At 34.7% G+C, this 59,416-nt stretch overlaps 3 protein-coding genes and 1 pseudogene across 3 annotated transcripts; 2 read left to right on the top strand and 2 right to left on the bottom strand.

Moving 5' to 3' along the window:
- Positions 1–6,582: 6,582 nt before the first annotated feature.
- LOC138335742 (uncharacterized) lies at positions 6,583–10,204 on the bottom strand. The gene is made up of 4 exons (XM_069284907.1): positions 9,726–10,204; positions 9,208–9,348; positions 8,246–8,446; positions 6,583–7,816 (listed from the first exon to the last, which is right to left on the bottom strand). The coding sequence occupies exons 1-4, from the start codon at positions 10,155–10,157 to the stop codon at positions 7,613–7,615; spliced, it is 978 nt and encodes a 325-aa protein (XP_069141008.1). The 5' UTR covers positions 10,158–10,204; the 3' UTR covers positions 6,583–7,612.
- Positions 10,205–16,723: 6,519 nt separating this feature from the next.
- On the top strand, positions 16,724–25,824 carry LOC138335652 (proton-coupled amino acid transporter 2-like; annotated as a pseudogene).
- Positions 25,825–29,729: 3,905 nt separating this feature from the next.
- On the top strand, positions 29,730–44,766 carry LOC138334909 (ferric-chelate reductase 1-like). Its single transcript, XM_069283746.1, has 15 exons — positions 29,730–29,887; positions 32,033–32,122; positions 34,483–34,626; positions 35,275–35,423; positions 37,059–37,150; positions 37,529–37,622; positions 37,956–38,159; positions 38,587–38,682; positions 39,007–39,172; positions 39,440–39,556; positions 39,942–40,057; positions 40,691–40,777; positions 41,491–41,647; positions 43,527–43,667; positions 43,976–44,766. The coding sequence occupies exons 2-15, from the start codon at positions 32,074–32,076 to the stop codon at positions 44,092–44,094; spliced, it is 1,731 nt and encodes a 576-aa protein (XP_069139847.1). The 5' UTR covers positions 29,730–29,887; positions 32,033–32,073; the 3' UTR covers positions 44,095–44,766.
- Positions 44,767–45,673: 907 nt separating this feature from the next.
- On the bottom strand, positions 45,674–59,006 carry LOC138334908 (C-type mannose receptor 2-like). The gene is made up of 14 exons (XM_069283744.1): positions 58,870–59,006; positions 55,866–56,032; positions 55,091–55,230; positions 54,633–54,760; positions 54,194–54,366; positions 53,348–53,469; positions 53,007–53,137; positions 52,211–52,368; positions 50,969–51,093; positions 50,594–50,715; positions 49,076–49,251; positions 47,681–47,814; positions 47,068–47,201; positions 45,674–46,156 (listed from the first exon to the last, which is right to left on the bottom strand). The coding sequence occupies exons 1-14, from the start codon at positions 58,904–58,906 to the stop codon at positions 46,077–46,079; spliced, it is 1,827 nt and encodes a 608-aa protein (XP_069139845.1). The 5' UTR covers positions 58,907–59,006; the 3' UTR covers positions 45,674–46,076.
- Between the last annotated feature and the right edge of the window lie 410 nt (positions 59,007–59,416).

The following is a 59,416-nucleotide window of genomic DNA, read 5'->3' as shown; positions in this document are numbered from 1 at the left end:
CGCGTGCCTTTGATGAACAGTACATGTCATCATATGTATAGTAGATACTAAAGTAGATAAAAAAGACATTAACATGACATGACTTCTTATACAAAGAAGACTGCGTCGCTACCGTAGACAATGGTCTATGATATACTGTATAGCTGTATTTTTCGCGGGAATTAAAATTTGCTATCTTTCCGGTCAAAATAATTCCGTGAATTCAAGTGTCCACGACTAGTAGAACAAGAAAGAATGGCATGTTAGATAATCTGTTAAGATTGTTTTTATTAAGAATAGAAAAATGCGCGAATATATTCTTCTTCGTGAATTAACATCAAAGAAGCAAGAAGATAAAGCAAAGTGTTCTTACCGTAGAATTAAACAGCTACACAGTATCGCCTTATGTAATTCATTTTATTAAAGATGCTCCACCGCTGACAAATGGTATTTTTTTCACTATGAAAAACAGGAGCAGACGATTTAGTATTTTTCTCCAGTTACAAAAGTTACTTACTTTACACCATTCCCACCATTGAAAATTTTGAGCTTATAATTTTACTACAAGTTAAAAATATGAAAAATAATTAATTGCATCCCGAAAAAATTCCGTGACACTATATCCTATATGGAATGAAGTACTGATTGCGCATGCACCAAAGGCGAAATAAATTATTTTATATTATTTTTTGTGTTAATTAGGCACATATATACACGATTAAACACCAATTATTGTTCAAATGATTAACATCATTTATGCTCTGTCGGCGGTGGAGCATCTTTAAGTAACATTATTCAAATGACACAAATATATGAAATTTGTCCTTTTTGATTGATTTGTTTCCTAAATGAAGAAAATGAAGTGAATTTTGATTTTCATTTCATCTCGTTTTAATTAATTACGAATATAAGGACACTTTCATTCACAACATTAAATGGCATTATGCATCTGAGCAGCCCAATAAGATGTGAATATCATAAATGGTGTGCTTATTGAAGCACAGTATTAAATATATCTAAGATAAGACAAATGTAGAAAATTAAGAGTTTCAAGACTTGCAAATGATATTGATATTTTTCTTTTGTTTTGATCATTATCGACTGTTTTCCTCAAATTGAAAATGAAAACGCCTCTGTCTGAAATAATGATGCATGAGAAGTGGTGCTATTTACTAATAATAATTTGATATTTGTTTAAAATAATATTTGTCTGCCTTGTACAAATAACATAAAATAAATCACAGGAAAATCTGAATATCTCTTGCTAGTTATTTGTATAGTAAAACATTAAAACATAAGATACATTCGTTTAAACATGAAGCACATTAACGATATAAGTTTTCGTTTGAATGATCTCTAGCACACACACACACACACACACACACACACACAAAAATAATAATAATTTGTGAGCGCTCGACATATTATCTAGAGGTCCCAACATTTTATTTCGTGCAATTGATATAATTTACAGATATGTCGAGAAATGAAAAATCAATTTAGATCGCTCCAGGACTTTAGTCAGGGAAAATATTGAATATAAGACTTTCTGGAAGCGGGATGAGTTCTATCAAATAGTATAACATATGCTTGACTGCAGGAATTTTCTTTAGTGACACAGATGTCTTCAAACGATAACAAATTATCAATTCTTTACGGCGACGTATTAGGGCCACTACATAAAATCATTGATCTTGTGTGTACAAATTATACATTGTAAAGCCACTCTAACATGTAATAAATCATTATGATTAAAATTCGGCCTTATAAATTTACTCTATAAAGTCCGATGGAGTAGGCAATGTCTAGTGGATTTAAAATGGATTGACAAAACTTCTTCTAACATTGAGTTTCCCTCCTCTTTGATACTAAAGGAGGGCAGTGAGTGTGGTAAGAACCATAGAACGAAAACACGATTTACAGGATCGGGCAGGATAGGTAAGAAACAAGCAGAATCGGGCAGGATCGTGCAGAATTGGCAAGAAGCGGGCAGGACCGGAGTACAAAATAGTCGCTTAAATGATAAAATATGTATTGACTTAAAGTGTAGATATCAATATTATTAATTTGTTAACCTACTTTGACAAAAAAAAGTTAAAAAAAAATGGTCGCACACAGAAAATTACAGTGCATGATCGGTCAATGTTAAAACTAATAGATAATCAAAATCAGAGAAATAATATTCATTTTTATAATGACTATGATCTTCATAAAGGAATGTGAAATATATAGGTATTTCCACAAAATCCACTAACTATAATAATCGCGCAAACATCAGAGCTCGGACTTTACCATAGACATTATATAGAAAAATCGTCAAATGATTATTTTAAGTACAGAAGGAAGAGACATTAAGGCAATCCTAACATTTATATTTTTTGGGAAGGAAATGTCTTCAAAACCATTGCTTTAACTTTATATGACATATACTAATAATGTCTTTTCCTACTGATAAATGTTTGTATGAAAGGAAGTCTAATAGCCGTCATTTTTCACACCAGACATGATGTAGTGGGTTAATTACGGTTTGGGACATGAACCTAATGTAAAGACACCACTAAAACAATTATCATTAACAACCCAGACGTAAGATAAAACATTTTAACATCTGATGTGATAATGATAACGTTATAAAGGTGAACATTGTACTTATCTTCTTTGTGTTACGCAATTTCAGAATTTTGTTTTAGACCGACTGAAATCAAAACATAAATATTATTTTTCAATTCAATAATATATAATGATCATTTGGATACTGTTTACCCTCTAGGTCATGCTGTGTTACGTGAAATTCACACATTTGTGGAAAACCATACAACATTTACTTTGTCAAGATAAATATATACAGGGATGTAAATCTTCTTAATCTCTATACCAAGGTCACTAATAAACATTCTTTTGCTGCATAACATAGTGATAGTGCATATTTTTCAAATTTTAATAAAACAAGGACATAGTCATTCAGATCCCCCGCCAATGGAGATATCAAAGCTGAAGTAAGTTTGATTGTGGAGACTTATGTGCATGAAAAAAAACAGGAAAAAGGAAGTTATGCTAAAGAAAGATGGAGTATATTTCAAGTAGAGCGGGGCTGCAATTGTTGAATCAGGTATACAGCCTTGACATTTATATTAGACTATGTACACAAAGATGGGTGGAGTTTTGCAAAGTAACATTTACCATTTACCATGATATTTTCAGCAATGTTAACGGAAACGGTAAAAAAAAAAATGAAAACCTAAAAATAGCAAAAGGTACTACTAGACCATAAAAAGAATGTGTCTATGAAGTTTCGTGGAAATATCTATGCTGGTTTTTGAGTTATGCTCCGGAAATGAACCTGCTACAAAAATATGATATTTTCAGCAATGTTTCTATGGTTACAGAAAAAAGCACAAAAAGTGAAAACCTAAAAATAGCAAAAGGCACTACTAGGCCATAAGAACAATGTGTCTATGAAGTTTCATGGAAATATCTCTGCTGGTTTTCCAGTTATGCTGCGGAAACAAACCTGGTACAAAAATATGATATTTTCAGCAATGTTTCCATGGCTACAGAACAAGTGCAAAAAATGAAAACCTAAAAATAGCAAAAGGCACTACTTGACCATAAGGACAATGTGTCTATGAAGTTTCATGGAAATATCTCTGCTGGTTTTAGAGTTGTGCTCCGGAAACGATTCTTACACAAAAATCTGCCATTTTCAGCAATGTTTCCATGGTTACAGAAAAAAAAGTACAAAAAGTGAAAATCTGAAAATAGTAAAAGGCACTACTAGACCATAAGACCAATGTGTCTATGAAGTTTCGTGGAAATATCTCTTCTGGTTTTAGAGTTATGCTCCGGAAATGAACCTGCTACAAAAATATGATATTTTCAGCAATGTTTCTATGGTTACAGAAAAAAGCACAAAAAGTGAAAACTTAAAAATAGCAAAAGGCACTACTAGGCCATAAGAACAATGTGTCTATGAAGTTTCATGGAAATATCTCTGCTGGTTTTCCAGTTATGCTGCGGAAACAAACCTGGTACAAAAATATGATATTTTCAGCAATGTTTCCATGGCTACAGAACAAGTGCAAAAAATGAAAACCTAAAAATAGCAAAAGGCACTACTTGACCATAAGGACAATGTGTCTATGAAGTTTCATGGAAATATCTCTGCTGGTTTTAGAGTTGTGCTCCGGAAACGATTCTTACACAAAAATCTGCCATTTTCAGCAATGTTTCCATGGTTACAGAAAAAAAAGTACAAAAAGTGAAAACCTGAAAATAGTAAAAGGCACTACTAGACCATAAGACCAATGTGTCTATGAAGTTTCGTGGAAATATCTCTTCTGGTTTTAGAGTTATGCTCCGGAAACGAACCTGGTACAAAAATATGATATTTTCAGCAATGTTTCCATGGTTACGGAAAATATGCAAAAAATGAAAACCTAAAAATAGCAATATCTCTACTGGTTTTAGAGTTATGCTCCGGAAACCATTCGTACGGACGGACGGACGGACGGACGGAACCCATTTGTATATCCCCCGCCAACTTCGTTGGGCGGGGGATAACAAAGACAAAGAATCAAACAACCGACAGTTATTAATGCATTGTATTCTCAAACTCTTTTTAAAATCTTTGATTTTTCTTTATATCATAGATATAGTATACATATCATTAAGGCCAATGAAATGATGAATACTATGACAATTTTTCGATCTTTAATATCAATTGATTAATTTTCGATATATGAAACGTTTATCGATTTGCTTGTAGAGCATGTTAACGTCGTTATTAAGATAGCACTATGACACAGTCAAATATTCCATAATCAAAACGAGACACAGCAAGACAGCAAGAACAATTCCAGTCTTCCAAACCACGACCCTATTCACCATGCCTAGTTAACCACTTTTCGCGAAATACGATTTTTTTAAAAAGCGTATGTATGGATGGATACTTATCTGTGAGAACCTTTGATAGCAAATTTATGTATCTACAAATATTTGTAATTGGTGGTGATTTTAAAGTATCAACGACGTTGAATTTATAGATTTGCATTTATAAATTCAGTATGTCAAACACAATTTGATACCACACGGATGAATAAAAATATGAATATGGATGTTGGTCCCCACCAAAAGTGTTATTTTTGTTGTTATCTATCATACGAAAATAACGTGGTTTGCATTTTTTTAGAAAGTGGCCCACTAATTAATCTGATATCTGGTAATATATGTCACGTATTTCTAAACACAGCATGCCATTTGGTATTTCAAAGACGTTTTTGGTTATTTGACAGCCAAAAAGTAAGACCAATCATATTAAGTATGGCGAACTGCAAGTTCACAAATAACAAAATTATATATATATATATATATATTTATTATCAAACCTACAAACACAAATGTAGCAGGGTATGTAAAGAATGTAGATCAAATTCACTGCTGAGTAGCAAAGTCAGTTACGGTACTGAATTGGGAGATAGACATTTAGCAATTTTCAAATTATTATGGAAGTGTTTTTAAGTGCAGTGTCACCAGTGAGCTAATAGCTTTTCTATATCATAACTTAATTTATATTCGATTTACGTTTTTATAAAAAAGAGATGTTTCGGTTTTAATTTGTATCAACACAAACAGAGTGGATAATTCCCTACACCTTAACAAACTATAATGGCATGGTCTTGGGATAATAGCTATATAAACGTTCTATATTTTAAAAATGTCGAATGTCATTTATAAGATGCAAACAATTTAAAATGAATAAAACAAAACGACACAAACCGGAGGGCAGTGTATATAGCACAACAAAATAGTATATGACGGTGTACGGTATAGGGGAGTTAACTCTTGATAGTCGCTAAAATAGATACAATGTATAGCAGGATGTATAAGATAACTTTTTTTTTATCTTACACCTTAATGTTATGATCGTTTTGATTACAATGTTTGCGAAATTGTCATTGTGTAGATTTTAATCTTTATTCTGGAGTGAAAATAAGTATATGCCATTCAATCATAGTTTGTCGGTCTATAAAAAAGTCTAAAGCGTATAATGAATAGTGTAAATCAATTTTAATATTTCAAGTTTACATATCTAAATAACATAAGTGCGTAAAATATTATAGTTCTCATTTCTAGACTAAAGTCTATTTTTAAACACAACACAACCTGAGAAATATAGATGCTCATGGATCATCAATATTAAACATTTTGTGCAATAGCACAGTACATTCCACATAAATAAAATTGGCCTAAAAATACATACATTTACAAAACACAATACAATAAATAAACATTCGTACGTGTACATTATTGACTGCAAATAAAAAATTGGGTAATTAGATATGAGACATTTCCTGATAGTTCATCATATATTAGTTTTCATGATATTGTAAACCACAACTGATGTCATCTATTAAAATGGCGAATGCATTGAAAAGACGAGTCAGTTTAAGAAAATCTCGAAATATTTGGCTACTGGATGTGGTCGAGTGACGAAGTGGTAAATAGTCTGACATTAAACCACTAGACAGACAGCTTTAGGTCGTCAGACATTGTATGAACACCCCCCCCCCCCCCCCCCCCCCCCCCCCATTTCGAGTATCCCCTCTCTCCTCTATCACAAAACCTGCAATTTTTCAAATGAAGTAATAGGAAGAAAAACTATATCGAAGATGTCCTACTTCAAAAATGATGAATGTACTTAAATTCGTCTGAATAGAATCATTTTGGACAATTGTATACGCCATTTCATTATTATGGACTTAAACAGGATATTATGCAAAAGATCGCTAACACAATCCAATGAAATCGTTGGAAAAGTTGAACTATTGGTAGGTATATTACCACATATCCTTGGTGTAATCAGGATATCTATACCGTTCTGTTCACGTCATGTAGGTTTGGCTTGATTTTTTTTTCATAATTCAATTTTATTTGTAATGAGCATTTCTATTGGCTTAAAAAAATTATGTATCATCCCATAAAGGAAAGAATGGTCGTTTATAACGTCGTTTCTGATGAATGGATTATCTTTATTTAATTGAATTAAAGTGTTAATTTGAATAGATTTTTATGTTACGGTATACACTCAAGATTTTTGTGTTATATCTTCATAACATAAAAATTCATCTAAGTTAATCCTAAGAAGTCTTATTAACAACCAGTGTCATTGCAGACGTGGAGGAGGGACATCTTAACCGCTCGGCCACCGAGGCATCATTTTTATCAATTATAAGACGGAAACAAAGTATTGCATTATACATTTGCAATAGAATAAACTAGACGAGTTGACTAACGCAATATCGACAGTTTATAAAAATGATTTAGATTTAAATCTCTTCTAATAAATGCTTATGGATGACAATGAGATATGTGTATAAATTCTGTCAAAAACGAGTAAATAAAAAAAGTTTATAAATACAAATTAACAATGCATAAATTAAATAAATAAACGAATAAAACAAGCGAATAAAAAGATAATTAGACTAGGTATATTACAGTCATGGAATATTCCAACCAAGCAAAACCCCTCATTTCATCCCGAAGACGCATGTAAACCATAGCCGTAAGTGAGGATGGAGCAGTTCATTCAACAATTTCAGAGGCGACTGAAAAAATAAAGATTCGCTTTATGATTTCACAATTTAACCTGCAGACGTGATAAGTTTGAAAGGTCAAGTATGTAGCTAAGAGCCGTTTCCGTCTCAAACATTTGCAGCATCATGTTATACATAGTCCCGAGTACATAAAATACTCTGTATTTGGAATAATACTTCATTCTCTCTGGGTTCATTTGCTGCGGTATGTTCCGACTTATTCTAGCACCGAAGTAGGATTTGGCCTGAAAGTAAATAAATGGAAATGTAAGTTAAATATCGGATGCGTATGCTTTTTGAAATATCAGCCAAATGATTCTGTAGTCATATATGTATATTGGCTTGTATATTAAATGCTGTCTTAGAATTACAAAACGTTTACAAAGCGAAATATTTTTGTAACAAAATAATTAAATATTACGAAGAGGGAAAGATAACTATTTTTTTTTCATCATTTTTAAAAAGTGTTAACAATATGTAAAGATATGATAATAAGTTATATTATGTTCTATGAGCAAATCTAACAAGGAAATAGATACTTTAGAAAGAAAATAAAAGCAACTTTTGTTTTTTGTATAATATACTGTTTAAGGATATAGTTTAAATGATGGTCATCAAAGGTACACATAACTACCATCCTCAATCTGATTTAAATATTCCCTTCCCAAACTCACCTCCTTTCCCAGACCAATGATGAGCTCGTCTATGTCTGGAACAATAACATCATTCAGGACACAGAAGAGGGAGGACCCCAGACTGCAGTCGACGTCACAAGCGACCTCGCTTCCACAAATATGTCGCTTTTCTATAGCAAGGAGGTCGGTCAGGTTTCTCCGATTGTAACGAAGCACTTGGATGACGTCAGTTAGTAATTTCTGAAACATGAATGAACACTTGTAAGGTGGATATGTAGGGCGAGACATGGTTACTCTACCGTAACAACACAATACGCATAGACTTGATAGAGTCACACATGTTATTGAAAGACTACTCAATGCTAAAGAATTCAGTATATTTTATATTTCATTTAAGCATAAAACGAAATTGACAATACAGTGATTAAGCTAATTAATGCTCGACATGTATTATATCGGATGATGGTTTAGAAAAAATTACTGTTGACCAACTCTGCGTGCGATAGACTTCCAGGTATTTCGCGAAAGTTTATCTTTGGACAATCGATATCTTAATCAAGCACATGCTAAAAATGATCTTATTATCGAACGTTGATCGTTGCAAACTGGTTTTGCAATGAAAATTGTTACCACTTAAGAAATTTGGTTTTTAATATCGATATTACCAATGCCACAACACAACTTCAAATTTCCGAAATGTGCATACTATAAAAGTGGAAATTTTCGTGAGGGGGATTATTTATTGATTATGCGAAAGCCACCCGATCATGAGAATTTCCTCCGTGTGTAATATTTTATACGTGTATACTACTACTAATTATTATTAGTTATTACGGATATTACCTTAGTTGTGAAATGTCTTAAAGTGTATATATCCCGAAAAAACAACACCGTGAAAGTTTTATGCATACAAATCGCGAAATTTAGAATTCGCGAAAATATCCACCCTTACAGCAGCTGATGGATTTTTAGCATTGACGAAAAGCATATAAAATAAATACCTTGTCAAATTTCTTTTGATTTTTGATCAGCATCACATTCTCCGATGGCGATCGGATGAAGTCCTCTACATTCCAGTTACTGACGAGATTAAGGGCGAAATCCAAACAGTCATCTGGTATGATTTCACTGTTGTCCTGGCACTGTAATTATAGAATATTACAATCAATTTACATCAGTATGGAATGTTTAAACTTATCAATAGTATTTACAAGTATTAAATAATTTGACAATGATAAAACATATGTTTGTTCTTAACTTTTTTCGATAAAACAAATTATAAGTTATCCTAAGTTTCATACACGCAGATTTTCAACTAATGTGTTTCTTACACTCTAGTTCTGATATTAGCAAATATTCAACAACTGTTTCAACAACAATAACATTTGTTGTTATTGCTAAATACAGATATCATTGTTTAGTTTTAAAAAGGAACAACGATGTTTAAAATAATTTTTCCATAGAATTAAAAATACAATATGCATCGCCTCATCAAACTACATTTTTTACATGTACTTACATAATTTAAAACCAGATGTTCTAGTGAATTTCTGAGAAATTGTACTGTAGGTATCGCCTTTTTCGATATGCTTTTCCAGAATCGAAAATGTAAGGATGCGGACCCTGAGATCTTGAGAACTGGTTGCTGATCTCCTACCACCGGGAAGGAGTTTCCCTTCAGAGTCACTACATGATCAGTATCTACATATCCGACTGGCGATGGTATGGGTGATAATTGTTCTGTCACCGCGTCTGGGTTCGTTTGAATGTTCGTTAAAGGACGAGGAGCATGGTTGTGATTGTCTCGTGGTCTATTGGCAGGGAATGTGTCAGTAAAACTTGGTGGAAATCTGTAAGATCCTTCGGTATCCCTGATAATCGGTGATGGGGCTGCAAGCGTCACCAGAAGGAACAAAACAAATACCTCGTGTACCAAATTTCCAGAATTCATTAGCTTCTGAAAATTAGAATAAAAAATTAGATCATTGTTTATATCTATGAAATAAATCTACGAAACAGCAAAGATAAAGGTATTCGCAAAAGCATTGATAAGAAGCAATTTTGCATGTGGTCTTCCTACTTCAATTTTTTTTCACTTTCATTCTTTGAAGAATACTATAATAGCTTATTGATATTGCAAAAAAATAGAAAAATAAAATAAAATAAAGCGAAAATCTGTTTCCGCATTCTATCTTGTCTAATCTTCTTAATATAAATTGTTTTGTTATGATTCAGTACAATAGGACAACAAATGAACCATTTCATTGGGAATTACTGGGATTATATATTCGAAAGCATTTATTGATTGAAGATAAAATTAGTTTCAATATGGAACATGTCTTTCTTTTTTTAATGATTGGAAAAATAGTTTCCGGCGAAGAACATGAAAATAGTTTGTACAAGCACATCCCGGCTACTTTCTTAAAAAGAATGAAATTCAAAATATTTAAGAAATATACTTAAGTAGACTTGTATCAAATGTTCTACAAAATTAATGATGACGACAAACAAACGCTGTTGAAAGAGATAATTGGTAAGACATCAATGACTAAAACATATGTATCGACTAGAAAGCTTCATTTGTCTGTAATATAATACTGTACATTTTCATATAATACAGATTATTTATACTCGTGTATAATCACTTAATTTTCAAATGCAACATAAATTATTGTACGGGCATGGACCACATCATATTTACTTATCATCAGTTTAACAAAATTATTCGTGAAAAGAAACGAAGATCAGAAATTATTTAAATGAAGGAATATCAAACAAAATGATTAGGATAAAATGTTAAAAACACCACATAGACATCATTTATCTATAATTTCTGAGGAGTTGAATTTGTACTTGTATACATTATGCAAAACTGGCTATTATACATATATAAATGCAGTAAATTACATATACGGTCAGTCTAAACTGGAGGCTTCCATAACTAATTTGGTATGCCACATAATTTCCTATCACTTTTTCGAGACGTTATGGGTACATCATCACATTGTTTTATTATCAAACAGAAATTACCCCCTCCTATTATGACAATTAATGCTGATGAGTTCACGACAATCCAACAAGTTGTATCAAGCTAAAGGCGTAAAATACATAATGTATTATCAGCGGGTTTAACAAACTACACGACTAAATCGCGACAGGAGTGGAAGCTGGCTTTCCATATCGTAAAATTTATCTTCCTTGGTCTGTAATAATCAGGCCCAGACTATAACACTAGCGCCGTCTGGCGTTAATTACTATGTCGCACAAATCAGCGCCCCCTGCATGTGGTAATCCTTATCGCCGGTCAGGGTCTGCTCAATGTTTACAGTCTCGGGTAGAGATCACTATGATTCTGATTGTTTGTTTGCCAATCGATGTAACACATAGGATCTTAAATGGGTTCAGAGCGTTTTAAACACTTTGATTCTAAGAACGTTTATTTATATTATACATTTCATACAGATTAACAGGCATAAGATGTTAAATCTGTTTACAAATGATTTTATCAAATAGCATTTACCCATGCTAAATTTTCTACATACATAATTACCGAGTAACAATAATGACCTCGCTTTCCATTAAAACACTTAAACATGTTATTTCTTTTTTTTTTTTTTTTTTTTTTTTTTGCATTGAAACACAAAAAATAATATGCATTCATATATTTTTGTGAGTATTTCAATCTATAAAGAAAAGAATTTCTGTAAAATTACACTACAATATAAAAACATATAAATACGAAATAACTGATATTTTAACATATTTCACAACACTGGGAAACTCATCATGATTTTGTTAACGGTACGAAGGTAGTTCTTAAGATGTGCTTATTTGTTTGTTTGTTTGTTTGATTAATTAACGTCCTATTTACAGACAGGGTCATGTAAGGACGGCCTCCCATGTATGCTGTGTGTTGCGTGTTGTGGGGCGAACGCTCAACTCAAGGCCAAAAGTGGGGCGGTGCCAAAGGAGACATAAGGAAAGATAAAGTCAGTTAGGAAGAAGAGAAAAGATAAGATCCTCAATTTAGTCGCCTTTTACAATCATATAATAGGGGCAGCAGGTACAATTCTAACGCCCTACCTGCAGGGCAGCTTTAGACGTGAATAAATATACAACTTACCAATTATCAATATATATATATATATTAAAAAAAACGCGAATTAATACAACAATGTCTATTCAAATTGGTAAAATTTGTTAAATTGGTTCAAAATTAGAAAAATAAAAATAATAAATGAATACGCCGTTTTTATTCGTAAGATAATATGTATTCAAAAATAGTTTATTAATTTTTTCCGGATTGACAGGATATTAGTTAATGAATAAATAAATTAGTCTTCAAAATCGTCATTTTCAATGTTTTTAATTCCATCGGCAGTCATCTTTGCGATCCCTAAAGGATAGGGAAGATACAAATCAACATCCTCTCTTCTTTTTTTCGTATAAAACATTGACAATAACAAATTAAATACCATATAGCGGGGAATGTTCGCGGTCGTAACTTTTGGCAATCTGACCAAGAAAACTGAAAGTTACTATTTCGCGAGTTAAATTTTGGCGATCTACATACATACCTGCCAAATCGCCAAATTTAAGTTCCGCAAAATTATCACGCTATACGGTAACATAAATAAACTTATAATTTAGACACCAATGTAGTTTACCAGTTTGGTGTATTAGGTGTTACGTCCTATCAACAGCTTAGGCCATTTAATGAGACCTCACCTGTATACAAGATGTATTGGGAGGTTGGGGTATATTGGTTTTGCGTATCTTTGTTATAGTGGAAAGTTCTTGTTCTTTTGATAGTGCTATCATACTGAAGCATGCCGTTCCACTACCATAATGCTGAACGCTGCGCAATAGCAGAAATTGTTTGTTTGATTAAATAAACGTCCTATTAACTGCCAAGGTCATGTTAGGACGGCCTCCCATGTATACGGTGTGTAGCGTGTGTATAATCATGTGTCTCCTTGTATAGTGGAACCCTTTCCTGTATAGTGCTAAGGCGTAGAAATGTCTCTTTATGTATATTATGATGTACACATCTTTCCCAGGGCACAGAATCCAGAGCCTTCGTCCCAGGTGCAAGTGTTCTCGAGGCAAAAAATGAGGCAATGTTAATTATGGAGACGTTAGAAAGAGAGAGATTCAAAATTTAGTCGCATTTTAAGATAGAAATTGCAGATACAATTCTAGCTATCTTTATGTTCAAGCTCTAAAACTAAGGTCGAAGTTGCTTGTTAGATAATTTTGAACTTAATGTATGTTTAACTTAATATATTCAGATCATTTACGTATATTTTCTTTGGTCAGGCTTAAAGGTTTCTTTCAAATCAACAATCTTTCTTCTCATCTATCCGCCCACAATCGCTATTCCTTTCGATCCGAAAAAAGTACATTTCATGCTTTAAAAATCAGGTTCTGTGTAACATTTTGGACTGGTCGATTTGCAGTACTCTTAATCAAATGAAGACAACACGAATTGCTCATAAACAACGCGCAAAAGAGCATTGCAATATCGCCCGTGATAGCAAATAACGTATCGCAGAAGGCGCTCGAATGATATGTGACACGGTGGTTTTTTTTTCCCAGCGGCATACTTCATTGATATAGTACCATAAAAAGGGCAACAGGTCCAGTATATTTAATAACTTACCTCGGTTATTTAAAAGAAGACAAGAGGCCCATGGGCCTTAACGGTCATCTGCCTATTGGCACAATACAACACCTCGAAGAATATAGTAGTGGCAAACAATTAAAGCAATACAAAGAACTCTATTAATAGAAGAAGTTTCTGAAATATTTAATAAATTAGACTATGAATGAAGGTCTTTTGGTCCCAACCATGCTACAAGTCCAATATCCAGTCTCTGGGACTCTTTAGGTTTTTCACAAGAAGTCGTTTAAATTTTTTAGCCTATTTGACCCTTGTAATCAAGGTCATTCATTTGCGATAACTTGGTAACCTTTCATCCCAGCATGCTACATGCCCAATCTCAGCACCCTGGCCCTTCTGGTTCTTGAGAAGAAATTGTTTTAAGGTTTAAGTTTTTGTTTGTATGATTAATTAACGTCCTATTAACAGCTAATGTCATGTAAGGACGGCCTCCCATGTATGCGGTGTGTTGCGTGTATGTTTGTGCGAGGTGCGTGTTTTAGGAGGACTACGGGTATGTTCATGTTGTGTCTTCTTGTATAGGGGGAACTGTTGCCCATTTTATAGTGCTACATCACTGAAGCATGCCGCCGAAGACACCAAGCAACACACCTCACCCGGTCACATTATACTGATTACGTGTAAAACCAGCCGTCCCCACTCACGTTATGCTGAGCGCTAAGCAGGGAGCAGAAACTACCACTATCATAGACTTTGTTGTGTCTTACGGCCAGGGGACCGAACCCAAACCCTTCCTCATAGGGGCAAACGCTTAACTCAAGGCCAAAACCTGAGGGCGGTGCCAAGGGAGGCATTAGGAATGGTGTGCGGAAGAACTGGTTATGAGACTCTAAATCCTCGGCACACCATTCAAACTGTATGAGACTCTAGATTCGAAGCAGAAACTGTCAAATTATGAATTTACTAGTCTCCACAAAAACACACACACTCGCACTTCACATACATGGGAGGTCATCCTTACATGATCCTGACTGCATAATAGGACGTTAATTTAATCAAACAAAACAGGTTTTACAATTATTTTAAATGCCTAGTACCATGGTTGCATCAACTTCATCAACTTTTCAAATTTGCCTCTTTAGATGTATCTTCTCTATATCGACGTGAAATTGTGTAATTCAATTAATTTTCTTCTGTCTCAGCACTAATATAACGGTAAAATCGTCGTTTTTTTAAAAGATATTCGCTGTGGCTATTATGGCAATAGTCGGCTGCCACTGTTTAAGCAATAATTAAAAGTGTTAGTTTTCTGCTTCTGCTTAGCGCTCAGCATAACGGAAGGGGAGACGACTGGTTCGCCCGTTGTTAGTATAATGTGACCGGATAGGGTGTGTTGCTTGGTGTCTTCGGTGGCATCATGCCGCATGCTTCAGTGATACAGCACTATAAAAAGGGCAATAGTTCCCATATACAAGAAGGACACAACACGAATATACCAGTCTTCCAAAAAAAAGCACCTCGCAAACATATACGCAACACATTGCGTACATGGGGTGACCGTCCTTACATAATCCTGGCTGTACATAGGACGTTAATTAAGCAATCAAATAAACAAACAAAAGCTATGCAATAATTAGAAGGAAATTAAGTATCAACCAGCTGCATAATCTTCAGGGCTCCTGGACAACAAAAACATCTCTAATTCTACAGCTACAGGTAAACTAATGTACAGTGAAAGGTGTACTAATCTACAGACAGAACAAGTACTTGAATCAATAGTCCTAAATAAAGTACTGGGGACAACAAAAGATGACATCATAGCCATGTTTTTATGGAGGCCTAAGTAAACCCCGCCTTGTAGAAGTCTGTAATGCGTTGTATTTCAGAAATACCGTTTTTTAATAGATGAAAAAAATCCTTTAAAATTCATTATGTGATAAAAAGTACCTTTAATTCGTTTATTCATTTCATATGAGATTTTTATGAAACGAGTCTAAGAATTTTTTTGTTTGTGCGAGGACTAAGATATACCATGGACGTTTTAAATGAATCATGATCTCTATTCTGTATATATCTGGATATATTTGTTTGTTTGTTTGATTAATTAACATCCTATTAACAGCTATGGTCATGTAAGGACGGCCTCCCATGTATGCGGTGTGTTGCGTGTATGTTGTGCGAGGTGTGTGTTTTGGGAGACTGCGGTATATTCATGTTGTGTCTTCTTGTATAGTGGAACTATCTGGATATATATATATATTCTCATCCCCAATTCGTGACCTGGGGATGTAGCGTGTACTTTTCCGACTAACGATTTTTACACGAATCCTCGTAATTCAATTTTCGATATGAAATAAAATTCGCCCATAATCCCATCATATCATATACCATAGTGACCAGTAAGGAATTGTCTTCAATGTACGCTAAAAATATTCAGATGATTCGGATGATTTTTGTGGTGTTCAGGGCATTTTAAAATTAATTACCCCATTTTCTGGAAATGGGATACAGGGCTAAGTAAACAACCTTTCAGTATTTTTAGTATTTTTTTTATATTTTTTTTGCACGTCGTAAACCTGTGGATCATTAGTGCAAAATGCAATAACTCTGTAAGTTTCATTCAAAAGCTGATTTTTAATTTGTGCTGGATCTTTCCAATGTTAGTCTACATACAAAATTCCATTAAGCTGATTTCATATATACTCAAGTTATTGTGTTTACAAGGAAATGTTCACGGACGACGCACGACGGACAAAAGACTATCACAATAGGTCACCATGCCCTATGGTCAGGTGACCTAAAAGTTTGTATGATACATTTTAATAAGCTATTTTCGCACTATCAAACACCTAAATGCATTAATTGATTTGCCCTTCAGAGATTTTCAAGGATTTATGGTGCTTATGAGTTCCTTCCTCAGCATCAGCTTCCTTGCTTTTCCTTAAATTGTTAAGCTCCTGGGCATTTGGGTAAGTAAATTTTTTCACAATAAATTTAAACATTTATAACCGTATAGCCGGTTATTTCTGCGTTTGAAAATTTTCGTGATTTGAATTAAATAGAAATTTTTTTAACTGTTTTCAATTTTCGCGAGTTTCGCATTAAATTGATATGTGCCGTAATTTTCATACTCACGCATCAAGTCACCACCAAAATTTACCAACCTCTTTGAGAAAAATGATTACGTGGTACCTACTACCTCTTTAGTATTATATCGTAAAAGGAACTTTTATCTCTCTTATCTTTTATCTTCTTACTTACGTCTCACTTGATACCGCCTCACATATTAAGTCTGTTACTGTTATTTTACACTTGTTTTTATCACATAATCCGCCTGATATCCAGTGATTTTGTCCGTGTAATATTTTTGCGTATGTCACTAGTTTAATATGACCTGAAGCGATTCCCATTGGCTGGAAATTCATTGTGACGTCAGACAGAAACAATAAGATGACGTCAGGAAAAATGACGTGACGTCAGGATAACGAGGCCGGCTGGACAAAATAGCGGCCTTTGCTGGATTTTTGAAATACATTTGCGAGTGAAATTCTTTGTTATGTAGGTATTTGCAATTATGTGATAAAAAGTATCTTAAATTTGTGTTCATTTCATATGAGATTTTACAAAACTCGTCTCGAAGTTTTAATTTTGCTCGCCAAGGCTCGCAAAAATAAAAACTTCTTAGACTCGTTTCATAAAATCTCATATGAAATGAACACTCATGTAAGATCATATATATATATTTCCAATTTTTTGGTCTTTTATTTTGTTATTTTCATTTTAGGACCATTGCTGATTTCTTTTCAGGCCGGATGTGCCAGACTATTCAGCTTTGGAATAATGAACGAAATAACAGCTTTGGTTCTCGTTGAAAGTACCAAGCGGTTGTCGGAAAGGTTTGTTAATACCACGGAAGCTTTAAGATGTCACATCTGATATCAATGATTGAAAGTTCTTCGAATTAAGCATCAAGCATCAATAGTCCTATAATGTTCTTTCAAATTTCCTTTGCTACAAAAATGCATACGGTTCATGAAGGAAATAGAAAAAAAAGTTAAATAAAGTAAAGAATATTTAAACAAAGGTTAACAGAAGGTGGAAATTATGAGCACGTTCTGATTGATGAGATGCTTACAATATTCAATAAATCTATTCTTCTTGTAGAGTAAAGACGAAATAACCTGGAGAAAATTATAATTGGCATTATAAACTATGTTGAAGGTTTCCTGTGTAGTTTGATATAGAGACATATTCAAGAAATTGTCTGCTTAAGAAATTTTTTATGTTTAATTTTAATACGGTGATGTCTTATATCGAATCTATTTAAAACAGCAACATACCAAAAGTTATAAACCCAGTTGAATGTTACAAACCGTTTCAATGTCTGTTTTACCAACATAATATATAGTGTGACGCTTGAAAAGGATTCCCCAATATCAGACGGGGAGATTGTTTGTTGAACTAGATGTCCTAATCCTAGCTAAGGCTAAATGTTTTATATCAATGGTAGAGCTGAAAGCTACAATGGCAAGATGGATGGGATTTTAATCAGAATCGCTTTAAAGATTCAGTTTTTGTTTCAATGCTAACCTTGACCCCTGAATAGGCTGAAGGAACTAGAAGAGTGAAAGCATCTGCCTCAACCTAATGGTTGGCAGCTTTATAGACATAAATATGGATTTATCAAAATGTTCATTATAACTTTAGTATTCTCCCATAATAATTGCATTATTCAGATGAGGGTTACTAGTGTCCTACAGTGTGTATTAACAAACAGGGTAATCTATTTGTTTGTAAGACTTCATTAACCCCCTATTAACAGCCAGGGTCATTTAAGGACGGCCTCTCCTGTAAGTAGTGTTTTGTGCTTAAATGTCTGTTTTGGGAGGCTGCGACATGATTATTTGTGTTAATCAGTTTAACACTATTTTTTTTATACTTTTTTGAGTATTTCAGTACATACATGTTGCTATGGCTAATTTCAAAAATACACGATTAAAGGTAAATAATTTACATTAAGGGGACTGCTTTGTTGGCTAGAAATGTACTGTACATGTTTAGTTTAGTTCTTTTACATATATTTTACAGAACTGGTGAAAGGTTTAGCGATATAGGTAAAGTTGCGGAGATGAGTATAAAGCTTGGACCTGCATGTCTGAAACCTCACGCGAGAAAATTTAGGTAAACGCTGTTATTATACTGTTAAGTGGTGGGAGGAAGAAAATGCTTGTGATAAGTATCGGTCTTTATTATACAATTTACAACTGAACTAGTACTTTTGTTGAAATCTACAATGCCTAGCTGTATTTTGTAATTAATTTTAAATCAATTTTCAAACTCAAAATCATTTAACTTTTGGCAAGATTTAAAATGACGAAAATGCTATGCAATTAAGTATCGCGGTATGTATATATAAACGTAACATCTTTCTTATGTGTTTCAAATTTTTTATAAATTGCAATATATTCATGCAGTACGTACTTATCATACCGAGTTTGATGTCGCTAATGAACCTCTTTCAAAAAGACGTAAGTACATGGTGGGTTTTTTTAAAACACATCCAATTTAAATTGACGATATGTATGTTTTTTGTTTGAATATGTTTGACTTTTAAAAGATTATCTGTGTTGTGGGTTAACACATATGAAAACGAAGGGAAAGAAGAGTTAAAATTCTCGTTATTGGAGAGCCCTGCAGGTAGGGCGTTAGAATTGTACCTGCTGCCCCTATTGCATGATCGTAAAAGGCGACTAAATTTAGGATCTTATCTTTCTTTTCTTCATAACTGACTTTATCTTTCCTAATGCCTTCCTTGGCACCGCCTCACTTTTGGCCTCGCGTTGATCGTTCGCCCCTGTGAGGAAGGCTCTGGGTTCTGTCCCCTGGCCGAGACACACCAAAGTCTATAAAAGTGGTAGTTTCTGCTCCTGCTTAGAGCTCAGCAAACGGGGAGTGGGACGACTGGTTCGCCCGTTGTCAGTATAATGTGACCGGGTGGGGTGTGTTGCTTGGTGTCTTCGGCGGCATGCTTCAGTGATTAGCACTATAAAAAGGGCAATAGTTCCACTATACAAGAAGACATAACATGAATTTACCGCAGTCTCCAAAAACACGCACCTCGCACAACATACACGCAACACACCGCATACATGGGAGGCCGTCCTTACATGACCATAGCTGTTAATAGGACGTTAATTAATCAAACAAATCTCGTTATTGGAAAAGCTTTCTTTATTGGATCTCATGTGGGCAATGTCAGCCTTGCATGTAGGACGTTAGAACTTACATGTAGGTCATGTGCTAGTAGGGGCCGCGGTGGCCGAGTGGTTAAAATGTACCGACATATTACCACATGCCCGCCAGGTACTGGCCGCTGGTCGGTGGTTTTTCTCCGGGTACTCCGGCTTTCCTCCACCAACAAACCTGGCACGTCCTTAAATGACCCTGGCTGTTAATAGGACGTTAAACTAATCAAACCAAAAAATGTGCTAGTAGTGTCCTATATTCACGCCCCCCCCCCCAAAAAAAAAGAGAAAAAAATTGTCAGTACTTAGAGAGGAATCACAGATATGAGGAATTCTTACTGTCTGTGTAATAGTTGTACTTCTATTTGTCTCTGTCCTTCATATGATATAATTTATCTCCTGCTGCCTCGCTGCCTCTACTTCCTGTGTCTTGTTCGTTTTTATCTCCCACTTTCACCGAAACGGGTGTTATTAATTTGGGTCTGTCTCTCTGTCTAGTCTGTAACGCTAAGTTTCCCTTTAGGTAGGGCGTTAGAATTGTACCTGCTGCCCCTATTGTGTGATCGTAAAAGGAGACTAAATTTAGGATCTTATCTTTTCCCTTCTTCCTAACTGACTTTACGTTTCCTAATATCTCCCTTGGCACCGCCTCACTTTTGACCTTGTGTTGAGCATTCGCCCCTGTCTTATGCGGCATGCTTCAGCAATATAGGATTATAAAAAGGGCAACAGTTCCACTGTACAATAAGACAAAACACGAACAGACCGCAGTCTCCCAAAACACGCACCTCGCACTTCATACACACTGCATACATGGGAGGCCGTGCTTACATGACCCTGGCTGTTAATAGGACATTAAAATAATCGAACAAACCCTGTGAGGAAAGCTCTGGAATCTGTCCCCTGGCCGAGACACACCAAAGTCTATAATAATGTTAGTTTCTGCTCCTGCTTAGCGCTCAGCAAACAGGGAGTGGGACAACTGGTTCGCCCGTTGTCAGTATAATGTGACCGGGTAGGGTGTGCTGCACGGTGTCTTCGGTGGCATGCTTCAGTGATATAGCAGTATAAAAAGGGCAACAGTTCCACTATACAAGAAGACACAACACGAATATACCGCAGTCTCCCAAAACACCGCACTTCACACAAGCAACACACTGCATACATGGAAGGCCGTCCTAATATGACCCTGGATGTTAATCACCGAATTTTTCTCGAAACTTAGTAAAATGCTTAAATGTCTCGTGGCCTGAAGTTATGGGCGTTTGATTAACGAAAGCGGGGGATAAAAAAATCCACGAATTTGCTTTTTTACATATTTGCCAGAATGTTTTTCCTTCTCTTATACGCACTGAATGCACACACCATCCTGTTATATAGGAAAGATCAAGAAACCTTTTCTAATACTATCTATAGATTCGCTCAAAGTCATGTTTTTTTTCTTTCTTCACCTTTGCGCTATCTTTTCCATAATAGCCTTTACTGTTTCCTTCATAACAATTTCTATGACTCGTTGACTTAAATTTTTTAGCTACATTAAATAAACTTTCAGAGAGCTTCTGCTTAATACATATGCATGTGACATGTGCCTGTTATGCCTTTGAAGAAAGCAATATATAAAACCCCCATATCATCCATTGACTTCTTTCTTCGGTTACGTCTTCTCCTGCCAGAAGCTTTTCCTTAGTAGAGGTATACCTTATGCCCTTATTACATCGTAAAAGACGACAAAGTTTAGGATTTTATCTTTTTACTTCTTCCTAACTAATTTTTTTCTTATAAAGGATGCATTCCTCTCTTAAGTCAAAATTTCCTAGCATCATATTTTTTCTCGTACAGTTTTTTTTGTAACATGAGTTCATAGTATAGAAGAAAAGCATATGTGTGTGTGCTCGTTTTTGAGCTATTGTCCCTCAAAGACACCTAGTTGATAACATATTGGATTTTATGGGAACTTTGCCGTTTTGGCGAGATTAATAAGACTGATATTTTTTTTCTCAGAATAACAACATATACTTTCCCTATCCCTTAATTTTGAGCTACAAAATGCGTCATTTGCATACATTTTTGTCAAATTAAACTCTTTATTGGAAAAATTCTGTTATTAAACATTTGTGTATATCTTGTATATCAATAGGGAAAAGATTGCCCTTTCTTTATCAGGAAAATGGGAGTCCGTGTGCTTATTTTTCTGTCCCGTTAATTTTTGTTATTTTTTTAACATTTTACAGTAAAAAAATAAAAGTACTCATATTACTATTAAATGTTAAAATAAAGTGACAAAAGTGTATAAATTTACATATTAATGCACAGTAATTTAATTGCCACGAACCTAGTAAAGATTTACAGCAAACATTAGCTCTATAAAACAAAATGCTAGTGCAGTCATGATTTAAGTAAAAAAATTAAGTGAAAAGGGGTAAAACTTTGGCTCTACTCAAACCGAAAAAAAACATTATGGTCGCCATAATGGTCTATTTCTTAAGATCACCGCATAAAAATCCTTTTAGAATAGAAATGTATCTTTTTAACAGAAACTGATAATTTTATTTAAAAATCTTATAAATTCTTTAATCTAAGTCAAAACGAGACTGAAATCTCTTAACCTTGATTTTTGTATGATTAATTAACGTTCTTATTAACAGTCAGGGCCATGCAAAGATAGCCTCTGATGTATGCGGTGTATAGACTTTCGCGTGTCTCGGCTAGTAGGGGACAGAACCCAGAGCCTACCTCGCAGGTCGTTCTTACATTGTATGACCTTGGCTCTAAAAGGATGTTACTTGATCCCACAAAGAAACTTCCCAATGTCATTGTTGTAATATCTAGATATTTATATACTTGCTAGTAATTCAGAATTGAGTTGACTTTTTTTACATGTATTGCATCAACTCTCTCTTTTTAAAACACAATTACTGACTATACAGTTGTATATCTCCCTTCATATTACAGATTCTAGGTGCGTATTTCTACATGAGCGATACTGTTTCTATTTCGGTTTTGCTGCTGCCTGTTTTTCTAACACAACGGCTAAAGTTGATTTATTTTTTCAACACTGCTGGTAATTTGTCCTCGTCGCCTTGTTGGCGATCTCATTCCAATACATCTTCCAGGACCTACCGGATGTTAGCAGGAGACCAGCTTTAAAATCTATTAATTACATAACGCTGACATCATTTTCAAATGATGCAATGTTTTCTTATGGCGGAATTCCTGTGGTAAGTTTCAGGTGGTAGATAACTGGATATAATATTCTCTATTTGTTTCACGTCGATTCTGCATTACTTTATGAATTTCATTGTGGAAAAAAGGGCGTAGGAATCACATTTGAATATAAATCTACTATGATTTCTGAATTTCAGATTTTGCCAATACGCGATAAAATGAAAAACAAAAAGAGCTTCGACGGTTGGAATGGTGTGGTCGGTCTAACCCTAGTAATTATGACAAGTGTTCGTGTGTTTTGCGGCTTTTACGGATATTTAAAATTTGGAGAGGCTGTCACTGCTAATTATTTGTTAAACCTGCCTGGGGATCAATGGTGAGTAATGCTGTGTATTAGGTGGGGAGAACACATAGCACCAGAACGATGATAAACAAATGATGGTAAGTATATATGGTAATGATTTCCTCTTGGTGTTTACGCATGGGTACGTCATTGACGTGATTGGAAACTGACTCCACCCATATTTCATCCAATATTTTCTCGACAAAAGTGCGGGTGTGCGCTAGTTTCTTTATTTTTTTTAATTTAACAAAGTAACGCAGTGTACATGAAGAAGAGGTAAGTGTTCTATTGATTTCTAATAAACTGAGAATTGCTTTGGATTTGATCGATGTGAATAACTTATACCGGCTAATAAACCAAACTAAATCAGCTATGTGTGGTAGATAGGTAACAGAACGATAATGAAAATATTTCCTGACACATGATTCAATATTATTATTGTATTACATTGTGATACAAATAAGCTGTCCGGTCCGGTATGTAACTCGTGTGTTCTTTCCTCATTTGACGAGTGATTACGTTGAGACGGAAATAGGACACTCGACACATTGAAATATTAAAAAGTTGCGTAATCAGATGGGGACCAAAGGGAAACGATACAAATTAGACTGAAGAAATATATCGATATTTATATAATGGTCGTCAGATCATTTGCAGTTTGTGACACAATTCATTAAATACTAGAATTGAAAGTTTGATTCTTTGCAGGTTGTACAAGTCATTGAAGATACTTTCATTCATCAGCCTGTACTGCTTACACGGGATATATGCTTATGTAGTGGTTAATATCATATGGACCCCGTTAAATGAAAAGGTTGTCAAACTGAAATGGGTACAATAATACGGCGAATATGGCTGTCGGGTGACTTTGCTTATACTTTCCTGTGAGTATGCAGCAATAGCTGCGCTGCGTTACTGTAAAAGGCAACTAAATTTATAAGTAATATCTTCATTCCGACACCTCCAAACCTGTGGCCTATAGAAGGGGCAGTTTCTACTGCACCTTTGCTTAAAACTATACAAAACACATCACGAAGACTATACCCATTTGTCCTTTTCTTGTAAAATTTGAGAATCCATACATTTAACAATAGGTCCAAGGACATCAACGGTCATCTGACAATGATGGCAAGCATGGTATAAGAATTTCATTTGAATAAATATGATTTCATGGTAGCCACCTTTGATTTGGTAACAAACCATAAATTATGATACTTGGTTGGGACCACAACAGGATCATTTCACGCAAGTTTCAGCAAAGTCACACTGGCAGAACTATACAAGAACTTAAAAATTTCAAAAGTTTCAATATGGAGGCCGTATCGAAAATCTTCAATTTCGGGTTGTCCAAAAAAATTAACAACCATATGTTTTCAAAATGGTGGATTTTGTCAGCCATCTTGGATAAAGGATCAGTTCGAAAAATAAAACGCTTGGTCAGGACCATATCGGGAAGATGACGTCTGTGGCGGCCATCCTTGATTTCGGATTAGCCCAAAACATAATTGTCTTCCTCAATGATGTTTCTCACAAAAATATGGATGTAATCCACTCAATGGTTAAGGAGGAGTAGGATTTTAAAACCAAACTTCATCAAAGTAGGCTTTTGAATAAATAGTCATACGGACGGCTCACGACGACAGACGAAAGTGACAATAGGTCATCTGATCGAATCGTTTAATATCGGTGGTAATAAAATAATAATCGATTCGAATAAAAAACAATGAATTTAGCAAATTTAAATAATTTTATATACTCCATTTTATTGATATTGCTATTATTATTCAAATCGCTTTACGTCCGTAGTCCGTTTCTCGTTCCGTTAACAATTCTTGAAATCGCTATGAAATGTACTATAGGTATTTGTTACAAATTCCGTGCATTGATTCCCCTAGGACCCTAGTGGTACATATTGACCGATATCTTAACAATATAAGCGGCAGGCAGCCAACTTTCGGCTTGGATTTTGTCACCGTCTTTTTAAGGTATATTTACAATTATGGTGCCCGAGTTTGAGCTGCTGATGTCTTTGACTGGATGCATGGGTGGATTAAGTGTAGCACTTGCTGTTCCTTACATCATAGCCTTATTGACACTCCATGATGAAAGTGAACCACCAGGGAAAGCCACCGGAACGATGATAATCATATTCTGTTTGTTATCACTCGTGTTTGGGATATACGTAACAGTCTCCGGGATTGGAGTTGCCTTCTATATGACGATCCATCATATTGTATTATAACGGTTTGCTGTGAATGTAAGGTTCACGAATATATCTACGTAAGTTTTATTCATGGAAATGAATGCAATATTTAAGAGTTGAAATGTGGAATCCATTTTTCACGATTTTTTTTTTGTTGGTTCTCCGATTCTATTATGATTTACAAAACACATTTATATATAGACACGTTTAAACGCAATATGTTATTACTTTGGTGGAAGTTGATATTAAACTCTATTGCAATATGTCTAATAAATTAAATAAAAAGTCGTTGATAAATGTTTGTAGAAAAAATACTTCACATGCAAAGTTAGATAAAATGGATTTGAAATATTCTTATTTAGCTGTGTGGTGTATTGTTATAAAAGTGAAAATGTAGTTTTCAGATAATAAAGCATACACTTTAATGGTTTCATGTTACTGGTTATATGTTTATAATGCTAACGTATACATTTCTTAAGACAAAAGATATTCCACACACCCGACTTAATATTCGATCTAAGATATCGGCTGGTATACAATGCACTACCTGTATAATCGTAACTTTACACTATTGAAAATGTCACAACTCAAACATACCACAGCCTTCTAATCCTTTGGTTTACTCTAAATCAACTTTCTTTCGCGGCTACAAAATTTCGAAATTTTCTATTTTAAAATTTAGCGTGATGGGTGTGTTGCTAAGATTAACATTTGTCCGTAAATTCCTACAGAATCAATTATGTAAATGTTTATTCGTGGAGATAAACTTTCACGAGTTTACTTGAATATCGTTTAAAGCAACTTGTTTTAGGGACTTTTTATGTCATCTGAACAATTAAGATAGTTAATTACGTTAATTAACATCTCTTTGTGAAAACGATACCTTCAGTACATATGCAACATGAAAATCAAAGATATTATTTCTTCTTCCTTTTGGCCTTCAGGTGAGCGCTCGCGCTTGTGAGGTAGGCTCTAAGTTCTGTCCCCTGGTTGAGACACACCAAAGTCTATAAAGTGGTAGTTTCTGCTCCTGCTAAGCGTTCAATATACGGGGAGTAGAACGACTGATTTGCCCGTTGTCAGTATAATGTGATCGGTGGGATGTGTTGCTTGGTGTCTTCGGTGTCATGCTTCAGTGATAAAGCACTATTAAAAGGGCAACAGTTCCACTATACTGTAGAAGATACAACACCAATATACCGCAGTCTCCCAAAACACGAAACATGTTTTTGGCATTTGAGACAAATGTTCCACCACTAGCTATATTGTGGGCTAACCGAATTCTATTTTTCTGTTATTGGTGACTTGTTATGATATCTAACTGAATTTCCTTTGCCGTCCTCTCGGTCATTAAGAGTAGCCCCTGGTAGTTTAAATGGTCATCCATGTTGGCTGTATTGGCATTTGTTGTATTGTCTGGGACCCAGTCTTCCATCCTGCCTATGACCTCCTTGTCTCCCCTTGTTACTATTGTAGTGTCCCCTCAGAAGAATTTTCCATTCCTGTATTTTTTGAAGGGCATAGATAAATGTCCAGGTGTTCCATAAGTATAGCATTTCTTGTTATTAGAATATGTTCTATCATTTGTCATCTTGGTGCCTGAGTAGCGTTGAATTGTATGCGCCCTATGCATGTCGTAAAAGGCGACTAAATTTAGGATCTTATCTTTTCTCTTCTTCCTAACTGACTTTATTTTTCCTAATGCCTCCCTTGGCACCGCCTCACTTTTGGCCTTGAGTTGAGCGTTCGCCCCTGTGAGGAAGGCTCTGGGTTCTGTCCCCTGGCCGAGACACACCAAAGTCTATAAAAGTGGTATAGTTTCTGCTCCTGCTTAGCGCTCAGCATACAGGGAGTGGGACGACTGGTTCGCCCGTTGTCAGTATAATGTGACCGGGTGGGGTGTGTTGCTTGGTGTCTTCGGCAGCATGCTTCAGTGATATAGCACTATAAAAAGGGCAACAGTTCCACTATACAAGAAGACACAACACGAACATACCGCAGTCTCCCAGTACACTCACCTCGCACAACATACACGCAACACACCGCATACATGGGAGGCCGTCCTAACATGACCATAGCTGTTAATAGGACGTTAATTAATCAAACAAACAAACAAACAAAAGTCATCTTGGTATTCTTGGCAATAGTTATCTTGATTTTCTCAAGAGAACTATCTCCGATATCGTGTCCTCTTGTGATGATTGGTGTGTATTTTGCATCCATACTCTCTGCCAACTGATCTATTCTGTTCGCAAAAGAGGTCAATCTACTTATGACACCAAGCAATACACTGGCAATTTTGTCGGAAGTATAATTATAACTTAAAACAAGGGTGAGTAAGATACCGTTAACACTATAACCGGTGATCTGATTGGTCCTGAGCAAACACGCATGCTTTATATTGTACAGTAACAACAGCGAAGTTATGAAAGTCTGATTTGTCTGACTGTATGTACATTTATATGATCGAAGGGAAACAACTCGTACTCGACTTATATTCACCAATTTAAATTTAATACACGAAAATAAACTCGTTTTATGGTAATAATCCAATTCCATACTTGAATTATTTACCAGCACTTAATTGTAGGGCCCTCTCTGCGATTCTCCGTTGCTATAGTAATGATGTATATGTGTCTTGCAGTATAATTCACTATTACAAGTGAAGGTATTCTTTAAAATACAAACTTTTTGTCCACAGGGAACTGAGAATTAGTTTCAGTTTATATTTGGATTGAATGTATTTTTCTAATTTTCATAGCGCCTATGAATAGCAGAAGCTTTCTACATATCCTGTGGAGCGCGTTAGCGCTCCTCGGAATATATGTAGAGAGCTTCTGCTATTCATAGGCGCTATGAAAATTACAAAAAATACATTCAATCCATATAATTACATTAGAATAATTTATGAAAAAAAATTTGAAAGGTTATTATATTATATTTAAAATTATGAAACGCATATTCGACGAGAAACGAGATAAATGGAACGGCTGGATGACAAAGTCGTTCCACGACGTCGCGTTTTCAAGCTTTGGCGTTCCGGTCGACCTTTTTCTGATTTTTGCAAACGACAATAACGAGAAATATAGTTAAAATAAGATTTGATTAACTTATCACATTAAACCTTAGTTGATTCTATATCAAGGAATAACACATAAAACATTATACAATGTACATTTAACAAAATATTGTGGGGGACTATTTTTTATTGACATAAAACTGGCGTGATGGGTGTGTTGCTTGGTGGCTTCGGCGGCATTCTTCGGTGATATAGCACTATAAAAAGGGTAACAGTTCCACTATACAAGAAGACACAACACGAACATATCGCAGTCTCTTAAAACACGAACCTCGTACTTTACACACGCTACACACTACATACATGGGAGACCGTCCTTACATGACCCTGACTGTTGTAATAGGACGTTAAAATAAACAAATAAACAAACAAAATCCAAAATTGCAAACATTCATACACAATGCACACAAAAGTGCCGTATTTAAACGACCGATGATGTTAATGGAATGTGAAATAAAATCAATCGTTATCACGTCACCCGTCAAAGTGTACACAGGCTAGGAACCTAATACATAATAAGATTGATATTAGCTGTACATAGTGCCCGATACAAGAATTTATCACGTCCCTTTCGACCGTTTAAATTCCGAGTTATTTGACAGAAGTATGATGATAGAAACATAACATCCACATAATAAATCTGCCATTGTTCAAAACTAGACCCAGAATTCGGAATATAATGTTGATGTTATAGTTTGAAACAAGGGGGGTAACTATTTATGTCAGCTGAAAAATCCACATAAAAATTTTCAGATCTTTAGCTATATAGTCCAGTCTGTTGTCCATCTTACTAGCCATCCTTGTTTTAGTGCTATTTATAGGTTACCGCTGCTATATGATGTACATACAAATCAGGCCCAGCTCTGCACAGGTTAGAAGGTTCACGGTAGAACAGGCTACTGAGAGTCCCTGCTTAGATTCCAAAATTACATGTTTACATAAGTACCACAAACCGGCTGGAGGCTACTACGCATCGTAACTAGATCATCACAACATTAATCTTCAACAGCCGATGTGAACATGGTAAGTAATATATCTTAATTAATTATGATGTCTAATAGCATACATCTATATGTTAACTTATCTTCTAATTACAAGTATATTAACTGTACTTTTGTAAACACATACATTACACAAGTTGAGTTATGTGTTTGCTATGATAAAACCAGTAAACGTAACCATGTGGGTGTTACAGCAGGATTTCTGAAATGAACTAGTGTATACAGTCAAAGTGTAAGATTGTACATGTATTAATTAATTGAAACCTCAATAAAATTAATGGAATCTGACTTCATACATTCCGGTAAACCATTGAAATTGGATTGTGCTTGTTAAATTGTAAATATCACGTGATCATGAGGAGGGAAAATGCGCAGAGATGGACTATTAAATACAAAGCGCATACATATGTTCCAGAGTGTAAGTGTACAGCAGGCCCCGCTTGCTTAATGGCTTATAATTAATACACATATGACAAGTAGAGACGTTTTGGTCCCAGTATATAATATAACAATATTAATCTAGATGTCCCACCGTCGATATAAACGATAACCATCATTAGAACTGTTGTATAATCATGTTTAAATGTGTCTAGCTAACACAAAAATGCATCCCATACAAAGTATAGAGCAATGGAATTTTATTATGCAATTGATTATTTTTATTATTTTTATCTTGAATTAAAATAAGAAGGTTTGTTTTCTGAAATATTAGATTACTAAAGGTTCGAGAAGGAACCGTAATGCATGTTTGTTTTATATATTATTCAATACGGAGACCCACGTGTGTTTTCCTCTGTCGGTGTTACGATGCAGAAAGATAAACACCAAAAGCAATAATGAATTAATTAAATTTGAATATCCGTTTTTATATTGAAATCCAAAAATAATTAGTAATTCCATTTTATATGATCTGTCGTTCGTCTTGACAATAATTTGTCGACACATTTGAAATGAAGATCTATGGCGGTGTATATATAAACGATATTGACATAGTTTTACCTGTTCTTTCACCGATCTCACCGCTCGTTGGTTACGCTGAAAGCAATGACAGGTGAAGAATACGTCGTGTCCTTTACAAATATACAGACGTTTCTAGCCACACGTTTCTCGTTGTTGTATGTGATTGATGATACCGCTAACTTGCACTTCATGACCAGCAAACAATAGGTCATCGGTCTTCCATGCATGATGTGTATTTGTATATGTGATAATTATAATCCTTGTCTGGTAAAATGTCTTCTGTTGATTTTAGGAGGGTTTTTCTTTAAACGGCATTATGATACAGGATTTATATATTCCAGTTTTGTTATACACGTGATATGAATTTCGTAGATATGGTCGGTATTGAAACACAATTCAATTGACATCTTATGTGTATCTTCAAACATTGTTTTATTTAACTAATTAACCTGCATGTAAGTCTTACATAGCTCTATTTTGGAATGTGACAGATTTTTCTTCTCGATTTGAATAATTTTGTTATATTATCGATGATGCTATAATTAGATGATTATTTCTAATGTTAAGCTTCGCTATTAAATAGGAACTTAATAATTTATGTCTATTTTAATTTCAACCAATTTTATTGAATAAATCAAAAGGATTGGGCACCAGGCTAGGCCTATATAAGCCCTTTCCTATGGTCATACCGTCATAGTCATATTATTTACCGACATCTATAGACTGAAGAGAAAACACATTTTGAAAAATATGAAAATATGTATTCTGAAAGATAATTAAGTGTTGCATTTCGATTAGCCTAAAAATATTTTATCAGCCCAAGAAGGCAAGAGGTCGTTTCCTATTGGCTGAAACAACGGCTTTATGATTCCAGACAAAACTGTGCATCAATGAATTTGACATTTGGCTCTACTAGATTGAAAAATTAACACAAAGATCTGGGTGTACCTCGTTAATATATTTACGGTTATTCATAGATCACTCAGAATTATGTTATATCTACATTATGTAAAAACATTTAGAAATATATTCTAAATAACCCTAAAGTAAATTTTGAGTTCAATGTATGCATCAATTGCTATCTATTTCCATTTCTATTGATATCGGTGTGATATTCATATATGTTTTATAGATCTCTGTTCTGAATCTTTATATTTCTACTTCTTAAAGTTGTATTAAACTTTTGTATTTATATCCTATTTCACAGATCTATAGATAAATCCTGATATTAAATTCCACCTGACGAACATGTCTCCAGCATGCGTGGCTTGGACCGTAATGGCCCTGATAGGCTTCGGTAAGTCTTTGTTGTTGTCCTGATTCAAGAAGGCATTTCACGTATGAGAATAACCATACATTGATAATCAATATTCTGGCTACGTTGTTGATTCCACATGACGGTAATATACTTAAATCTGTGTTTATTTAGAAAGATAGGATGTCGTGTCTGACTGTTTACGCATATTAAGGTTGATGAAGAAAATTATTGAAAATGAGATTAAGACAAAAATGCCATAAATGGTCAACAGAAAGCGCACCCATCAAGTTCAGAAACTCAACTACAATGAGATTTTAATCTCGCGTCTACGGACATGCATTTATTCGCCATATTACAAAAGTTATATCCTCGTTACAGTTTTATATGTAATATAAAAATGAATAATGATAGGTATACAGCCATTTTTACTTAGTTTAAGTACGGGTGTATTTGCTATATAGATCGGTTCCTCTTAACTTGGTCAGTTTTTCTCTCATACACTGTACCTACACGTGTAATACTGACTGGTATAGGGTAATTCACTCGTGTCGCCTGAGTCTGTATTGCATGGTTACTGGCTGCGATGACGTAGCACTGGACGACGGACGGAAGATTTCTGACCGATGGTCGTCGTCAGAGCTACGATTCCGTCCCATTAACCGTAGTGTTGCAAAACATCCAGCGGTAAAATGTTACATTTCATGTATGTCATTAAATTTTGTAATTAAATTCAAGAATGTCAAACACATTTAACATCAAATGATTATATAATAACCCACCTCCATGTCTTAATTATGTTTTAAGCACTTTTGAATGGCTCACATCTCTGACACGGCTCACTTGGCCGCCATGATGCTTTTCGTTAGAAAGTCTCGCGCTCCAAATATGGCAACTTCGCATGTAATACCATAATGGAATGACCTACAAATTTCTAAAACGAAAGAAATAAAATGTCACATAGTTTTTAATTTGAATTTTAAATATTCTTTTTCGCTAAATTCTAAATGATATTTACATTTGTTCAGTTTCACCGTGTTTATTCTTAGTTTGTTGGCATTTTGAAACTTTTAAACATATTTACCTGTTGAATGTTTCATTTCGTCACGGTTTCCGGTACATCAAATATGGCGGCGTATTTGAACAGAATTATATGTGTCTTGTGTTTGCCTTGGATTTTACCACTAATTGAGTATTAATCATAATTGTCAAAACAATACAGTTACATAAGGATATTACCCGAAAACTACATTTTATTAGTCTCAAAGTGCCCGATACCCTGCCAGGAACGGAGTGGAGGCAGGGTATGATTATTCGTTCTACATGGTTACCCGTGCAATAAGGCCTCCTGACGTCACAGCGTTAACAAAATTACTATTTCTTGGTACAATTTTAACAAAATTTTAGAAACTAAGCTCTGGATTTACTATGAAAGATGCAAACAACGGGAATTGAGGTGAAAATATATTCAATTTTGATATATAAAGAATTGCGCTAGCAGTCGCGTTTTCTTTCGATTTTGTGTGATTAAATTTACAGCCAGTTTCATGTAAGGACGGCCTCTCATGTATGCAGTTTGTAGCGTGTGTGAAGTGCGAGATGCGTGTTTTGGGAGACTGCGGTATGGTCGTGTTGTGTTTTCGTGTATAGTGGAACTCTTGTCCTTTTTATAGTGCTATATCAATGAAGTATGACATCGAAAACCCAAGCAACACACCCTGCCCTGTCACATACTGACAACGGGTGAACCAGTCGTCCTACTCTCTGTATGCTGAACGCTAAGCAGGAGCAGAAACTTCCCGTTTTATAGACTTTGGTATGTCTCGGCCAAGGGAGAGAACCCAGAAACTACCTCACAGGGGCGAGCGTTCAACACAAGGACAAATGTGAGGAAGTGTCAAGGGAAACGTTAGGAAGAACAGTTTCCTTTCGAATTGATTTAAAAATGGCGGGAAATCACAATAATAAAATTGCAATAAAAATAATCCTTCATACGTGGATGTGAAGGATAGTGATATTTAGGGATTTACAACATTTTGGGACTTTCGGGTAGACTATCCCTACCCTTCATATCCACATATGAAAGAGTCTTATATTACTGTATGCATTAATTTACGTGTACACTTATTATATCATATTACTTTATGTAACTTTTAAGGTTATAATTACAATTAAAATTAAATAAGGATTTTAAGGATTGTTTGTTTTTTCAATGAAGGCTGAAATCTTTAAGATCATTATCCCGACATTTAAATATTTTAGTCTACGGTGTAACAAACAACGAATTCACATACTCAAATCAAGTATCACGATTTATTTCTACATGCACGTTACGTTACACTGCATTATTAATAAGCGATATCTATAAATTCCTACATTCCATTTCATTATCATTTTTGCAGTCGATGGGTTCGGTGGCGGCGCACCGATGGGGTCCTGTCTCACTTTCTTCCCAAAACATGACCATGTCGATAAGCAGGTCTGTCCCTCACCGTATTGGATAGAGCTGTCAGTGCCATCTTTCAGACCTTCACAGGAAATAAACGGTAAAGTATATTTACGGACACATGTTATGGTATCTATAACATTGGATATCTTTGGCTCCTATGCTGGTCTCGGATAAGTTTTCTGGGTGAATTTTGAATATAGGGAATATTCTTTACTTTATGATGACGATGGGTTTTCTGGTACACTATGCTGTTCGTAAATCAAAACATCGATCCAAAACCGTGTCCTGAACACTATAGACAGCAACCTTTTACAGCACGTACAGGGATACAGATTTCTCTTACCCCGGACAGGGATACTCGCAATTTTGCCGGTGCGAGATTTTCTATCTCACCCTAGAGTAAAGACAAGCTACATAAGATTTTTGCACGTGTTCACATAGGGTAAGAGACAAATAATTATTCACCCTCTTTGGGGTGAGACATGAAATCTCAGCCCTTGAAATAAGATTCTTACTTTAAAATCTTACCCCTCGAGTTGAAGCCGAGTGTAAGACAGCTTAAAAATCTTACCCCTCGGGTTGAGATTCTTCTGTCCCACCCAAAGGATTCAATTAATCTTTACATGGCATTGTTTTTATTAAGCTTTGTCATTGTAAATAAATAAATATTGAGGTAATATTATAATAATATTGACATTGCGTTATGCATTGTATATATGGTGATATTTTCATTCCACCTTGACAGTAACTCTCACGGCGCCGAAGGGACAAACCTTTATCGGATATATGCTTAATGTACATCGACAATCTGGCGACACTGAGGAGATACTCGGCAGCTTTACACATTACCCTGTGGAAAGTACAAAGGCATTACCTTGTTTAGGAGGAAAGCAGGTACTTGTTTTTAGATTTTAAAATATAAGCTGCAAACTGCGATGCTTTATGATATTTAAAACAAGGACAGAAAGCCGCACGGGATTCGCGATACTGTATATTGCTTATCAAACGAGGTGCAATGAAAGATTAGACACCCTAATTTTCCATCGAAAATCTAGGCTGATTTATAAAAATCTTCACTGATCATATTTGTAAACGCACCAATAATTTTTAAAAGTTACATTATAGTAATGTGATAGAAATGCAAGTTTTCCTGGTCTAGATTGTAATAAAAAGATTCGGCGATAATATAAATACATGTATCAAACAAGTGAACCTTTTGACTTCCAATGTCAAAAAATTAGAGCTGTAACTATACACTGATGTCTCGATACGATATGTATCGTGTTTTTTGGTCGCGATGCAACACTTTACGAAACGATATACTTATCTCTACAAATAAACTACAATCTTTCTGTTTGCTATGTTCAATCAAAATATAACATTGTATATTCATTCAAACACAAATGTAAAAAATGAAACTTATATAATTTTAAAACTAACAAATGTATGTATTATAAAACTATAATCAAGATACTTTCTATGAAAAGTTTTTTAAACTGATATATCATTTCTTATTATTTCTTATTAAAATTGTTATTGAAATTGTACTGTCATTTGAATGTATCGTATCGAAAACAAGATGGATGTATCGCGACATTGCATTTTTAAGAAACGTGTATCGAAGGTAACATCGGAACTGTAGGGTAATTTTTCTAAGAAAAAATAAAACATAAAATATATCTATATATCTATCAGTCACCTGTATGTTGTTTCCTTGTCAGTCATAGAATGAGTAATGTTAAAATTGAATTTCACTGAAAAAAGAGCGACATCGGTCAATTTTCCGTGAATTATAGGGATCAACCAACTAAATAAAAAAAGACCTTCGAAATGGCCCCTGTGTATACAAGATTGAGGCTTATTATGAATTTCAAAAGTAAAAATGTTTTCTGACAGGTAATTATTCCTAGATAACCATGATATCAATTTGGAAATTCATATTGAGATTTTGGTTCAAAATATCAATTTTGATAATGAATAGGTAAAAACATAAGAATTTCAGGATTTTTTAGTGCAAAATGCGCCTGATTTCAATAAAGCTACCCTGGTGGGAGTTTGAGTAGAAGGACCCAAACTTTTTTTTCTATCTAGTGTTATATGAGAACCTAGACTTTAATTATAGAACACAATACCTAACTAATATTTCTTTGTTTTAATAATACAGTACAAAACTTTAACAAAGTTTAACACTGTGGTCTATGTAAAATTATTTAGTTGGTTGCTCTCTTTAAAGCATTTTATGCTTCTGGTACGTACTTAGTTAATGTTTATTACATTTCGAGTTCATATTATATCTTTTTAGCACGATGCCCTAGAATATTCTGGTGTACAGTATATCTTTACCAAACCGACAATTTTCACAAATGAATAACGACCTCTCAAAGGAATGCATTTTATGATTGAACGTTGAATCTGACACGCACTTATATTCAAACAAAAGTAGGATACGATATTGAAAAACTAGCATTTGCAATTGGTTTAAGAGTTGTAGCGGTGACAATCGATGTTCAACTGTCGTGTTTACTTCAGAACATGATAACCCACAAAGATAACAGACATCATCAGGCGTTAACTGTTACGTGGAAGGCCCCAGCAGATGAAGTTGGAAATATCACATTTAGGTAATTGATTGATATTAATTGCCTTCTTTTCTTTAATATCTTAAATGTTCCTATTTTTAATTAGACCATTGTTCTAGTAGTCAAAAGACACATAGGATGGTTAACAAATTATTATTAATCTTCATCATATTTGTATTTATTTCATATTAGTTTTATGCTTGTTAAAATTGTAGCTCCAATTATAATGATATAAAAGCAATGTCTTTTCAAAACCAAATGCGATAGAATTGAGAAAGAAAATTATGAGTCACAAGTCACAATTGATATTAATGATAGGCATTATTCTTCATTGGTTTAATTTCATTATCAAATAAATCCGTTTATTCAAACATTCACAGTCCCATAAACTTATGTAATAAAAACATTTTTTGAATTTAGGGCAACCTTTGTGAAATCCTTTCGGGTATTTTGGGCGGATGTAACGGTAGATCTACGCTCACAAACCAATGTCTCACAGACAGTTATCAATAAGGTAAATATTTATATTTTAATGGTTTTTAGACTATTTAACAATTTTCGACAAAAACCAAACTATGCATTACATACTAAATACTAAAGAAAAAATAGATGAAATATTTACGTTTATCATTATATTATTATTTTTTCCATTGTCCTTCTTTCAATCTTGTCGGTTTAAGTTTTTTTTATAAAAGATGTATAATGTATGTAATTACATCAGTTTGTACAACCTTTTAATTTTTTTAAATGTATACTGGATCCTTATGATACGTTATTATTACTTAAAAGTCGTTTTAAGTCAGCTTTACTAAAAATTATAATTATTCCATTCTCGTTGTTATTTCAGGTGTTGTCTAACAAAGTGACTGTTAACTATGACGACTGTGGGAAGACAATGGGGTGCCTCCTCTATCCGAAATACTGTAGTGGGGAGGACTGTGATGTAGGACTAACATACACGATGTCGGACACACATGCTACATTTACCTTCTGGGCACGGACCAAAATCCAAAGTTACGCTGCTGTTGGATTCTCGGACGACAGGCTTATGGTAAGTGAGTTATCATCAGTTATTTGTAAATAATGATACAGGGTCTCGCGGTCGATTAATGGTTAAGGTATTGTTATAAGTAGTATACGACCTAGTACCACCACCACTCCACCTTCTGATGTTCGGGGTTTATTTCCAAGCTAAGATACTGGCCGTAGCCTAGTATGGTTTGTCAGGGTAAAACAATCTTCTACTGTGTATGGGACACAAAAATAAAATTTTGATAAATACACCACACGCAAAACATTGAAAAACTACTCGTTATGCTCACAGAATGTTTGTTCAATATCAATATTAATGTTTGTTCAATATCAATATTAATGTTTGTTCAATATCAATATTTCAGATATTAGGTTACGATATAGTATATGTATGTAGACCTTCTCTAAACATATGGATATCAAATTCGAATCGTTTTATGTTTCAGGGCAAGGATGAGACCATATCATGTACATATGATGGTAATATTGCGACGTTCCAACATGGAAACAACCCTCAATTACACAATCAGCGCCAGTACAAGGTAAACTGACTAGCAATAAATATGTTTCAACCACATGTTATGATTCTTACCACTGATTCGTTTGTCGTGCGTTATGAGTCTCAGTAATATTTTTTATGCGATGGTTCCTCTAATTAATGTGATATTTCTATTAGATGTTAACCTTCAATGAAATAAGCATCATAAGCTTCGACTTCCAGTGAAACTGACATGAAAATTAAAATGCAATCATATGCTATGCATAGATTGTCAAACTAATAACTGTTTTATCCAACACCAGCGATGCTCGTTATCAACTAGCATAGACGCTTGGTAAATATTGATTTATATTATTTTACGTTCTAGAGAGACCAACTCAGTAATATGGCCAGCACTTACGAGGACGGGAAATTATTTTGTACTTTTACTCGTCCACACGTCATGAATGTCACCGAGTATAGTTCAAAGGTCACAACCTATGACCTTAATAACCCCTACTACATTATGATCGCTTGGGGTCATATATATGAAGGTACGAATAGATAACAGGATTTTTTTGAAAATGTTTAATGGTTGTTTCTTAACCATCGTTTAATCCCCAGCTTGTCTTATAATGTATACCATATGAACAGAACGACTGATATCGCCATCAAAATATTACTTAACAAAGCATCGCAAGAGAAATGAATACCTAGTTCATGTTTATTTCATATACATTTGCAAATTTATATGTTTTTGAAAGTGAGTTCTTACTATATTTAATGGCATGTAATCGAATTAATGTAAATACCTACTGTAGGCACTGATGTTATGGGAAAACACACCGAGCTGCCGGTGACGTCACTGGACCCCATAACTCTGACCAAATATGTCGTTCATAGAGGGGAAGCATTACCACTGCTAACTCAGATACACGGTTAGTATTCAATACCTGGTGGTAATATCAATACATTCAGTTTACAACAATGGTAAATATAGAGTGAATAGATATGGTAAGTGGATTCTTATTCATAATGACCACGAACTGCAAAAAACAATAAATAGGCGACTGTGAAGATATTGTTTCGAAAATAGTATAAATGATATCTAGGTATCGCCTAAGGTGGTGTGTGTTGTTGGTGTCTGGCTACATGCTTCAGAGGAAATTCCATTATAAAAAAGGGCAAAAGTTTTCACCATTGCAAACACACCCAACACGAATATTCAGCAGCCTCCCAAAACATACAGACATTCAAACTATTAATAAATTATTTAAAGTTATAATGTAGTAATATGCATATATATATGACTTCTTGTTACAGGTATTCTGATGTTGATAGGATGGATCCTGTTTGGTGGTTTAACAACTGTAATAGCACGATATTACAAACCAATATTTCCAGGAAAGAACGTTTGCGGCACTTCAGTTTGGTTTCAGGTAGAGACATAAAACTATAGCATATTTAATATAAAAATGCATTTATATTCGTCGTACATTTAAACCAATAGTTAGAAGAGTGAATCGAAAACCATTCTAACATTAGCTAATTGTTTATTTTTAATTATCAAAACTCGTGATTTCCACTTCTGGCTCTTATGTCTCATTGTATCTTTTGCACGAACTTGACCTCGCTGAAGCAGAGGTTGAATTTAAGGTTTTATAAAATAGCTTATTTAGAAATGTACATATGAATTTTGTTTTTATGTTGCTGGTATGTGTAAAAATAGTAAATTCAATTGACAAGCCTGCTTTATATTGTACTACTGTAATAAATACTTCCTTTTGATTCAATTTCAATTTATACCCTATAAATATATAACTGAAATTCAATTTTTTCACGACTAATCAATTTGGAGATTTCTATGATTTCAAAACAAGGTAGAGAAGGTTAACATTCATGGAATGGAGATTCCTTTCATATACGGTATAATATTAATTATTAATAATATTAATAATATAAATATTAATAAAATAAACTTTCGCGAATTAACTGATCGCGAAAGTATATCGCACGCGAAAGAAAGTTGGTTTACAGTATAACAACCCTATTAACGCTACATTTGATTACAGTTACACAGAGCAGCGGCCATTTCAACAGGACTATTTACTGCAGTATCATTCGTCATTATCTTCGTCAAAGTTTATGGACTAACAAACGTATGTAGGATGCACAGTTGGAAAAAAATAGCACAATAAAAAATATTCTAACCAGTGTATTGAATTACATATCTTTATATATGGAGTGTTTTAAAGAATATTTACAAGTTTTAGCCACTGTATTAAGTTTGTGTCTGTTGTTAGTGTAAAGGGAGCGGGTCGGTGTGGTTTGTACAAAGTGCTAATTACAGCCTCTGTTCATTAACGGAACATGCTATTTTGGATATGTCGGTAGAGCCGTAGTTATTCACACCGGAGACCCGGGTTCGATTCCTGGCCGGAGCGCTCGACAGGAATGTGTATTTTCCCTGGTTTTTTCTACAGTAGTATTATTAGTTTTGTGGGGTGTACTTGTTCGGTGTCTTTGGCGGCAAAGTGAGATAACACCATAAAACGGAAAGATTTCACAATGGCAAAGGGACACAACACGAACATACCATCGCCTTCCAAAAGCACACACGCAGCATATGGCATTCATGGGCGGGAGGCCGTCCTTAAATGACCCTTGCTGTCAATAGGACGTTGATATAAACAAACAGACAACCAATCAAAAATATATGAATTTCTATTATGATATTGCTGTAAGAGGAGATCAACTAGTTTTGCTAAATGAAGCATTAGCGGTAGATGGGATAGCCCATACATCTTCCTTCCTACTGTTGAAATCCTTCTGTATCATCTACATGACCATGTGATTTACTTTCGTTTCCTAGGATACAGAACTCCATGGCTGGCTTGGTATAGCTGTTATGTCCGGCGTATCTCTCCAAATGTTTGGTGGTTTGGTACGGCCGGGTCAGACTAGTCCGTATAGGAACATCTTCAACTGGGTCCACTGGTTCCTTGGGAAAGGAATATTTCTGGTTGCAGGTAAATATTTGATTTTATTATACCTCAAGTGAGAATCCTGCATCCTGATTGGTCGAGAGATATTTGGTATTTTACACTATCACACGGCCGGTGAGCTTATGTCATGGCGCGGCGTCCGTCGTCCGTCGTCCGTCGTCCGTCCGTCGTCCGTCCGTCGTCCGTCCGTCAACATTTCCTTTAAATCGCTACTAGTCATAGAGTTCTGCATGGATTGTAACCAAATTTGGCCACAAACATCCTTGGGGGAAGGGGAACAGAACTTGTATAAAGTTTGGCTTTGACCCCCCGAGGGCAGGCGGGGCGGGGCCCAATAGGGTATATAGAGGTAAATCCTATAAATCGCTACTTGTTCTAGAGTTCTGCATGGATTGTAACCAAATTTGGCCACAAACATCCTTGGGGGTAGGGGAACAGAACTTGTATAAAGTTAGGCTCTGACCCCCGGGGGCATGAGGGGCGGGGCCCAATAGGGGAAATAGAGGTAAATCCTTTAAATCGCTACTTGTCCTAGAGTTCTGCATGGATTGTAACCAAATTTGGCCACAAACCTCCTTGGGGGAAGGGGAACAGAACTTGTATAAAGTTAGGCTCTGACCCCCCGGGGGCAGGAGGGGCGGGGCCCAATAGGGGAAATAGAGGTAAATCCTATAAATCGCTACTTGTCCTAGAGTTCTGCATGGATTGTAATCAAATTTGGCCACAAACATCCCTGGGGGAAGGGGAACAGAACTTGTATAAAGTTTGGCTCTGACCCCCTGGGGGCAGGAGGGGCGGGGCCCAATAGGGGAAATAGAGGTAAATCCTATAAATCGCTACTTGTCCTAGAGTTCTGCATGGATTGTGGCCAAATTTGGCCACAAACATCCTTGGGGGAAGGGGAACAGAACTTCTATAAATGTTGGCTCTGACCCCCCGGGGGCAGGAGGGGTGGAGCCCAATAGGGGAAATAGAGGTAAATCCTATAAATCGCTACCTGTCCTAGAGTTCTGCATGGATTGTGACCAAATTTGGCCACAAACATCCATGGGGGAAGGGGAACAGAACTTCTATAAATGTTGGCTCTGACACCCCGGGGGCAGGATGGGTAGGGCCCAGTAGGTGAATTAGAGGTAAATATTCGAATTCCTTCAGAAAAGAAACAATGAACCTGTATTTAGAACATTACTTGGCATTACAAACCAGGTGAGCGATACAGGCCCTCTGGGCCTCTTGTTGTTTTTGAAGCGACGCTTTAAAATTTATCTGGAGCTATTTAGTAATAGTTTTGCCAAATTAGTCTGTTTATCATTTTTTTCGAAAGCGCTATATGATGGTTTTAATGAACCCGTCGGTGATTAGGTGAACGGAAGATATGCGATTTCAAGCGTCTTCGTGACGTCGAAACCAAATTTCATTGAAATTTACAAAAACGTTCAGATTTTAACAAATGCAGGAGACGAGACAACAAAATTTTTCACTAAATGCTTATTGTGAGTATTTTTTGTTATGATGCAATGATAATAAGCGTTACTGAGTAGAAGCTGATATGTTATTCTACTGCCGACGGTGACTGTTCCACTTTTGCTAAAATCAGTTAAAATGTTTCAATAGATTCCAAATATTTCAAAACTAGATTTGTTTCTAGACTTTTGGTATAATAAAATAAATACTACCTGCATTAGAGGTTGACAGTGCCTAGTGTCACTGTCACCCTCTTATGCATGTAGTATTTATATAATACACCTGTAAGCTGGGAATTAGGAGACGTTAGAATTAAAATGCATTTTATATGTGATAGTCGCAAACAGCCTCAAGGAATCATATTTTACCAATAGTATTTTTGCTCGAGCATTCGCTGCTACTAACAGATATATCATTTTAAATCACTTCTTATTTTCAGTTGTTTCATGTTTTGTCCTCTTTAACACCGGGTTCTTACCCCGGATTCAGGAGAAGTTTGGTAATATTATGACAGCATTGTGGATTGGTCTTCAAGTCATATGGGAAGTCATTTTTGAAATTTTCAAACGCAGACGTTTTGGTACGTAAATATGTTTTGGTTCTTACGTTATTTATTTGAAGTAATTATATTATTAAAATAGACATTTTAAAGTATTGGTATGAACTAGAATTATAAACACTCTTTCCATTCATTATCATTATTTTTTAATTGAACCGTATGTTCCAGTAACAAAGCTATGTACACATAGAAGAGTTTTTGAAAAGCATTTATTATAAAGCCTCGACGAGTTTCTTTGTATCTGTGTTTTATGTGTGTTTTATCATTTGCTATTATTTGCATACTTATCATTTTTGGTTTCAATTAAAAATTATTTATTCTATTTGCAGGAGAGGACAACAAAATAAACGAGACAACACAAACAACGCCTAATATTCTATTGGTATTTTATGTCTTGACTCTACTGGCGTTGGCTGTCTTGGCGTCATTATCCGTTTTCTTTTTCTGAAGCCATACTCAGCAATCTAAGTACATTTTATCACCTTTCAAACCAAACAGTTCTTTCTCCGACCTTTTTACTCGGTACGGCGCTTTTCAACATTGCATATTTTATATACTTGAAGCACAATGATAATAGCATGTTTCTGTACTGTCTCGTAATGGACTCTTAGCATCAAAATATAAGTCGTGTCTGAAATAGCTGGACAGTTTCATGATTCGAGATGTGAAAGCTATCTGAGCTATAAGTTACGAATTCAATTTCTAGCGCGGTTCTATTCCAAATAGAAATACGTTTGGGATTTGTGAAATCCTTTGAATTGTGACAGGAAGATCAATGGATGATGTGCTGAATTCTGTATCGCCATAGATGCTATTCAATATGTTAAGTTACAAGTGAAACTATGAATGAGGAAACTATCCAATGTGTAATCAACGACATTGTTCGCATATACATGTATGGTCCTATATTAAGTTTCAGCGAACTTAAATGTTTTCATCTATAATATTGCCTGATGATGTATGATGTAGAATAAGGATAAATGTATCCAGCAAAGGCATTTCCAGTGTACTGGTCATGATAGTTACTAACCATGGTAACAATAGTTATTTTAGTTTAAAAACTTATCATAAATATATCTTTTATATAATTATTTATGCTTAATAAAATGTCAATACAGTTTCCTCGACACAGTTGACTTATTGCATAAAACATTTACCTTTACATATGTTGACAGTGATTATCATCAATTTCGAAAGAAGGATATGTAATTCAACAGACAGCTCTTTGTGTGACATTTTCCAAAAAATAGTTGTTACACCTTATATTCTGCGCCAATTGATTTCGGCAAAGGTCAATTAAAAATTAACTTGCTCGTTCTACTTCATTCCAGTGTATTTGATGAGTTAAGGCAAATCAAAAAAATAAATTACACTTCAACCTACATGTACGCTACATGCCTGATAAAGCCCTGCAGGTAGCGCGTTAGAATTGTACCTGCTGCCCCAATTGCATGATCCTAAAAGGCTATCTTATCTTTTCTCTTCTTCCTAACTGACTTTATCTTTCCTAATGCCTCCCTTGGCACCGCCTCACTTTTGGCCTCGAGTTGACCATTCGCCCCTGTGAGGAAGGCTCTGGATTCTGTCCCCTGGCCGAGACACACACCAAAGTCTATGGTAGTTTCTTATCCTGCTTAGCGCTCAGCATACAGGGAGTGGGACGACTAGTTCGCCCGCTGTCAGAATAATGTGACCGGGTGGGGTGTGTTGCTTGGTGTCTTCGGCGGCATGCTTCAGTGATATAGCACTATGAAAAGGGCAACAGTTCCACTATACAAGAAGAAACAACGTGAATATATTGCAGTCTCCAAAAAAACGCACTTCGAACAACATACATGCAACACAACGTATACCGGGGGCGTCCTTACATGACCATAGCTGTTAATAGGACGTTAATTAATCAAACAAACAAACAAACATGCCTGATATCACATGCATCGCTAACTATGTCCAATGCTAGCTGTGGACGCGAATCGATGATCTAATCCACTAAGCTGTACACAAATACATTTTAGATGAGAAAATGATAAGGAATGTATATTTATTTATAATGTATTTACAACATGACACATTCTTTTTATATTGCACAAAACATTTCAGATATTGCACATACATGAATGTTGATATGATAGTAAATAATTGTATTCTTCCATAACATGGTCAAGAAAAAGTTTAATTTTGGACAAAATAAAAAATAAGAATTAATGAGTGAATGAAAACATCGATATCCGTAAAATAAATAATAAAATTCCTTCAAGGCTTCATTAGACTGGAATGAAAAAAAACAGTATATATTCATGGCTAACACTAGTTACTATAAGTATATGGCCTTTTATAAAAATGTCATGAAATTCTTTCTTTGGCGACTCGATGATTTGAACCAGTTCTCTTCATGATTTTGTTTCCATTGTTTTATCACAGAGCACAGTTTCAATTGAGAATGAAAACAACGGACGCCACTAGCGCAATCATTACAGTGGATAGTGATCTGGAACTTGCTTTGTTTGGATCTGAAAAAGAATTTGAAATGAAATCATTTGCCATGATAAAATATATACTCATAATATTTAAGCATAGGTGTCATTAATTTTTTGCAAACTATTTGCAAACAAAATGCTTATAGTTAATTTTGTAATCCATCTGATGATATTAAATATGCTTAAATGTACCATCCTAATGATTTTTTTACGGATTCTTTTCCGTATCAATACGCAACGTCAAGATCTCTATTATGACATCACGATAACGTCGGGGTTTGGCGCCATTCTATGACTTTTTTCATAGTGGTATGCACACAGTTATTGGCCAACCGAAAGCCGGTTTTTGTATGAAAACAACGAACAATTTATTGTATCATAATGGTTAAAAAAACGCTTGTTGATAAACATAATTAACATTTCTGATGTGTGCAAGATATATAATGTGACTAACGAAAACGAACGCGAAGTTATACATTAAAGATGAATGGGATCGAGTCACTGATATGCGAAATACACATCTTTTATGTTATTATTTAAGGTTATGTAGATTAGTTGATACCCATAGATAATAAACATATATTGTTATATTTTCCAGGCATGGGCTGTTACAACCATACATATAAATAAATATCAAATATCTTACTCCACTTGAAAGTACTGTGGTGAAAACCCTGTCGAAATGTATATATAAGAAATAATTGTTCCTTTTGTTGCTTGCTGGTGTATGAACGCCTCTTTTACTTCAAAGTATTATGACGTACTGATGTATAACAAATGCCGTCCATTCACCAGTTTAAATAAAAAAAAATATTGTTATTTCTTCAATGGCAGCACTGATAGTGACTTAACAAGAAATTATTTCGAAAATCATATCTAATGGAAGAATAGAAGCATGGGAGTTAGTGTTAAACGTTAATCAATATTAAAGGATTGATACATACTCATTCCGAAGGGAAATTTTTCGCAAATAAAGCCAATTGAGGCTTTACAGTTGGTGACCATGTAACGTCCAGACCATCCCAGCATCACGCAGTCTTTGTTTCCTAGTTTGTCATTTGGCTGTGAATTCCATGGTCTATCAATGAAAATGTTCAAGTCAGCATGTGTCTTTAAAAGTTCAGCGTTAACTGTAACTAAAAGTCGTGTCTGTTAATAATTTAAAAATTACCTAACTCGAGTTTAATAAACTTGATAAATAACAGTCACTTGTTGGGAAATCTCTATTTATTTGAATTAGAATACCAACTTAAAATATATAAGGCAGATTTCAGAGTTTATCAGAACCGATATTACATTCGGGAGATATATTGCAAAAAATAACATAATTTGTATTCTGTATTTGCATAATATAGTTATCGGACTGTGTGTTTAGGTATTGATTGTGACATCAAGAGTGCGCCATACTTTTCAAAGAAAATAACATGACATGATTTCGTCACAATGGATACCTACCCGCAAGGGAGGTATTCTATACTAGTGGTATACTAAATATATAAACTATAAATATATAAATAAAATATATTTATATACACAAACGAAAAGAGTTTGTCTTACATAACGCCCATATTTGCAGGGTTATTGGACGCATCCGGATAGGCCCAGATACCCTCGTTTTTGACGTCGTTTAGACCCGTCCACCAGGATTTCGGGTTGAATGGCAGCTGTGCAAGGGCGTTGTTAATAAATGTCTGGTAAAGAGAGGATAATAGTAGAATGAAGACATGTCTAAATTTAAAACTAGATTAGGGATTAAAACTTTTTGCTATATAGTTTCCTTTGAAACAGATTTAGTTTTGCGTATTCTAAAAGTAAAGATAACTTCAAATTATACGGCATAGACTGATTTAGTCATCCATGAAATGAAAATGTAAAAAAAAAAACCTATTAGTTAGCAAAACAGTTTAAAAAGGATTTACGAAAGTAATTGGTCTATATTGTCGCTTTAAATATAGTTGAAAGTAAATGTGTAGATACATATGTATGTACTTTTAAGGTGCATATTGTAAGAACATTATTTAAGTGTTGCCTTGCTGATTGATGTCAAAGCGTTTATATTTTATTTTTCAACGTTTTATTACAGTTCAATAATTAAAATATGAAATAGAAAGGTAGACCACAACTTGGTTTGAATGTATGCAGTCATATTACTGCACTGTAGACGTAAATATCTTTTTTGTAGTCGGTACTGTACAAATTCATTTTGAACTCATATTTCAATTTGTACCATAAAAATATGTTTCAAAGCATTGTATTGTAATTCTCAAAATGTTTTTGTATTTTTTGTTAACAAATAACGCATGAAAAGCCCAAAATTACGCCACTTACAAATTCTGTCGATAAACACTTACTTTCCCAAGTACTGTACATTACAAGATAATTCAACCACCTCAACGTTGTGTTTATCAGTTATGCTTTCTGATGTACCAGAGTTACCTCCCTTCGTTTCATTATGTCAGTAACTCAGTTGAAAATGCCAGTTATGTGATTAATAATGCTATGGGTTTACAGCTTTACAAAGACATACGTACCTAGGGGGTTAAGTTTATCATAATCTATATACGAAAAAAACCATTTATGAACATTATTTGCTTTTTTGGATATGAAATGAGTTAAACTGGTTTAGAATTATATGTCTGAAATAGCATTTTAACACCTTATCAATATTGGTCCTGACCGACCACCTGATTTGATGGAACCCAATAACTTTCATAGATTAAAAAGTCCAATTCATAGAATTGTACAAGTATAAATAAGAGCTTAATATAATTTTTGGCAGTTCTAAAATCATTATATTTACATCTAAAGTGCAGTAGAATGAGACAGCTGAGTTCATCAAACCTAATGGATTTCGATAGATTTCTGAAGAAAAATTTACATGTCAAAATCTTCACCAATTTACTTCACCTACAGGTATAAGTTAAAACGACAAACACTTCTGATTACACCCACCATTTCCGCTTGGCTGTTGACTGCTAGGAGTGTTGGTACCATTTTTCCGATCTGAGCCAAGCTTTTGCAGTACGAATTAGCCTCGTCCCAAGTAAATGTCGAATTTGGAGGAGAAAAATAGTAACAGACTGTGGTAGCTGAGGTCCAAGCTACCCAACCAGAGGGACATGAATTATCTGTCGGGAACAACGATTTATTTATAGATTTCAGGTACATACATCAACCGAAACGACGAATCATTTTCTAAGTACATGTAAAATGACTGATGATTTTGGCCAAACTGAGGAGTTACGTATAGTGTGCCTTTATAGTACACTTATCATCATGATATTTGCAATTCTTAATAGAACAATTAAATGTTAGAGCATTTTTGATAATCTGACAAAAAATGGGAAAGCAAAACAAATTAATCTCTGGAGATGTTACATTTGTGATAAAGTTCAGTCAACATATCAATATTTTAGATATTCTTTCAGAGATGCCTTCCTCATAACGGACTATATGATCTCAAATTATCTATTGAAGGGGGAATGTTTGAAAAATTATTGATAATCAACAAAATCATACAAAATCATTGTTTCACAATTATGTAATTGTTATATCTTGTTGTTTTGTATTAAGACAACAGTCTCCATAAAATACATAATATACATGTTGATTATCCCCCGCTTTTTCAGAAACGGGGGTAATTGGGTTGGTCTGTCTGTCTGTAACACTTTGTTTCCGTGCAATATCTGTAATGTCCGTTTGTATTACTAAAAAAACACGTAATTTTCTCCCATTTCCGTTCAAGAAATGTAACAAATGTAAACCGATTTTCTTCAAACTTATTAACAGGGTTAAATGCCTTAAGGGCTCGGCCAAGTTCGATCGCGACTGTCGATGGACCATATTTAGCTGAGTTATGGTCCTTTGATTTAATAAAAAAAAAAGTCGTTTTCTGCCACTTCCGTACAATAACTGTAATAAATATTAACCGATTTTCTTCAAACTTGGCAACAAAGTTACATGTCTTACTTCCGAATAAGCCTTCGATTTATTTTTTCATGTTTCAACCAAGTTTAAACCTAACGCCAATAATGTTTATCTATAATGTGTCCTGAAAGCGGGGGATGGAAATTCCATAATTTGCTTGTTTGACCGGTTACAGGCGGGAACTACCTTGTCTAAGACAAGGCATCTAACTACAATACATGATTACATTTACAAATTACAGGGAACAGGGCATGGACAATTAATTGGTGTGTTATTAGGTACCGGACAATCAGGCGGGCTCTGTCTGGAATTAGATGCTGTCGGTCAAGGTCATGTCAGTTTAATTAACTATTAGTCCGATAACACTGGTATACTCGTGACCATAGTAATCAATAATCTTTTCGAGCTTCCTTTTGAAATAAACCGCAACCTCCCAAAACAAATGACACTGCTTGTTAATAGGCCGTTAAACCTAGCAAACCAAACCAAACCAACATATTGAAAAAGGATTGGAATTTTAGTTAAATTCAGTATTGGATTTACCATTATATTCACAAATGGCTGGCGCATGCAGGAAACAATCTCTGTCGTTGTAACTTCCATCTTGGCGAATACCAGCACAATCTTCATCTCCGAACCACGAGTTGGGCTCCTGGTTCCAACGGCTAAAAGAGTATATATATCTTTGGCATCCACAATAACTTATAAAAACATACATATATACATTTTTCGTTTTAATTAATACATCATTTAATCTTTTGTTGTGTTTACATTTTTCATTCTTTGTATACATCATTAATCTAACGCTCTGACGATGTTTGTTTCATTATTCTACATACATATGTATTCGATAAACATTGCAATCATACTTACCTTTAACTGTTAATAGGACTCATAAAATAATAAAAATGAGCTTACATAAGTGAACTGTTGGCTTTGGTGCCGTCCGACCAGCGATAAGTACCCTCTACAGCTCTGTCGTTCAGTCCAGACCAATAAACATTTGGGTGGGATTCGTCAGTCAGTTGCCATTCAATCCAATCCTGGAAAAAGGGATGTGATGTTCTTTCAAAATGGTTAATACTACATAATAATACTCTTCTATTAACTATATATCATTACATCGTCCATAAAAGGATATGTTGTTTGATTACATTTGTTCAAATCCTTCAGATTAGATGAAAGATATCAAATGTAGCCAGTACAACATGTTTCAATCAACATGCATATAACAAAGAACACATAAGAATTTGAAACATCAAAATCAAATGGTATGTGTATACTAGACATAGAAGATACTACACGAGTGGCTAAGTGATATGAAATTTATCAAACGAGTTCAATTATGTGATATGCCTCAAGCCTTTAGGCGAGTGGCATATTTATTTATTTAACGAGTTTGATAAATTTCATGTCATGAGTGTAAATTTCTATTTATCACATAACTTTTATTACAAGAAATATAATTAAATCTTTAAATTTCGTCTCTATATAAAACAGTAGAAATCACGCTCGGATATGGCGTTTCCGTCTACTGAGACAATCATGCGACTTCATATATAAATTATGAGTCAAAACTACATGCGACGTCATAATAGTGTTATTACTAATGTGTCTTACGATATTTATGACATGGCCATATGACATGGATGGGCGAACCAGTTATGTGATAAATGTAATGTGATAATGCGGAAAGAATGTTTTAATGCGCTATCGACTTTGAAGTGCAAGACCTAAAGCGTGCATACTTATGAGTGTGGTAGTAAAATTGACTAACATTTAGTTAATTCGGCATGTGCATACCTAGCGCTGAAATTTTTCTCTCACCTATGTCATATATATATTAATATTTAGTTAGACCTGCATATCCAGACTTTGGCCTGATATTCGGTCCTCGTCCTGATATGCCATGTCAGATAGATTTAAACAAATTACATTTATAATATTACTTATGTAATAAAAGATGTAGTTCAATTGCATTATTGTATTTAGCATTGCATTACTGTCATATAAAAACTGTTGATTCTTGACTAACATATTTCGTTTTATGAAATAGTCTGTATGACAAACAGTTTCATCTGCTGACATCGGTATTATAATTTTTATTTTGCATTCATCAGCAGTCAGTGGTGTCGACGTAAACTATTAAAAAAATCTTACTCTTTCGTCTAGAGATTCGACTTTTAGTAGTCTTGCCCCTAGTTTTGTACATAACTGGCTTGCATCAGTCCAAGAGCTCTTTGGTCCGTCATATATCATGTAGCACTTGTGTCCGGCTCTTGTCCATCCGTTACAACCCATGTAAAAATCAGTATTTTCTAGAAATACATCAATATTTTCTTATTTAGTATTATCATTTAGATAACAGTGGTATCAAGAGAGGCACTGCATTCTTTTAAATTTTTAGGCGCATTCTTAAGACAATCATTACGTTTAATAATGCTATACTGTATAAAATAGGTATTAGTTATAATGAAAATGTTTTAAAGGAATATACGAAAATGTATATAACTGACTTAAGAGCATGTTATAACACCCAACAAATGCAGGATTCCCTGCGTAAACTATGTAAACAGTGAAGATTCCTGTCGCTATTTTGCCGTCTGACGCATTGATAATTAACCGACGCGCAGTAATTAGGACGACGGCGGGAAATATAAAACGACCCGCGTTATGAAAATAAGTATTTAATTTAATAGTTTAATTAAATTGTTAAGAAGATGGTAGTAATTGATTAACTCTATAGTATTATCAATTCCGTTTGACTTTACAATTTTAAAAATTAAAAGCCATTTCGGAAAGGTAATTGCCCTTTAACAATACGAACATTAATTGAAATGTTTTATTATGTGTTAATCTGCAAGCATAATCAACAAAATACATCAGATTAATAAAATGCCTTCAAGAGAACAATTCTACTCATGCTCTTTATGTCTTGCCCCTATAATCAACTTACGCTGTGTCGTTCCTAATCGGCAGGCATAGTTCATAGGTCTGTTGCAGTTTTGATCACTGAATTTTCCGTCTGTTTTCAGGATGGCACAGTGCTCGTTATTGTTGATATGATCAGGCTCCTTTGCCCAAGAACTGCAACAAATATTGAACATCAGCATTCACACAAAACGAAGAGTCGCAAATTTGTTGCATACAAGACCACTCATGGACATCTTTGTCTTTGATTAAACACGTAGGCATAGAGTTTTGTCACAAGTAGGGAGGAATGTGAGTTGTCTTTGATTTTACAAGTAGAGCTGGCGTTTTGTAACAAGTTTGACTTCACGCTCCTGAATAACTTACAAATATCCGGCGTTGTACGTGTCTCCTCCATCCCAGGCCCAGGATGTGGCGGTCTTGATAAGCCCAGTCCAGTACATGACTGTGGAGTTGGCAATCTCGGGCATCTCATTTACAATGTAGGACTAAAACACACAGGTACATGTTGCTTAAATAGTGACGGATTTGTTCAACACCTGCATCCAAAACTTGTATGTGCTTTCCTTTTAATAACTTCAGATTTCTGTTCATGTAATGGTACTACATAGAGGGTCCTACATGAGTGGATATGAAATTTATCATGCGAGTTCAATTAATTTTTTTAGCCTTTAGCCGAGTGGCATATCAGATTATTTAACCAGTTTGATAAGTTTCGGATCACATAGTCACGCAAGAATATATTTATCACATAACTTTTATTAATAGAAATATAAGCACAATTTTAGATTTTATCTCTATATAAAACAATAGAAATCACGCTCGGATGTGACGTTTCCGTCAACTGAGACAATCAATCGACGTCATATATAGATAATGACGTTAAAACTACATGTGACATTATAATAGTGTTATTACACGTGTGTCTTTCGATATTTATGACATGGCTGAACGGGCTATAGCTAGTTATGTGATAAAACATCACACATGTAAAATCACTGGTGCTGTAAAAATATCATTACATAAACCACTCTTTCCTACCTGATGAAAATGTTTAAAAATATATCAATTTTAATCAGTTTTTTAACCTTTTTGGTTTTAATGAAATATTTTAGTACATTTAGGTAGAAATGTTTGCAATTATTAAATGCAAAACATGAATGAGAAAATCATTGTCACAATATGTGATGATTATAATTGAAATTTGTTTACCGCATCCATCGTCCGGTCAAGAGTGACGAGTTTCCCTGTAGCGTTACCAGAAACCATGGACGCACACTTTGCCTTAGCGTTAGTCCAGGTTAACAACTGACTGGGGTCACTTGTGTTACTGAAAAGGAAGCATGTGCTTATTCCAAACATCCAACCGAATGGACACGCTCCATCTACAATAGAAAGAATGGCTGGAGTTATTCGATGCATTTAATGGGATTTTTTTATTATCATTAGGACCGAGAAAGTATTGATCTCTAAATATTGAGATAGTTTTAACTTATCAGAATATAGTTATTTAACAATGCATGTTACGAAACCGTGCCTTGTTTACGAGAAAATAACATGACAATAATGGTCTAAGCTAAGCATGAATGATTTATATAATAATCTGTTGATTTCTCACCAGAAACATTGGTGATAATGTTTAAATACGTACACTGTCCAACGTCTAGTTCACAAATATAGCCAAGTCGCTGGTCACACTTCCAGTTCTGGAATAGACCTTGGATATTAATGGCACCACACGAGTCTTTGGGGTTACTGGTTGGGTAGGTTTCCCAGTTGCTGCAATAGATGGTAATCGGTATCGTTCATACAGTGGAGCTGTATCATTCAGTGATGAAGTATTGAATAAGTAGTCAGTTGCTTTGTTGTGCTTAAAGTTATGTGACTAGCTAATAAAAGGAATTGATGACCGGAATACCGCCTGATTTGTACGTGTTGCTGCCTTGTAAAACCACAAATTCTTCATAAGTTTTCGTAAGAAAACACAAATACTACTGGAATTGAAATGAAAAATAAAAAATCGTTGAATCAATGGGAAAGAATAGAATTAGAACACTTAAACCAATTTATGGTTAATATTGATATCTCCTAGGAAGGACTGATACTCACATTGTGGACATGTTAACCTTCTCGTATCCTCCCCATTCCCACACTCCAGTCCCGGTGGATGTACCATCGAAACGGAGATCAGTCATATCTGTCCAGAATCCATCAGATGTAAACTGTGGAATCGTGGTCTCTAAAAACGTCTGCAATGACATATTGAATGTAAGAGATTATCGTGTGAAGATATTCAACAAATAACTCTTATCTAATATTCTTAGTCATAGTCTTCCAATACATTTTTATTTAATTGCATATAATGGTACTATCCGTTAATCAAAAGTGTCCATTTTTTTAATCAATGGTTATCAATATGACTAAGCGCCATTTGATGCAATTGAACTGGCTAAAATAAATGCAGTTTTTTACTTTACGTCTCATTACCATCAAAACACTTTTGGATTCCCGCAGTTGATAAAAGAGTTTTATCACATACCATACATAGTGTCTATACGGTATTCCACTGAAGTGAAAGTAGACTAACAGATAAAATACAGTTACAGATAAAACACATTTGAGTAGGTAACTTCATTCAAATACCCTTCACTTAAATCTCACATCGCCAAGTACCGTGTTGATACAGTAAAATCAGTTTATAACGAACACCTTTGTAATGATTTTATGGTAAAACCGTAGTAGTTATCGTCCCCGTTAAGGCTCATAAATGTTGTTTATGACGAGCTATGTTTATAATGAGTTTGTTTTAGCGATATTATCTTGTTCGTCCCCAGGTGTTCGTTATAACCGTTTTTTACTGTACTTTACTAAAAATTGTAAATACCCTTTCATTGTCTGACTCCACCCTCACTAGTGTTGCTAGATAATCGTTACACTCGTCAGCAGCTTGTTGGTGGGTCACACGTTTGTTGGTGTTAAACAGGTAACAGTAACCGCCATTGGGGTACCAACCGGGGTCACAGCCTAGGTCAACGGTGTCTCCGAACACGCCTGTTGAAAAAAGTAAACATCGGTCTCGTTTATTTCTTAGGCTTTTGTTCAAATTCAATGATGGTGTTCTGTAAATTTATTTGATTGCTTCAGATGAGGCCGTCCATAGATGATATAAGGACATTCGCCATATTTAACCAAATCTTTCATGTTAATTTGTATAATACGATTCAAACAAATTATGTAAGTAACTAATATTACAGAGTTTGTAGAAGAAAAAACCTTTTTATTAAACACAATAACCAACAAAAGCACTATAATGAAAAATACGTTTTATGTAAGGTTTTATATTATTTAATTCCTATTCTAATCGAAAGTCATTTACAAAAGACCTCTCAACGCCATGTGGTTTAGAGTAAGTTGTAAGTGTGTTTATGGAGTCTGAGATATGTTTGTGATATGACCCCTACTAATTCTGAAACTCATGTCTAAATTATTTTTCCCTGTCTAAATAATCACAGCAAACCCTATCCACTTCTTATATTCTTAGCCGTACGCAGGAGTAGTAAGTACAATGTACTACACTTCTGGACCACGAGTGTTTCTGTCGAGCCCTTAACCATCTTCAAAGGAGACATCGCTTAAAGGGACAATTCAGTCTAAGAGGACATTGAAATTTGTACATATATTGGAAAAAATCGAGTTCTAATGGAATATAAATCAGTCGGTTTTTCTGTAATATGCCAGAAAAGTCCATGGTAGTGAAATGCGTGTGAAATGTTCAAACTCGCTCGCTGTCCGTCATTACACACTGTGGTCGAACATCTTGTATGCCGAACACCGTCCCTTACTCAAACAGTAATGCAACTTTTGTCTAGAACTGTTCAAATCGCTATGACAGTAGTGTGTTTACCTTATTAGGTGAATTGTCTTGCCTAAAAATAATTTTATCACCTCCTCAGGGGTTATGTAGTTCATTTGTGTAACATGCGTGACTTTGGCTCGGGTATGGGTACAGCGTACATTTTGTACCTGCTTAACCGTATTGATCAACGATTTGTAATTATAACGGTATCAATTAAAGTACTAAACTGTGACGTGGGATTTGTCAATAATTTATGTTTCATAAGAAATGTAGAACAATACATTTGTGCCATATTTTGCTTCCTGGTTACGTAAAAGAATTAACCTGAGTGAAGTGTCACTTTAACTCATGGCTCATGGCTTCAAGTCTTTAAAATAATTCCTAGCACGGTCGGTATTTACTTGTTTACTGATGTTGTCACAAATTACCAAAGGTAAGTCAAAAACTCCGCAGAACATGTTCACTAACTGTTTCGAACTCGTGATTATGAGTTCATTGACTACTAAAAGTAACTGAATGAGCAAGGTTTCATCTATAAAGAGTTATCTTTCCTAGCCTATGCGGACATATCAACTTTGTTTGCATATAATAGAAATGAAATAATGATAGAATGTTCATTGACTAACATATCGATTAATATGTAGATACTACCACGTACCCACGTAATCTATTTGTCAAGCTCTTAACCCTTCACTTAATTAGCAATACAATATACACAATTTTAAGTTATTTGTTTAAAAATCCCTTATCCTGGAATATAATATTTAGTATCTTCTAACTGGTGTCCAGAAACAGGGTCAGTTCTGAAATAAAATCTTCGGTTGTGGTAATAATTTATTTATATTTGACTGCTGGTGAACATGTTTTATGACATAAAAGCTTTCGTTTGCCTATCAACTGATCGTGGCGTTAATGTTCAAAACGTTTGATTACTGTAGGAAACAAATTTGAATAAGTTTTCCTATAAATTGTCCAGAGTTTAGCGTTATGATAACAACAAGGTAAAGTTTGCATAACGAGCACTGGCATATAAAGTGCAGAGACATATGAAAATGAAAGTCATATTAAACGACAACATTAGATTTTTATACCTATTATGAGAACATAGGACCTGACTGTTTCTACTACTCATAGCCCTATTTCGTATTTGCATAGTACAGAGTTAAGTATTTGAAGGTAAGTATTGATTGTGACGTCATGTTTTTTCGAGCGTAACGTCATTATTTTCGGAGAAAACGACGTGAATTGCGCTCACAAAATTATGGCGTCAAAATAGATACCTGCCCGCAAGGGAGCTAACACTGTAATATGCAAAGATCGAATATCTCCTTATACAAGTTTATAACATAACGTCTATTTTATGCATATTACAGAATGTTCAGTTCAATTGTTCAGTTAATGAAATTCGATATTTTAATACATCAAGAATCATTCGGAATGTGCATAGTTGATAAAGTGTGTTTTGGATGATGGCTACACGATCTCTATTTACTAAATTAAAAGTATAATTAAATCTCAGTGAATGAAAACAATATGTAGATAAACATATCATCAGAATATGGGTCAAAGAAGTAATATCAACGCGTGTATTCCGGAAAACACTGCATCCTAATCAACGTATGTCTGTAGGATACGAATTACTCGATGTAGTAAATAAAGATAAGTAATTTCAACAGTGTGGACAAAATATTGTCATTTAACTACACGATCCATAGTTATTGAATTGAAATTATGTTAAAAATAATTTCGTACAATTAAAACAATATCAATGATTATTATACATTATACGAGCTATTAATAAACGAAAACGAAATTTCCGTTAAGCATTGGCACTTTCAGTTTTTTAGCGCTTTTTCCATATATATTTTTCTATCTTTTACCATATTAAAATTAGATACATATTGATATATTGCAAAACATATATTTGTTTAATGCAAAATATGACCATTTCATTTTTCCCCACAGCATGCCAGTTTATAATTGCCGTTGTTTCAAAAATTTGAAAGTGCAATTTGTATGAAACCAAACTTACCGACCAAAACTGTCAGGAGAAGAAATACTCTCAACATGTTGGCGCTTATGTAAATGTAGGTTCACGAGCCACCATCAATATATCATTCCGCCCCACAGCATCAGTTTTCGACTTTGACCACCACCGGATATCAATCTTATTGAACATTCATAATATCTGTGCCAATTGATGATCATTACACAACTATCATATATTATAAACTAGAACCAAGTCATCAATGCTCTTCTGTAAAAACATGTGTTGGTATGCATATATGTCAACCTTTTGGTCTATAGAAAATATTTACTGAGAATTTGAAATGAATGTTATATGCGTGTTTACTTATTTAAAATTACGCATCAAGATAACAATGCTTGTGATTGCCTTTGATAGTTTATCTTACCTGTACTAGTCGGAAAGAGGTCGGTTCGTGCGCCGTATCAATGCAGTGTATACTAGTGTACACATACACACCGATAAATAGATACAAATGCTTAAGTGTGTGCTAGTTTATATAACCACTGGTGTATCTACATAATGTAGATACGTATCAAAATGTTACAAAAGC

The sequence above is a fragment of the Argopecten irradians genome, chromosome 11, assembly GCF_041381155.1.
Source record: "Argopecten irradians isolate NY chromosome 11, Ai_NY, whole genome shotgun sequence".
In the NCBI taxonomy this organism is placed as follows: Eukaryota; Metazoa; Mollusca; class Bivalvia; order Pectinida; family Pectinidae; genus Argopecten; species Argopecten irradians.
The sequence above is the reverse complement of the archived record's forward strand: the minus strand, read 5'-3'. Positions and strand labels throughout refer to the sequence as shown.

Coding starts and splice junctions, on each gene's coding strand:
- LOC138334909 (XM_069283746.1), top strand. CDS start 32,074: ATGTCTCCAGCATGCGTGGCTTGGACCGTAATGGCCCTGATAGGCTTC. Junction 37,151..37,528: donor GTTGGAAATATCACATTTAG/GTAATTGATTGA, acceptor TTTTGAATTTAG/GGCAACCTTTGTGAAATCCT. Junction 39,173..39,439: donor TTGGGGTCATATATATGAAG/GTACGAATAGAT, acceptor TACCTACTGTAG/GCACTGATGTTATGGGAAAA.
- LOC138334908 (XM_069283744.1), bottom strand. CDS start 58,906: ATGTTGAGAGTATTTCTTCTCCTGACAGTTTTGGTCG. Junction 53,470..54,193: donor TTGACCGGACGATGGATGCG/GTAAACAAATTT, acceptor TGTGTGTTTTAG/TCCTACATTGTAAATGAGAT. Junction 47,202..47,680: donor CCTGCAAATATGGGCGTTAT/GTAAGACAAACT, acceptor TTTCATTGATAG/ACCATGGAATTCACAGCCAA.
- LOC138335742 (XM_069284907.1), bottom strand. CDS start 10,157: ATGAATTCTGGAAATTTGGTACACGAGGTATTTGTTTTGTTCCTTCTG. Junction 9,349..9,725: donor AACATCTGGTTTTAAATTAT/GTAAGTACATGT, acceptor CTATAATTACAG/TGCCAGGACAACAGTGAAAT. Junction 7,817..8,245: donor TCATTGGTCTGGGAAAGGAG/GTGAGTTTGGGA, acceptor ATTTACTTTCAG/GCCAAATCCTACTTCGGTGC.